The following is a 72,089-nucleotide window of genomic DNA, read 5'->3' as shown; positions in this document are numbered from 1 at the left end:
GATCTCTTCATCTCTCGTCAGTCTGCACTTACCTACAGGAAAAGGATCAGAAGCGATCTTTCCTAGACTCTGCTCTACCGCACGATCTAAGATGGAAAAAAAGGTCAATGATTCCTAGATGCCCTGCAGCCTCCTGTTTATAAATATGGTCGGCTTCACACCCACAAATAGGACTCTGCTAGACACGGCTTGCAGACAACCCTAGGACAGAACTGCTCTGATACCAATTTATCACACCCCACCCTTGGTAAGGCGTGATTGGCACCCGGCACCTTACGGAAACCGAGCGAACCAACTTATAACTTACATCCTTCGTGTCTCAAATGAAAACAATAGGATCAACAGGCTAAATGCGAACATAATATCATGCATACGTATATGTACATTGGACCCATGATGCCAACATTACTATCGTCACACTATGACTAAGCTGTATACAGGAACTGTCTACAAAGCCTCTATGAAAATGACTAAAGTATACAAGTCGGGACAGGGCACCCGACATACCCGGAACGAAATCATACATATATATATATATATACTTGGCAGTGCTCCAGGAAGAGATGGAGCTCACCAATCAGAACTGGTAACTCAAGGCAGCCTACTATGGAAGATCCTTGTCTCGTCTATCTACACCTGCGGGCATGAACGCAGCGTCCACAAGAAGGGACGTCAGTACGAACAATGTACTGAGTATGTAAGGAATGAATAGTAGTATGACATCAGTGTGAAGATAACATAAGATAAAGTAAGTAATTATACCTCGTACTCTTCTTAAGATCTCTGTCATGTAAACTACTCGTCTACAGGAAAAACATGTCATCTACATCCATACACAACATACATACATATTCATTCACATACACTTACTATACATACATCTTTCGTATCCGTACCCGGCCCTTTCGGGACTCGGTGTTATCCGTACTCGGCCCTTCCGGGACTCGATGTTATGTACTCGGCCCTTCCGGGACTCGATGTTATCTGTACTCGACCCTTCTGGGACTCGATGTTATCCGTACTCGGCCCTTGCAAGACTCGATGTTATCCCCAGCTGATCAGTGGGAGTGCAATGCATACATACATACATATACATAAAAATACATAAATGAAATTAACGTCATCATTATCATTACCATTATCATAATATAAATCCTTGAAGGATCAACCATCACAAGATGAAATTGACGATGTCACGGGAGTCTGGAGAATCATGAACTTAGGTAGCACTTGAAATAGCATCGTTATCATCACTATATCTCACCTCGAAGGAACGAGTAACATGAGGTGAGACCATCAACAATAAGTACGGTTAAGGGATTCATGGAATGTCTCAATAATCACATAATGCCCTCAAATCATAGCTTCGGAGTTTCAAAAGAAGAGAATCATCATCATCGTTGCAATCATCATAGAACATATTCCATTTAACATCATAAGAGGCTTTAAGAGTCATGAACTTCGAACTTTTGAAAACAAGGGGGTTATGGAAACATTTATGGAATCATAATATAGGAATCATGCCTTTGAAAGAAAGGGACGAGCCTTAACATACCTGTTCCACCTCTTAGTAGCTACGCTTATTTGTCCAAGCTCGCAAGTCTACATTTAAGAGGATTTACACTAACGTTAGCCTCTTTATCGCACACTTATTTCAAGTTTCAAATCAAACTATTCTATATTCTGCCGAAAATCGGGCAACATCTCCCCTGTTTATACGCCTAGCCCGAATTCTCAATTCAATAACTAACAAAAACAACAACAACAATACTAACATCAATAGCATCATTTCCAAAACCAAAGTATTCCATAGAACAACCCACACACTGTTTTCTAACTTCCATAACTAACCAACCCATTATACAATTATTTAACCACGCTTTCTTCATAAATATGTCGGTATTAACATAAATAGAAAGAGAGTCATACCTTTCTCTTGGTAATATTGCAATATCTTCACTTATCCACCATAGACGTAAGCCACAATGCATTACTATACAATTTTGTAGTTGTAACTATACGTCGCCTAGACCGGAATTTGGGAATTTTTAGCTGGTTTAAGCTTAAAATTTGGCTTGGGGGTTTGGGGAGAATTCTCCAGATTTTTGGAGAATATTTGAGGTTTTTGTTGAGTAAAATAATGGTAAGCCCCTTTAAATAGCGGTCCAGGTTCTGCCTGGACCGACTTAAAATTCCTTCAGCGCGATCGCGCCCCCTTTGGGTGCGTTCGCGCTGGCTTAAATTTCCAGCCTGCGCCTTCGCTCAGTAAAACGGTCATAACTCTTGATCCCGATATCGTGTGAGGGCCCAAGAACTATGGTTGGAAAGATATTTCAATTATCTACAAATTTTATTCTTGGTGTATTTCCAAATTCCAAACTTATAATGTAGTTGTGGCCCCTCCAAGTCATATCATCCGAAAATGTTTCCTTAAATCGTCCTTTTGGAGGGCTTATGCTCATATTTGGCTTAAGGGTCCTTTTTAGGACTTTCTCAACATTCCATGTACTACTCATATATCTCTTCATATGTCCTTTATAAAACTCCAGCATGTGGGCCCCACTTAGCTTACAACAACGAGGGCTTTTCGTCATGTGACATATGAACCGATTCACCCTATATGGTCTCCACATATCATATATATGCCATTGTTCACTCTTATAATATAACCTTTCTCCTTAATCCTCGCATGACTTTACTCTTATTCGGGCTCACACTAAGCTGTCTACAGTCTAGGTAGCGCAAATTTTTCCGGGGTGTAACATTCTTCCCCCCTTAGGAACATTCGTCCTCGAATGTTTCTGTATTGCCAACCCACGACATCATCTTTGATTCCTTAGAATAGTTATTCTTCCTTTATCGTCCGATTACCAGTTGCTTAAACTAGAACCTGGGCCAGTCTCTTCTTATTCTTCCTTAACCCTTTTATTGCCTTCAGTCAACTTTTTTTTCTACTTCTTTGCCCTCATGTGCACGATCGGAACTTAACTAGTATCTATCTCTCGTTCTATCTCCATTATTGTAGCCTTGACTTGTCGTGCCGTAACAATTCATCATCTTATAAGTATTCTCTTTTTCTCGCTCCTTGTTTCCCTGTTAGTGGGCAAATTACCTTTCTCATATATGGATCCTCTTTGCGTTTACTCCTTCGGTGCCATATCGGGCTACTCTTTTTGATATCTATTGATTTTAGATATACGCTGTACCAATTCTTTGTAGTTCATTGGGCAAGCTCTTTAATCCTTTACATCCTTGTTACCATCTCTCTTACCCTTACATTCCAAATGCTTATTCAACATTACTTTGTCGTTATTGAGCATAATGACTATATCCCTTAATTTATTCTCCTCGGTTCCTTTCCAAGATCAGTTATATCAATATCCAAAATACGTATATGCGTAATGTTTCTTCACCATTTACTATTCGTCGTAGTACGGCTACACTTATGGCAGACTTATAATCCGAGTTCAAACTCAATTCGTAGCTCACAACATCTTTGAGCTCCTGCCACAACTGTTTCTTTAACCTTCTTCCCTAAGATCTCGCAATACAACCCAGAAGCATAGGATTACGGCAATTCTTACTCCATTACAACTCTCTTACAACATATATAGATATCTAGCTTTGATTTCTTTGTACCGGCGATCACTTCATCTGTCGTTATGTTTTATTGGCTTTCTGCTATGACCTTCTTTCAATGATAGTTGGGCATAGCTTCACGATGACGGTTTATGTAATTCCATAGCATATCCTCTCATGTTCCGTATATTTAGTAATCCATGAAATGTTTTCTAATATTCGGTGAACTCTTTTATTTCCATTCATAAGAGCAGCATTCTTCCTCTCTTTGGAAATTACCTAACTACTAATCGTGGTTGCTTTTGTTACAATAGTCGTCCCTTTCGGTGCTAAAATCCTTTTTTTTTTGTCATCCTTGGATTCGTCATCCTCTCTGTCATCCTTGTGAATTTGGCTTGGAAACCTTTATTGTTGTCTTTATTACTCTTTAGGACGTGTCGCTGCATACTTAAGTACGGTGCAATATTTGCCTGATATAGGGGTTTTAAACATCGGTCTAGAAATGTCGTAGCTGATGTCGGCGTGAAGCATTCCCTTGAGTTGTCTTCCATACTTTTTTTCTATGTCTGCCTCATGGCACACTTATTTTCCATTCGTTTCTGTTTCTTTCTGGTACCTTCCTGATATGCCGATACACCTCGAACTTTGTCCTTAAGCTAATAAATTTCTTCTTCTGGAGTTTGAGAACGTCATAATTCCTTTCAAGTCCAATATGTTCTTCCCACCCTTATTAAAGAGTTCCTAATACACCAATAGCTTTCGAATATCCATCGTCTTCGGCAATTATCTGCCGCCCTTCACGACCTTCTCAAGGTCGGGGTTCTGTCATCGTATGGTCTGCCTTATTTATCCTTTTTGCTAGTTACACTCTTATGTTCAATTGAAATACTCATAAGGGTATCCAATTCCGATGCCTTCTTTTTCGTCTTTTCATACCTCTGTCTTTTATCACTAATGGTGTGCTAGACCCACAAGTTACTGGGGATATCGAGATTCACCAAGTCCTTTTATGAAGTCTTCGATTATACCTTACTCCTCGTCTTTCTTCCCGACTTTGCTCATAACATATCTAAAACTTCTTACCCTGAGTTCTTCTTCCATTTATGTATGTATCGTCATTCTTGTCAATATTTCCATGCCCTTCCATACACTACTAGTCCTTTCGTCCATTTAGCTCACTTACTCATAATTCTTCTTAACTACGCGTTTGTGTTGCAGCTGCGCATCCATGTTTTTTGAGTGTCCTGCTACTTTTTCTCTCTGCACAGAATTCTTACAGTTTCCACTCTCTCCATTCTCGTTCATCGAGTCTTCATCCGTCTTTCTATCGCCATTTCCAGGTTGTCTTCTCTTCCATGCACGTTCCTTTCATTTCATTTTATTTCCTTTATAATCGAACCTCTCGGTCTTTACGGAAGTTCTTGCCTTATATCATTAATTTTCTAATCACATGGGTCACCCCATAATCCTCGTTCATATCTCGGTGATTGATCGGTTTCCTACCGCCAACTCGTTAAAGTATCCTTCTTACTCTCATCATTAAAGATTTCCAGTTACTTTGCTGCTAAATGCTCTCCCCCTTTTTTTCGATCAAGCCATTAGTATACCTTCCCTATTTTCATCCTTAACCTTTCTTAGGTTCCTTCCTCCTTGAGCGCCTTCCTTCTCTCGTTATTTACAGTATCGACCCTGAAGTTCGTGAGACATTCCTTTAAACGTGCAAATCCGTTCTATTCTTAAGTCATCTTTTAGGAAAGCTTCTCCATGTCCAAGGCAACCATATCAATATGGCTACACATTTATCCCTTTAGAAATATATATTTCAAGAGTTGGAAATCTCTTAGCATCGTTGCAAGGCCTAATCATTCATTCTCTTACTTCACATTCCTTGTCGTGGTAACTATCCTTTTAGCCCCACTTATCGAATTCGGTTCTCGAACCCCCACACATTCCTCTTTTGTTCCATACCACCACACTTTATCCCTTTCACATAGGCACCTTCGAATTTTTACCCAAATAGTCGCGTGCTTTGCCCATCGTCTCTCTTGGAGGCTCCACTCACTCATATTTCTTACTTTTGACATTTTGATCTCCTTACGTTCCATATATTCACTTTCTCTCCTTTCCAGATGTCGTTGCATTAGAACTTTCCAAGCCTAACCTGTAGTGAAAGTAACATCAGCTTATCTGGTAACGTTCTTCCGTCACTTGCACTTTATTACCCTGTTCGATCAACGCCTTCAATATACCGCAACGTCGGTTGCTGGGATACACATACCCATTGATACAGCCACATATGGGATGTCATACGTATTCATATATATGTATTCTAACGCCTCGCTTACAAAGTATTTCCAAACGCTACTTAAACCCATCCTAGTTCTAGAGTTGTGATGCACCTTCTTTCTCTTCACTGGTCTAGTCTGCCTCGTCCTACGCGACCTCTTAAGGTTTCTAACCACTCTGCACACTCTAATTTCCCTTAGGCTACTCTAGCTTCTCATTTGTCTCTTATGTCTGAATTTATAGGACTTTTAGTACACTTCCCAGGGGGTCACCCATCCTGATATTTCTCTCACTCTAGCACGCTTAACCTTGAAACTTTGATAAAATCCAGCGCGTTAATGCTGGTATGGTCGCATCCACCACACCGCATGGCCTTCATGATATTATCTAGGGCAAGTTGAAGTCTTAACGGATTCCAAACCATTCTCGTAACGCATCTCCCTCCAAATTAGAAAGGGTCTCTTAGTCTTCCGACTACACAATTTCCATTTTGGCCTTTTCAATCCTCAATATTCACCTTTCACCTATGCGTATGACTACTTTCCATCCTTGGTTTCCAGATTCCCAATGGTGGCGAAAACACCTTGGTCGCCGTTACTGATAAACACTTGGCTATCGGCCCCTTTGGATTTCCGCTCGCCGCTTTGAAGTGCTAGTCTACAGCAATTACACATACATAGAAAATTCTAATTAAGGCTCATATACCTGTAGTCGATCGATCTCTAGTCTGATCTAGTGGCCTATAAGGTGAAGTGTGCTCTTCGTTATCGTCTACCCACCATCTGCTCGTCTGGCCTTCATCATCTCTCTCATCTGAGTCCGAAGGGTATAGATGACCGGGTAACTCCTGGTTTACCGATGGCCAAGATAGAGGGCTAGAGTAATCTGTAACACTCACCACGGAGACTAGTCTGACATAGTGCTCTACCATAGGAGCAGCTGGTTCGCCCTCAGGAATCTCCTCCTCCGGTGTCCCAGACGAATACTCGGACGGATCTGTGTCATAACTACCCTCAGGGGGGTCCTCCTCTCTGGGAGTCAAAACACTGGAGGAATCGTCGCTGGGTCCTCCGAGGGATCAGTCTCAATGGAATAACTGAAGCTCCTCCGACTTGGTCCTGGAGCTTGGGGTCCTGGATATACTCTAGGGGACTTCTTAGCACCTCCACTGCCTAAAGCTGATCTCTTCGTCTCTCGTCAGTCTGCACTTACCTACAGGAAAAGGATCAGAAGCGATCTTTCCTAGACACTGGCTCTATCGCACGATCTAAGATGGAAAAAAAAAGGTCAATGATTCCTAGAAGCCCTGCAGCCTCCTGTTTATAAATGTGGTCGGCTTCACACCCATAAACAGGACTCTGCTAGACACGGCTTGCAGACAACCCTAGGACAGAACTGCTCTGATACCAATTTATCACACCCCACCCTTGGTAAGGCATGATTGGCACCCGGCACCTTACGGAAACCGAGCGAACTAACTTATAACTTACATCCTTCGTGTCTCAAATGGAAACAATAGAATCGAGAGGCTAAATGCGAACATAATATCATGCATACGTATATGTACATTGGACCCATGATGCCAACATTACTATCGTCACACTATGACTAAGCTGTATACAGGAACTGTCTACAAAGCCTCTATGAACATGACTAAAGTATACAAGTCGGGACAGGGCACCCGACATACCCGGAACGAAATCATACATATATATATATATATATATACTCGGCAGTGCTCCAGGAAGAGATGGAGCTCACCAATCAGAACTGGTAACTGAAGGGAGCCTACTATGGAACATCCTTGTCTCGTCTATCTACACCTGCGGGCATGAACGCAGCGTCCACAAGAAGGGACGTCATTACGAACAATGTACTGAGTATGTAAGGCATGAATAGTAGTATGACATCAGTGTGAAGATAACATAAGATAAAGTAAGTAATTATACCTCGTACTCTTCTTAAGATCTCTGTCATGTATACTACTCGTCTACAGGAAAAACATGTCATCTAAATCCATACACAACATACATACATATTCATTCACATCCACTTACTACACATACATCTGTCATATCCGTACCCGGCCCTTTCGGGACTCGGTGTTATCCGTACTCGGCCCTTGCGGGACTCGATGTTATCCGTACTCGGCCCTTCCGGGACTCGATGTTATCTGTACTCGGCCCTTCTGGGACTCGATGTTATCTGTACTCGGCCCTTTCGGGACTCGATGTTATCTGTACTCGGCCCTTCCGGGACTCGATGTTATCCGTACTCGGCCCTTGCAGGACTCGATGTTATCCCCAGCTGATCAGTGGGAGTGCAATGCACACATACATATACATAAAAATACATAAATGAAATTAACGTCATCATTATCATTACCATTATCATCATATCAATCCTTGAAGGATCAACCATCGCAAGATGAAATTGACGATGTCACGGGAGTCTCAAGAATCATGAACTAAGGTAGCACTTGAATTAGCATCGTTATCATCGCTATATCTCACCTCGAAGGAACGCGTAACATGAGGTGAGACCATCAACAATAAGTACGGTTAAGGGATTCATGGAATGGCTCGATAATCTCATAATGCCCTCAAATCATAGCTTCGGAGTTTCAAAAGAAGAGAATCATCATCATCGTTGCAATCATCATTGAACATATTCTATGACATCATAAGAGGCTTTAAGAGTCATGAACTTAGAGCGTTAGAAAACAAGGCGGTTATGGAAACATTTATGGAATCATAACATAGGAATCATGCCTTTGAAAGAAAGGGACGAGCCTTAACATACCTGTTCCACCTCTTATTAGCTACGCTTATTTGTCCAAGCTCGCAAGTCTACATTTAAGAGGATTTAAGGCACAACACATTACTATACAATTTTGTAGTTGTAACTATACGTCGCCTGGATCGGAATTTGGGAATTTTTAGCTGGTTTAAGCTTAAAATTTGGCTTGGGCTTTGGGGAGAATTCTCCAGATTTTTGGAGAATATTTGAGGTGTTTGTTGAGGCAAATAAGGGGTAAGCCCCTTTAAATAGCGGTCCAGGTTCTGCCTGGACCGACTTAAAATTCCTTCAGCGCGATCGCGCCCCCTTTGGGCGAGTTCGTGCTGGCTTAATTTTCCAGCCTGCGCCTTCGCTCAGTAAAAAGGTCATAACTCTTGATCCCGATATCGTGTGTGGGCTCAAGACCTATGGTTGGAAAGATATTTCAAGTATATACAAATTTCATTCTTGGTGTATTTCCAAATTCCAAACGTATAATGTAGTTTTGGCCCCTCGAAGTCTGATCATCCGAAAATGTTTGCTTAAATCGTCCATTTGCAGGGCTTATGCCCATATTTGGCTTAAGGGTCCTTCTTAGGACATGCTCAAAATTTCATGTACTACTCATATATCTCTTCATATGTCCTTTATAAAACTCCAGCATGTGGGTCCCACTTAGCTTACAGCAACGAGGGCTTTTCGTCAAGTGACATATGAACCGATTCACCCCATATGGTCTCCACATATCATATATATGCCATTATTCACTCTTATAATATAACCTTTCTCCTTAATCCTCACATGAATTTACTCTTGTTCGGGCTCACACTAAGCTGTCTATAGTTTAGGCAGCGCAAAATTTTCTGGGGTGTAACACGCGCAACACACTATAAACAAGACTCTACTAGACACGGCTCGTAGACACTTCCTAGGACTGAACTGCTCTGATACCACTTTTGTCACGACCCGACTAGGGGCCGTGACGGGTACCCAGGGATAACCACCGAGCACCACTCGCTCTACTACTCATCATACCCATTAAACGTTCTTTTATCAATTTTATACTCAAATCATAAGAAAATCATCTTTCTTTTGAAAACATAAATACTTTTATATACATAAACCTTCCGGCTAACAAAATCATATATGTATATACATAATAGCAACCTCGTGAGACCATATAACCCACACTGCGTATCTACGAGCCTCTACTAGTGTACTAGACATAGGGACGGGACAGGACCCCCTTCGTGCCCAAAATATACATATATACACAAAAGAATAGTCAAAGGCACCTCCGGAACAATGGAGTGCTCTCAAATGAGCTACTAGCTCCTACAAATCTGGATCAAGATCACTTCCCTATCTACCTGTGGGCATGAACACAGCGTCCAGAGAAAACGGACGTCAGTACGAACATTGTAGTGAGTATGAGAGGCATAAGTAATAATAACATGTCAATGAGATAAAGGAAGCATCAAATAAAGAGCAACTGTAACTGACTGTCACTTAATAAAGAAATAATGCATGCTGGCTTACTTCATAATCGTCGTCATGTCATGTATGCATAAATGTATAAGCTGCCCGTCCATATAGGTACGGTGTGATAATAATTAACTTGCGTCCAAGCCTCCCACGTCCGGGGTATAAGCTGCCCACTGCAGTGGTGTGTCTGCCCATCCATATAGGCACGGTGTAATATCATCAACATATACTCGTCATAATCCATGTATAATAACTCAAAGATAGCTATACTTTATCGAGGTGACCTAAGGTCGTGAACCCCCGATTCCATTACAGAACATTTATAAGTATTTTGGCTCACCTTGAAGGAAGTAGTATATAAGGTGAGTGTGTACAGTAAACGACATCATTAACTTTATGGTACTCTGCCTCACCCTGAAGGAAATAATGTATGAGGTGAGTGTATACAACATACGACATCATTAACGTTATAGGAACATCATATCATGAACTCTAGAATCTTTATACTTAACTCATCATCATCATTATTGAACTCATAATGCATCTCTCATCTCATATGGCTATTCATGAACATAGGCTATTAGTTTTTCGAGATATAGAGGATTCACGGAGAAGAAGGAAAGATCATACCATCGGATTCATGCCATAGAAAGAAAGGACTAGCCTCACATACCTTTTACGCTTAACTAATTTATCGCTTGCTTGTTCTCCTTCAATGCCCACGTTTCTACCTTCAGGAGAAGTCGCATGAACATTAGCTAATCGATTACTTAAACGTACTTACGAACGCTAAAGAAAATTGGGCAGCATTTCCTTTGTTTATACAACTTTTCCCATATTCTATGTCAACTTCCAAACATTCATAAAAACATTCACAATATAATAGACCACAACCATCATTCGTCTACATTATCCGCATTTCACAATTCCTCTTCAATTTCTCCATGATTGTGATTATAGTTCGCTATTGCGTTTTCTCATATATAATACTTATTCCATGGTATAAATGTCATTCACAATATATTTACAATCACAACATACCAATATCCATAATTCAATCCAAACCTTCACCTAATAATGTCAATATTCCCACATTTATGACCCACTTTCTATATCTTTCTACAATCCATGTGTTCTTAACTTTCAATACCTTAAACAACCAATAATTATCATAAAACTCACCTTAGATTATGGATGAACAACCCTTGAGTGGAACTTCTCTTCTTGCACCAAAACCCTAACGCACTTCCCTTTAGATTTCTTGGTGTAGATGAACTTTTATTAGGTTTCATACACTTGATTTCATGGATTTGGTGTAGTTGATCATGTTTTTCCTTTGATTTCTTGTGGATGAATAATGGAGAAAGTTATAGAGGTTTCTTGGTGTGTGGAGGAGTGAGATGAAATGAAATAAAATGAGGGAGAGGTCCTTATATTAAATCTTAAAATCAGTCCCGACCGAAATATACGGACCAACATACGGTCCGTACATTTTATACGGTCCGTATGTGTGGACGTATGTTTGGTCCAGTGAATGATGCACCTCTTGGCCAAATATACGGCCTAACATACGGCCAGTATAATTTATACGGCCAGTATGTTGGGCCGTATAATGCCCAGCTACTCCGATTTCGTTCTCGTCGACTCGTTTGATCTCCAATCCTTATGGAACCTTCTTGACACTTTTTTAACACCTCAATACCAATCTAAGGGACGTTATCACTCGTCTCTAAAACATCTATAAGCCATTGTTAACTCATCGCTCATAATTCCTATCCGACGCACAACATATCCTTTGCTTTCCTTGATAACCTTTTCCCTTTTCGTCTAATGTCTTTGAACCTCGATTAGGATCATCAAATTCTATCTCTTACTTATCAAATCATAATATACGTCGTACTCTTCGCTATCCTACTCACTGTACGTTAATGGGGAATTTCCAAGGTGTAACAATGACTCTCCTTGACACGTGCCTTATGGGTCTTATTGGGAAAATCCTTATACAAATAGGACTTGTGTAGGGTATGTCTATAGAGGTAGTGGAAGTGCTAATGTTGATTATGGAAGGAATTCTAATGGGCATGCATATGCTTCTTCTTGTAGTACTTCCTTTTCGAAGCAAAGTGGCATGAGTGGGAATGTGAGTACGAGTTGGGGTCATCCTAGAAAAAAGAAGGTGGTCCCAAAAAGGCGATTCATGGAGACCAAGGTGAACATTGGTAGTAGTGAGCGATTTCTTATGCTTGATGACGATTGTTACATAAATTTCATCACCCCTCGTGCGGTTGAAGAGTTAAGGTTACCTTGTGTGATCCGGCGAAATCCTTAGTATGGTGAGGGAGGATATTGGGTTGATAGGAGGGTGATGGTATCCATTTCACTTAGTGAGCACCATGAGAAGGTTTGGGGTAATGTGCTTGCAATGGATAATTGTCACGTATGTTTAGGAGTCCCTTGGTTCCAAAAGCATGGAATCCCATATGAACAAGATTGGCATCGATATGTAGTAGACAAGAAACGAAAATTTCTCTTTCCATGCATACTTCCAAGGAGAAGTCCAAGTGCAAAAGTGCGAGATACCCAAGTGAAATGGCCTACCTTGGCTAGGGAAGCTAGTGGATAAGAATATAAGAAATGGTAGTTCATAATAGATGAAATATTCACTAGCTACAACTATTCACAAGAAATGAAGATGGACTTAGTCGTTCAAACTTTTGACTCAAGGCTTGTCAACTATTAGGAGTAAGTGAAATATTGTGGGAGACAATTGAGGAGTCCAATCAAGACTTGGGAGGACATGAAAAGGATATTGAGAGGCTATTATTGTCACGACCCAAACCGATGAATCGTGACGAGTGTCTGACCTCTAGCGACTAAACACCCCTAAACAGGTATCTGAACCATACTGAACATCATGGGACCTTAAATGGCATAAACTGATCTCATAAAAGGGAAACATCAAGACTCTGTACAATCTATCTATACATATACATACTGAAGAACAGTGCAAGCCAGCTAGGCCTCTACATATACTGTACACAAAAGAATGGAAGCCGACAAGGTTACATCATCTGACTAACACATACAACTGTCTACAAACCTCTACTAGAATGAAAGTTGTAGAAAGGATGGGACAAGGCCCCGTCATACCCATATGCACGTACATCCAAAAAGGCTAGCATACCAAAATAAAATGCTACTCCGGATCAATGGAGCGCATTGACCACTATTGGATAAAGTCCTACTAAGCTGGACCACCTGTCGGTCTACCTGAACCTGCGGGCATGAACGCAGCCCCCCAAGCAACAGGGAGTCAGTACGGATAATGTATTGAGTATGTAAGGCATAAGAACAACATATATACATAAGAATCATGAATAAGTGCTGAACTCATAAGCTGAAATGACTATCTGCATGTACTGGTATGGACTACCATCTGTCTGTATCTGTATAAATCTGAGTAACTGATAATGCCACCGTGGGCACATAATATGCATGCTTATGCTTATCAATGAAGGTCATACATCTATATGTGTGTGCATATATAACGCCTGATATACGTGCGTATATAATGCCTGTCTCTTTTCTCATATCATATCGGCCTCTCTGCGGCCATCATCATATACATTGAGGCGGTACTTGCAGCCTGATTCTCATATCATCATCATAGTGGTAATGCGTATATAACGCCTATATCTCTTCTCGTACTTCACATATATCTAATATTCGCGTATATAACGCCTTCTGGTCACGGGTCAATGTACATACATATATAATGAATGTAATGCATGAGCAAACTGTATACATATAACTGGCTATATAAGACTGGACCCATGAACAGAAGGAACACTCATAAACGAGGTACATGAACATCAAATACTAAAGTACTTCTACTGCTTCTAAGAGTAGAGTAATATGGAAGCTCGCTTACTCATTTGTTGGCTCATATCTTGGGATCATGCCAAAGGAAAGAAAGGATAGCCTTAACATACATCCAATTGCCCAACTTCTACCTCTCGAACTTGCAAGTCTACAATTAAGATAACATAAGCCTTAATTAGGCTATTTGCCTCGCTTACTAACCATCTTCAAACACATATAGAGCTTAACGAATTATAGAGAATAATTTCCCTTGTAAGCTTACAACTCTTCAAATTCTCATTCAATCCAACATCAACCACAACAACAATAACAACACTTATATATAAATATATACTCAAATTTATCCCCAATCATTCCTTAAAATAGCCTCAAGTCACTACCTTGCCCTTCATCAACTTACCACATCCACGAATACCTTCTCTTTACTTAAAATCACTAAATCTCTTGATAATAAACTCAAATACAAGGGTAGAAATCATTTACATAACTTGAGGGATCTAGGATTCCAAAGATCACCTTCAACTCCAACCCTTCTAAGCTTCACAACTTGAAGAAACCCTAGGAACAACCTTCTTCTTGACAAGCACGGGTTCACGGGCTTGGATCTTACCAAATCTCCACTAATAATGATGGAAAATATTGGGAGAGGAATATTAGGGTTTTTCTCTAAATTGGAATGGAGGAAAATGAGAAATAAGTCGTGAACCACATATTTATACTTGGAAGCCAAAAAGCCACAGCGATTTCGACGAGTGGGTCTACGACCCGTCGACGTGTCGACGGTCCGTCGACCTGCGCCTGCAGATGCAAGGCTGCGGAACCTTGTCGATGCCGCACATCGACGGTCTATCAAACATATCGACGACCCGTCGACGATGACTGGTGTCTGCAGATTTTCTCAGGTTCAGTTCAGATCGGGTCGATTTGATTCGCTCAACTTCTAATCCGGTAAATTTCCAGGAATACCTGCTGGTACCCTTGTACACGGGGCAAGACACTTTCTACCTCCAAACTCGGGCTTGGGTCTCTATTCCAAGGGAATACCTGACTAGAAAATCATAGGTTCTACCACTACGAAAATGAGGGGTGTAACATTCTCCCCCCCCCCCCCCCCCCCCCTTAGGAACATTCATCCTGGAATGTTCGAACAATCGTGGGTTATAAAAATTTTGGCAGAGTTTACACTGTACTTATACCAATCCGTCCTGCACCCAGCAACCCAAAATAATGCCACACAGGGCCACATACTATAACATACAATACTAGGGCCTCACACGACCAATCACGATAACGGGAATGAAATAATACCTGGGGGAGATGGTGTCTCTAACTGCATCTCTTGTACTGCTGGGAACAAATGCGGATACTTAATCTTCATTGCCTCTTCCGTTTTCCAAGTCACCTCCTCAAAATTCTTATTCCTCCACAAAACTTTAACTGAGACCACATCCTTGGTCCACAACCGACAAAGTTGTCTGTCTATATAGCTACCGGAACTTCTTCGTAAGATAACTGCTCGGTCACCTAGATATCATCCACTGGTTTATCTCTTGAAGCATCTCCGATACATTTATGAAGCATAGATATATGAAATACTGGATGTACAGACTCCAATTCATAAGGCAATTCTAGCTCATATGCCACTGTGCCCACAGTACGAATGATCTTGTATGGCCCAATATATCGAGGGCTCAACTTACCCTTCTTGCCAAACCTCATCACTCTTTTCATGGGCGAAACTTTCAGGAACACGTAATCGCCTACCTCAAACTCTAGTTTACGTCGCCGTTTATCCGCATAGAATTTCTGTCGACTCTGAGCTGTTAGCAACCTCTCTCTAATCACTTTCACCTTATCAACTGCTTGCTGAATTAAGTCTAGGCCTACTAACTGATTCTCCCCGACATCGAACCATCCTATGGGCGATCTGCATCTCCGCCCATATAAGGCCTCATAAGGAGCCATCTGAATACTAGAATGGTAATTGTTGTTGTATGCAAACTCGATAAGAGGAAAATGATCATCCCAACTGCCTTGAAAGTCAAGTTCACAAGCTCTAAGCATATCCTCAAGGGTCTGTATAGTACACTCTGCTTGTCTATCTGTCTGCGGGTGAAATGCAGTACTAAGACTCACATGAGTCCCCAATCCCTGCTGAAAAGACTTTCAGAATTTAGCTGTGAACTGGGCTCCCCTATCTGAAATAATAGTTGTAGGAATACCATGAAGTCGTAAAATTTCCTTGAGATAAATCTTTGCATAATCCTCAGCTGCCTAAGTAGTTCTGACAGGCAGAAAGTAGGATGACTTTGTGAGCCTATCAACTACAACCCATATGGAATCGTACTTCAGCGAAGTACGAGGCAACCCGGTAATGAAATCCATATTAACTACCTCCCACTTCCATGATGGAATCTCCATAGCCTGCAATAGACCTCCGGGCTTCTGGTGCTCTATCTTGACCTGTTGACAATTTGGACACTAGGCAACAAATTCAGCTATATCTCTTTTCATACCATCCCACCAATAAACTTCCCTGAGATCACGGTACATCTTTGTTGAGCCTGGATGAATAGAATAGTGGGAGTAATGTGCCTCCCCCATAACTTGCTGACGGAGTCTTGCAATATTAGGAACACATAACCTACCTCGATACCTGAGTACTCCATCACCTATAATCACAAAGGGTGTCTTTTCTTTCTAAGGTGTTGTATCTCGGTACTGAACTAAATCAGGATCCTCATACTGACGCTCATTTATCTCTACTACCAACGATGACACCACTGTGTCTTGAACAGTAACTCCTGCATCACCTGAATCTATCAATTGAACTCTGAGGCTAGCTAATTGGTGAACTTCACGGGCCATTTCTCTTTTCTCTGGTGGCATATATGACAAGCTACTTATGGATTTACGACTAAGGGCATCAGCTACTACATTAGCTTTCCCAGGATGGTACAGAATATCCATATCATAATCCTTTAGCAACTCTAGCCATCGCCTTTGACATAAGTTCAAGTCCTTCTGCTTAAAGATGTACTAGAGACTCTTATGATCAGCAAAGATATCAACATGGACACCGTATAAGTAGTGCCTCCATATCTTTAAGGCATGAATCACTGTCGCTAACTCAAGATCATGGGTTGGATAATTCTTCTCGTGCTTCCTCAACTGTCTAGAAGCATAAGAAACAACTTACCGTACTGCATCAACAGACGGCCCAATCCAACACCTGAAGCATCACAATATAATACATAGCCATCTGTTCCTTCGAGAAGAGTCAAAACGGGTGCTGAAGTCAACTTATCCTTCAACTTCTGAAAACTCTGCTCGCAAGCATCTGTCCATTGCAACTTAGCTGATTTCTGAGTAAACTTAGTCAATGGGGCTGAAAGAGAGAAAAATCCTTCTACGAACCTTCTATGATACCCTGCCACCTAAGAAGCTACGTATCTTTGTTGGTGTCGTGGACCTTGGCCAATTCTTCACGGCCTCAATCTTTTGGGCATCCACTCTAATGCCTTCTTCTGAAATAATGTGACCCAGAAAAGCCACAAAGTTCAACCAGAACTCACACTTGGAAAACTTGGCATACCACTCTCTACCTCGAAGAATTCCAAGCACTGTTCGTATATGTTCTGCATGATCAGCCTCTGACGGCGAATAAACCAGAATGTCATCTATAAATACAATCACGAACAAATCTAGGAAGGGTCTGAATATACGATTCATCAAGCCCATGAATACGACTGGGGCATTAATTAGCCCGAACGACATAACACGAAATTCATAGTGGCCATATCTAGTCCGGAATGCCTTCTTCGGAATGTCTTCCTCCTTCACCCTAACCTGGTGGTACCCCGACCTCAAGTCTATTTTCGAGAAATATTTGGCGCCTTGCAACTTATCAAATAAATCATCGATCCTCGAGAGCGGATACTTATTCTTTACAGTCACTTTATTAAATTGCCTATAATCAATACACATTCGCAAAGAGCCATCCTTCTTTCTTACAAACAACACTGGCGCTCCCCACGGCGATGTACTAGGCCTAATAAAGCCCTTCTCGAGCAAATCTTTCAACTGCTCCTTCAATTCTTTCAACTCCGCAGGTGCCATCCTATAAGGAGGGATAGATATTGGCTGAGTGTCTGACAATAGGTCAATAGTGAAATCAATCTCTCTCTCTGGGGGAATGCCTGGAAGCTCGTCTGGAAACACTTCTGGAAACTCATTAACCACAGGAACAGACTGAAGAGTCGGCGACTCTTCTTGCACATCTTGAACGCGAACTAAGTGAAAAATATACCTTTTTCTGATCATCTTCTCTGCCTTAAGATAGGAAATAAACCTATCTCTAGGTGAAGCAGCATTTCCCTTCCACTCTAGAACTGGCTCATCGGGAAACTAAATCGAACTATCTTTGTTCTGCAATCAACATTAGCATAACTGGAAGCCAACCAGTCCATGCCTATAATAACATCAAAATCAATCATATCTAACTCAATCAGGTCTGCTAGGGTATAACGATTACAAACTATAATGACACAGCCCCGGTATACTCGCCTGGCTATAACCGGATCCCCAACTGGGGTAGATACCACAAAAGGTTTAATCAACTCGGGCTCTACCCCAAACTTGCCAGCAACAAAAGGTGTAACATATGATAAGGTGGAACCTGGATCAATCAGTGCATAAACATCATGGGAGGAAACTGATAATATACCTGTAACAACATCAGGAGACGTCTCGTGGTCCTGTCTACCAGCCAATGCATACACGCGGTGCTGAGGACCACTCGAGCTGGATGCTCCACTCCTCCCTCTACTTTGCCCTGCTGGCGTATGAAAAACTTGCCCAGAAGGGCGCACTGCAGAAGAAGAACCAGCCATAGACCCTATAGGCTGAACCATACCTGTACCAACCCCCATCGGGCACTCCCTCATCCTGTGGCCTGACTGACCACAAGCATAGCAACCATCCAACCCCAATCAACACTACCCAGCATGTAGCCTACCATACTAAGCACACCACGGCAACGATGGCCTCACCTAGCCAATGGGGGTTGGTACTGAGAGCCTGATGCTCTAAAACTCTGGTCCGCTTTAGAATAAGAAGACCGATCAAACCTCAGACCTAAAATCCGCAGAGGTGCACTCCCTGCTGAATGGAATAGGTGTCGGGGATACTACGGTCTCTATCCTCCCCTAGACTCACCCCCTATCTCTAAAGATCTGGGCCTCTTACCATAGCCCGGGTCACGGTCACGATCTGTCCTTCTCTGACGCTTGCGATCTTTGAGATTCTGTGCATATGCCTGTATACGGGAGATATCCATGTCTGCCTGTAATGCGGCAGTCGTACAAGCATCTATCAAATGTGGCCCTAGACCAGCCACAAAGTGATGAACTCTGTCCTCGATCTTAGCTACCATGGCTGGGGCATATCTAGCCATAGAATCGAAATATACACAGTACTCCTGGACGCTCATACTGCCCTGCTCAATACGTAGAAATCTATCTGCTCGGGCTCGCCTGACCTCAGTAGATAGATAATGGCGAATAAAAGCATCTGAGAACTCTCGCCAAACAGCTGGAGGGGCATTCTTTATGACCTTGGAACCTTCCTCGGTCTTCATGACCTTAGAACCTAGCTTCATAGCCTTAAAATCTCCCAAAGTCTCTATGTCTCCCTCCTCCCTAATTAGCTATAGGCCCATACCTTCCTCCATAACGCAGTTCATCCAACCATCTTTCTTGTTGAATCTCCTCAACCTCTCCATCAAACAACGAGGTTTGAAATTGGTTTTGGAAGGGATCTTGTTGAAGGTTTTGTGGAGGTGCTTGGGGAGTTTTTTGTGGAGATACTAGTGTATTAATTTAAGAAAGTAGCTCATTTTGGGGACGGTATATTTGTGGATGTGTTTAAGGATTGGTTCGCTCCACAATTGGTGGATTGTTGGTATTTGGGAAAGTAGGTAGTTGGGTATGTTGTGGAGTGGTGATGTTAGGTATGGGTTGAGGATGAAACAACACTCTCAATTGACTTGGAGAAAGAGTAGGGGAATTACTTGAATTCTAACTCGTCTCTTCTCCATCTTCGCATTAGGGAGTGCCCACCCGACTTGTATGTTCAACTTGTATAATCCTCGACTCCAAACTTTCCAAATGCTCCGTTACTCCTCCTAAATTCTCCGTTACCCCCGCTAACTCCTTAAGAATGAGAGATATTGCGCTTATGAAGGACACCGGGTCCTCCCCTTCTTGAGATTGTACTCCAAAGTTAGTCATTGTACCTGCAAAACTCAACAAATAATGTTAGTAGCAAAAGTCCCTCACGTCACTCGTATTTAACACTCAAGCTTACCGCTTAACCTAGTGCTTCTCCAAATTTGGGAATGTAACCACTTGTCCAATCAAGTCACTCAGTTGCTAAGCTTTGTGGAAGACCGAGTCCTTGTTTGATGAATGACGGACGACTCTAAACAAACGGACAAGAACCAAGAAAGTTTCAATGAAGACTTAAATGAGAAAAGCTTGAAAGACATTGGTACGAAATGAAATAAGGACTCAAGAACTAGTTAACAACAAGGAAGATCGATTACTAGTTGTTAATTAGTTAAAAGTGTCACACCCCGACTTTACTAGGGTGTGATGGGCACCCGACCCCATACTCGGAGCCGAGCGAACCCGCTGACTCTTATTACGTACTTAATTTCCTTAGACTCTTGCATTAATAAGGAGTGGAAAACATAGTAAAGCTTTCAAAAAAAAAATCATCGTACTCAATCAATATAATCTGTGATCATATGGATTGTATAACATCACATAAAATGACACATAGGCTAGTGGAGCCATTCACAATACCGACATCCTATACCCACGACTCTGTCTGCAAAGTCTCTAACATTTATCAGACATCGTAGCACATGTACTCTGACTCGGTAGCACTCCAGGATCAAGTGGAGCTTGCCAACTCTGCTGGAATATCTCCTATATTAGCTTCAACTCATCTGGGTGTACCTGCGCGGCATGAAACACAGCCCCCGAAGAAATAGGGGGTCAGTACGAGCAATGTACTGAGTATGTAAGGCATGAATAATAACTGTATGGAACATAGAACATGTCATAAGATAAAAGAGTAACCTGAAACAGCATTCTGAACCAAATCCTGTGGCCTTTACCCAAATTCTAGCATGCACAATATAAATACAGCACACGCAAATTCTAGAATACACAATATAAATACAGTATCACAATAGTCCCTTCGGACGGCCTCTTCCGGCATAATAATGATGGCCCCTTCGGGCAGCCGCTTCCGGCTTAATAATAATAATGACCCCTTCGGGCATGCCGCTTCCGGCATAATAATAATGATGGCCCCTTCGGGCATACCGCTTCCGGCATAATAATAATGATGGCCCCTTCGGGCATACCGCTTCCGGCATAATAATAATGATGGCCCCTTCGGGCATGCCGCTTCCGGCATAATAATAATGATGGCCCCTTCGGGCATGCCGCTTCCGGCATAATAATAATGATGGTATAGAAAGTAAACATAAGTCGTAAATGAAATGAAGTAGTAAAACCTCGCACCCCCTTCAGAGTGGTTTTGAAAAGCTAAATAGTAAAATCTCGCACCCCCTTCGGAGTGGTTTTGAAAATCTAACTTTATGTTTCCTTTAGTATAAAACTAATTTCATCGAAATCATTAGTAAAATCTTATACACATCTCAACTGGCATCTTATGGGTGTTCCCTTCGAAACATAATAGGAGTACAATATCAATAAACCATCACAAGAAACATTTAGACCTTACTCGTCTAAGAATGGAATCATATGGAGTACTTATGGAATGAATAACAACAAAGATCAAGCCAAAATGAAAGAAGGAATAGCCTTAACATACCTGTTCCACGTCCTATTAGTTACGCTTATGTGTCCGAGCTTGTAAGTCTACATTTAAGATAATTCACACTAATGTTAGCCTTTTCATCGTACACTTGTGCCATAATTCAAATTATACTATTTTATATTCTGCCGAAAATCGGGCAGCATCTCCCCTGTTTATATGCCTAGCCCAAATTCTTAATTCAGCAACCAACAACAACAACAACAATACCAACATCAATTATAACATTTCCAGCCCCAAAATATCTCATAAAACAGACCACACGCTGTTTTTCAACTTTTATAACTAATTAACTCAGTATATAATTATTTAATCGCGTCTCCTTCGTAAATAAACTGGTATTAACACAAATAAGAAGAGATTCATACCTTTCTCCCTTTAATATTGTTGTATCTTCCCTTTTTCCACTTTAGTTTTATGCCACAACGCACCACCATACGATTCTGCAGCGAAAACTATACGCTATCCGGACTGGAATTGAGAAATTATACCTGGTTTGGGCTAAAATTTTGGGTTGGGGGGTTGGGGAGAACTCTCCAGATTTTTGGAGAGTTTTTGGAGTGTTTTTCGTGGGTTTGGATGAAAATGAGGGGGTCTCCCCCTTTTTATAGTCATTTTCGGTCCTGCTGGAACCGACTTAAAATTCCTTCTTCGCGATCGCGCTACCTGTGGGCGCGTTCGCGCAGAGTTAAATAAATTTCCTCTGCGCGATCGCGCAGAGTAAACTTTCCGACTGGACCTTCGTTCAGTAAAATGGTCATAACTTTTGATCCCGATATCGTGTGAGAGCCCACGGTGACCTATGGTTGGAAAGCTAATTCAATTATCTACAAGTTTTATTTCTGGGAGTTCTCCCAAATTCCAAACTTATAATGCCTTTGTTGCCCTTCCAAGTCAGATCATCCGAAAACATTTCCTTAAATCATCCTTTTAGAGGGCTTATGCCCATTTTTGGCTTATGGGTCTTTCTTAGGACTTGATCAACTTTCCATATACTACTCGTATGTATATTCATATGTCCTTTATAAAAATCCGACGTGTGGACCCCACTTAGGTTGCAGCAACGCGGGCTTTTCGTCAAATAACATATGAACTAGTTTACACCATATGGTCTCCAAATGTCATATATATGTTATTATCACCTCCTTATAACACAACCTTCATTCCGAACTTGATTCTCGAATTTTCGTTCAGCGCGTTCGCGCTGTATTGGCCCTTTGGCCCATACTAAGCCGTCTACAGTTTTTGGTAACGCAAAATTTTTTTCCGGGGTATAACATCCTTCCCCCCTTAGGAACATTCGTCCTCGAATGTTCGTACTAGTCTTGTAGTCTGTCCATAATCATATTCTCGGGTACATCCCGTTATCGAATCATTCTTCCTTTAGTGTGGTTATACTGTAACAAGTATGTTTGTTACTCCAATATCTTGTTAATATTTGCCCCCTTCATTGGGATATCACTCAATTCTTTTGTATCTCATAAATTATTTTTTAGTCCAATCTTAAAAGATACACTTCAATCACTCTATTTTGTTTTGCTGACTAACCCCTGGATCTTATTGAACTCGTTTCTACAAAAATTCTCGCTTCGAACTACATCTATTTGTCATATCTGAGTGCATTTAGAATCTTTGCGCTCTATTCACTTGCTTTTTCCTTATGAGTCTTACCTTATGGTTCCTTCAAGACAAATTCACACTTCGATCTTCAATCCTCACTTTCAATTTAATCTCAATGCGTTCCTTTCATCGATTCCCTTAATGTCCATATTGAAATGTATAACGATAACGGTCGTACACTTCCGTATAAATTTCACTTTTGTTTTAGGGCCTATACTTGTCACACCTTGGAATTCGTCGTTTCAATCTCTTCACTTACGCTTTCCTTACTTGCTTCCCCCCTTTTAGGGTCTTACTTATATCATTCGCAAATCCATTGCCTGACCTCCAATCTTGCACCCCTTGTACATCATAATCTTTTATTCTTGTGTTGTACTCAGCATTGATTTCAACGACAATCATAATCATATCTTTACTTGTCATTGATGATATTCTTACTTGATTAATGTCTTCTTTACCGTAGCGCCGGTTACTGAGACTCACATGTCCACTGATACAATCACATATGAAATGTATATATAATTACTATCAACTAGTCCACAAAATACTTCCAAACGCTATTCAAGCCTATCCTAGTTCCCGAGCTGTAATGCACTTTCTGTCTCTTCGCCAATCTTGTCTGCTTCGTCTTACGCGACTTCTTATGGTCTCCAACCATCCCATATACTCTATTTTCCCTTAGGTTACCCTAGCTTCTCATCTGCCTTTCATGTCTCAATTTATAGAATTCTTGCATACTTCCCAGGGGGTCACCCATCATGAAATTGCTCCCACCTGAGCACGCTTAACCTCGAAACTTCACTGGAATTTGGTGCCTTAGTACCGATATTTTCGCGTCCGCTTCCTCACATGACCTTTATTACATGATCTGAAGCAAACTGAAGTCTTACAGGCTCCGGGACATTTTCGTAACACGTCCTTTCTTTTGCAATTACTATTTTACCCTTTTTGATTCCCAATGTTCACCTTTCACTTACGTGCATAATTATCTTTCGTCCTAGATTCCCAGATTCCTGATGGTAACAATTATACTTTCGTCGTCGTTACTTATGCATATCCGATTATCAGCCAGTTCGGACTACTAATCGTCTTTCTCACAATTTTTCTTCATGCCATGTCCAAATCCGTGGCACATCTCACTTATTGTATGTTTACGATGTTTCCTTTCCACGTTTTTTCCTGTTAAGCATACCCAGCAATTCTGACAGAATCTCTTTTACCATTCTTATTATTTACAATATGTATGCAGCAGATATCGACAAGACCTCACAGAACATACGGCTATATAACACGTTCTAGCTATCCAGAGCTTCCAGTTCCAGAACAAATGTCAATACTTACCCCTGTGGCTCTCCATATCGCCATTCACTTTTTTCCTTCGTATATAAGGCTTATGTAAGGAATTTTCATTTTCCTATGACTTGGCTCTATCGCACGATCTTAAGACAAAAAGAAGGTCAACAATCCCTAGATGCCCCGCAGCCTCCTACTTATAAATGTGGTCGGCTTCACACCCATAAACAGGACTCTACTGGACACGACTTTGCAGACAACCCCTTAGACCGACCTGCTCTGATACCACTTTGTCACACCCCGACTTTACTAGGGTGTGATGGGCACCCGACCCCATACTCGGAGCCGAGCGAACCCGCTGACTCTTATTACGTACTTAATTTCCTTAGACTCTTGCATTAATAAGGAGTGGAAAACATAGTAAAGCTTTCAAAAAAAAAAAATCATCGTACTCAATCAATATAATCTGTGATCATATGGATTGTATAACATCACATAAAATGACACATAGACCAGTGGAGCCATTCACAATACCGGCATCCTATACCCACGACTCTGTCTGCAAAGTCTCTAACATTTATCAGACATCGTAGCACATGTACTCTGACTCGGTAGCACTCCAGGATCAAGTGGAGCTTGCCAACTCTGCTGGAATATCTCCTATATTAGCTTCAAATCATCTGGGTGTACCTGCGCGGCATGAAACGCAGCCCCCGAAGAAAGAGGGGGCCAGTACGAGCAATGTACTGAGTATGTAAGGCATGAATAATAACTGTATGGAACATAGAACATGTCATAAGATAAAAGAGTAACCTGAAACAGCATTCTGAACCAAATCCTGTGGCCTTTACCCAAATTCTAGCATGCACAATATAAATACAGCACACGCAAATTCTAGAATACACAATATAAATACAGTATCACAATAGTCCCTTCGGACGGCCGCTTCCGGCATAATAATGATGGCCCCTTCGGGCAGCCGCTTCCGGCTTAATAATAATAATGGCCCCTTCGGGCACGCCGCTTCCGGCATAATAATAATGATGGCCCCTTCGGGCATACCGCTTCCGGCATAATAATAATGATGGCCCCTTCGGGCATACCGCTTCCGGCATAATAATAATGATGGCCCCTTCGGGCATGCCGCTTCCGGCATAATAATAATGATGGCCCCTTCGGGCATGCCGCTTCCGGCATAATAATAATGATGGCCCCTTCGGGCATGCCGCTTCCGGCATAATGATAATGATGGTATAGAAAGTAAACATAAGTCGTAAATGAAATGAAGTAGTAAAACCTCGCACCCCCTTCGGAGTGGTTTTGAAAAGCTAAATAGTAAAATCTCACACCCCCTTCGGAGTGGTTTTGAAAATCTAACTTTATGTTTCCTTTAGTATAAAACTAATTTCATCGAGATCATTAGTAAAATCTTATACACATCTCAACTGGCATCTTATGGGTGTTCCCTTCGAAACATAATAGGATATCTTATACACATCAAGTCGACGCGATCGGAACTGAATCAGAAAAATCTGCAGGACACCAGTCAACATCGACGGGGTCGCCGACATGTTCGACAGACCGTGGACGTGCAGCGTCGATGGGATCCCGCAGCTATGCTTTTGCAGGCGCAGGTCGACAGGTAAGTCGACGGGCCGTTGACCCACTCGTCGAACCGGACCGCTGTAACCTTTTTGGCATCCAAGTATAAATATGTGGGTCACGACTTCATTTCATATTATCCTCCTTCCAAAAATCATAAAACCCTAATATATATTCTCTCCCAATATTTTTCATCATATTAGTGAGGATTTGACAAGACCAGGACCCCGTAAACCCGAGATGGTGAAGAAGAAAGGTTGCTTCTAGGGTTTCTTCAAGTTGTGGAGTTTAGGGAGTTGAAGTTGAAGTTGAAGTGATTCTTGGGATTCTTGACCCCTCAAGGTATGTAAATGATTTCTACCTTTGTATTTAAGTTGAGTATCAAGAGTTTTAGTGATTCTAAGTAAAGAGGGGGTAGTTGTGAAAGTAGTAAGTTAATGAAAGAAAAAATAGCGACTTAGGGTTGTTTTAAGAGATGATTGGGGATGGATTTGAATATATTTTGAGATATAAGCGTTGTTATTGTTGTTATGGTTGGTATTAAAGTGAATGACAAGTTGAAGTGTTGCTAAGCTTATGAGAGGAATGTTGTCCATGATTCGTTAAGCTCTCTATTTATCTAAAGGAGGTTAGCAAGTAAAGTACCTAGTCTAATGAAGGTCTATGTTATCTTAATTGTAGATTTACAAGTCAAGAAGTAGGAGTTAGACGACTTGATATACGTCGAGGTATGTTAAGGCTATTCTTTCCTTATTTTGGCATGATCCTATGATATGATCCAATAAGCGAGTAAGCATTAGAAGTGTTTCAGTTTTTGACATTCATGCGCCCCGTTATGATTATTCCTTCTGTTCATGGGTCCAGTTTTATGTATACAGTTATTCATGCATCACATTCATTATATATATATATATATATATACATACATATATACATATGTATGTATGTATGTATGTTGACCCGTGGCCAGAAGGCGTTATATACGCGTTGCCACCTGATCAGCTGGTGCACAATGATGATAATATGAGAATCAGGCTGCAAGTATCGCAGCAATGTATATGATAATGTCCGCAGAGAGGCCGATATGATATGAGAAAAGAGACAGGCGTTATATACGCGCATATATCAGGCGTTATATACGCACATATAAACAGATGTATGACCTTCATTGACAGTCATGAACATGCATATTATGCGCCCACAGAAACGTTGTTAGATATACAGATTTATGCAGATACATGCAGATACAAGTACATGCAATCAGTCATTTCAGCTTATGAGTTCAAATCTTATCCATGATTCCCATATGCATATGTATATATGATATTGCTCTTATGTTTTACATGCTCAGTACATTATCCGTACTGACTCCCCGTTGCTCGGGGAGGTTGCGTTCATGCCCGCAGGTACAGGGAGACAGACAGGTGGTCCAGCTCAGTGGGACATCTAGATCTAGCAGTGGCCGGTACGCTCCATTTGATCCAGAGCTACAGTCAGTTTTGGTATGCCCCTTTTGAGATGTGTATGCATATGGATATGACGGGGCCCTGTCCCGTCCTTTCTACAGCTTTCATTACAGTAGAGGTCTATAGATAGTTGTATGTAGTGGTCAGATGGTGTAGCCTTGTCGGCTTCTATTCTTTTGGGTACAGTGTATGTAGCAGCCTAGCTGGCTTGCACTGTTTTTCTGCATGTTGTGTATATATGTATGCAGATTGTACAGAGTTCTGATGTTTTCTTTTTATGAGATTAGTTTGTGCCATTCATGGGCCTTTGATGTTCAGTATGTTTCAGATAAGTATTTAGGGGTGTTTGGTCGCTTGAGGTCAGGCTCTCGTCACGGCTCATCGGGTTGGGTCGTGACAGAAGTGGTATCAGAGCAGTTCCATCCTAGGGTTGTCTACAGGCCGTGTCTAGTAGAGTCTTGTTTATGGGCGTGTTTTGCACCACACTTATAAACGGGAGACTACTGGACATTTAAGATGATGTCATTCTTTCTCTCCTAGATTGTGCGATAGAGCCATGTGTTAGGCATTCGCTTTCTGATAAATTGTTATGATTTCAGCGATGCCTCCCAAGAAAGCTACAGCTGCCTAGAAGGGCAAGAAAGCCACAGGTGAGGCCACTAGCCGCACTCGACAGGCCACGAGAGCCCAAGATGAGATTCAGAGTGAGGGGTCGTCTGAGACATCGCATACACCGCCTCCAGCACCTGCCCCTGTTCCTCAGCCGGATGCACCGGGCCAGGATGTGCGGAATGTCGTACGGTTGTTGACCAGATTAGTAGCTGCCCGGGCTCAGCGGCAGGGAGTTGGTGTTGACCAGGCAGATGGAACGGGTAGTTCGAGGGTTAAGACCTTCCTTGGATTAGGTCCTCCAGAGTTTTCCGTGGTAAAGCAGAATATGGACCCCCAGGATTTCATTGATGGTATGTAGAGGACTTTGAGGGTTATGCATGCGGATGAGGTCGAGTTCGTAGAGTTGGCTTCGTATAGGCTGCGTGATATTGCAGTACAGTGGTATCAGACTTAGGAGTTATCTAGGGGAGAGAATGCCCCTCTAGCTGTGTGGCGAGAGTTCTCAAATGCCTTTATTCGCCATTATTTGCCTCCTGAGGTCAGGCGAGCTCGAGCAGATAGATTTTTACGTATCGAGCAGGGCAGTATGAGTGTCCAGGAGTATTGCGTGTATTTTGATTCTATGGCCAGGTATGCTCCAGCCATGGTGGCTGAGATGGAGGATAGAGTTCATCGTTTTGTGGCTGGTCTATGGCCACATTTGATTGATGCTTGTACGACTGCCGCATTACAGCCACGCATGGATATCTCCCGTATACAGGCATATGCGCAAAATTTGGAGGATCGTAAGCGCCAGAGGAGGACAGATCGTGATCGTGACCGGGGCCACGGTAAGAGGTCCAGATCTTTTGATAGTGAGGGTGAGTTTAGGGGAGGACAGAGACAGAAGCATCCCCGATATCCTTTCCATTCAGCAGGGAGTGCATCTCCGCGGTTTCCAGGTCCAAGATTTGACCGATCTCCTTATTCCGGAGCAGGCCAGAGTTCTAGAGCACCAGGCTCTCAGTACAGACCGGAGTCAGGCCAGATGAGACCCCCTTTGCCGCGATGTGCCCAGTGTGGAAAGTTACACGCTGGTCAGTGTCGACTGGGATAAGATGGTTGTTATGCTTGTGGCCAGCTAGGCCACAGGGTGAGGGAGTGCCCGATGAGGATTGGTACAGGCATGGTTCAGCCTACAGGGTCTGTGGCTGGCTCTTCTTCTGTAGTGCGCCCCTCAGGGCAAGTTTTTCAGACGCCAGCAAGGCGAGGTAGAGGGAGGAGTGGAGCGTCCAGCTCGAGCGATCCTCAGCATCGTGTGTATGCATTGGCTGGTAGACAGGACCGCGAGACGTCTCCTGATGTTGTTACAGGTATATTATCAATTTCCTCCCATGATGTTTATGCACTGATTGATCCAGGTTCCACTTTATCATATGTTACACCATTTGTTGCTAGCAAGTTTGGGGTAGAGCCTGAGTTGATCAAACCTTTCGAGGTGTCTACGCCGGTCGGTGATCCGATTATAGCCAGGTGAGTATACCGAGACTGTGTTATTATAGTTTGTGACTGCCACACCGTAGCAGATTTGATTGAGTTAGATATAATTGATTTTGATGTTATTATGGGCATGGACTGGTTAGCTTCTTGTTATGCTAATGTTGATTGTAGAGCAAAGATGGTTCGATTTTAGTTTCCAGGAGAGCCAGTCCTAGAGTGGAAGGGCAATGCTGCTTCGCCTAGAGGTAGGTTTATTTCCTACCTTAAGGCAGAAAAGATGATCAGAAAAGGGTATATTTTTCATCTAGTTCAAGTTCAAGATGTCCAAGCAGAGTCGCTGACTCTTTAATCTGTCCCTGTGGTTAATGAGTTCCCAAAAGTATTTCCAGATGAGCTTCCAGGCATTCCCCCAGAGAGGGAGGTTGATTTTGCTATTGACCTATTGCCAGACACTCAGCCAATATCTATTCCTCCTTATAGGATAGCACCTGCGGAGTTGAAGGAATTGAAAGAGCAGTTGAAAGATTTGCTTGAGAAGGGCTTTATCAGGCCTAGTACATCACCGTGGGGAGTGCCGGTGTTATTTGTGAGAAAGAAGGATGGTTCCTTACGAATGTGTATCGATTATAGGCAATTGAATAAAGTGATTGTAAAGAATAAGTATCCGCTCCCAAGGATTGATGATTTATTTGATCAGTTGCAAGGCGCCAAGTATTTTTCGAAAATAGACTTGAGGTCAGGATACCACCAAGTTAGGGTGAAGGAAGAAGACATTCCGAAGACGGCATTCCGGACTAGATATGGCCACTATGAGTTCTGCGTTATGTCGTTCGGGCTAACTAATGCCCAGCTATATTCATGGATTTGATGAATTGTGTATTCAGACCTTTCCTAGATTTGTTCGTGATTATGTTTATAGATGATATTCTGGTTTATTCGCCGTCAGAGGCCGACCATGCGGAACATCTGTGAATAGTGCTTGGAATTCTCCGTGGTAAGGAGTGGTATGCCAAGTTTTCTAAGTGTGAGTTCTGGTTGAATTCCGTGACTTTTCTGGGTCACATTATTTCGGAGGAAGGCATCAGAGTGGATGCCCAAAAGATTGAGGCTGTGAAGAATTGGCCAAGGCCCACGGCACCAATGGAGATACGTAGTTTCTTGGGCTTGGCAGGTTATTATAGGAGGTTTGTAGAAGGATTTTCCTCTCTTTCATCCCTACTGACCAAAGTGACCCAGAAATCAGCTAAGTTCCAATGGACAGATGCTTGTGAGCAGAGTTTTCAGACGCTGAAGGATAAGCTAACTTCAGCACCGGTTTTGACTCTTCCAGAAGGAGCAGATGGCTATATGGTATACTGTGATGCTTCAGGTGTTGGATTGGGCTGTGTATTGATGCTGCATGGCAAGGTTATCACTTATGCTTCCAGACAATTGAAGAAGCACGAGAAGAATTATACAACCCACGATCTTGAGTTAGCGGCAGTGATTCATGCCTTGAAGATATGGAGGCACTACTTATACAGTGTCCATGTTGATATCTATACTGATCATAAGAGTCTCCAGTACATCTTTACGCAGACGGATTTGAACTTGCGTCAGAGGCAATGGTTGGAGAGGTTAAAATATTATGATGTGGATATTTTGTATTATCCCGGGAAGGCTAATGTAGTAGCCGATGCCCTCAGTCATAAATCTATGGGTAGCTTATCGCACGTGTCGATTGATAGATTCAGAAATGAAACGTGAGTTTTATCGATTAGCTAGTCTCGCAGTTCGATTGATAGATTCAGGTGATACAGGGGTTACTGTTCAAGGCACAGCGGTATCATCCTTGGTAGTTGAGATAAAGGAGCGTAAGTATGAAGATCCTACTCTAGTTCATTACCGGAATACAGCACTTCAGAAAGAAAAGACACCCTTTGCGATCACAGGTGATGGCGTACTCAGATATCGAGGTAGATTGTGTGTCCCTAGTGTTGCAGGACTCCGTCAGCAGGTTATGGGGGAGGCACATTACTCCCGCTATTCTATTCATCCAGTCTCAACAAAGATGTACCATGATCTCAAGGAAGTTTATCGGTGGTATGGTATGAAAAGAGATATAGCAGAATTTGTCGCTCAGTGTTCGAATTGTCAGCAGGTCAAAATAGAACACCAGAAGCCTGGAGGTCTATTGCAGGCTATGGAGATTCCGACATGGAAATGAGAGGTAATTGACATGGACTTTATTACAGGGTTGCCCCGTACTCAGCGGAAGTGTGATTCGATATGGGTCATAGTTGATAGGCTCACAAAGTCAGCTCATTTTCTGCCTGTCAAAACTACTTATGCAACCGAGGATTATGCGAGGCTTTATCTTAAGGAGATTGTACGACTCCATGGTGTTCCTTCAGCCATCATTTCAGATAGGGGAGCACAATTCACAGCCAGATTCTGGAAGTCTTTTCAGCGGGAATTAGGGACTCAGGTGAGTCTTAGCACCGCATTCCACCCGCAGACAGATGGGCAAGAAGAGCGTACTATACAGACCCTTGAGGATATGCTTAGAGCTTGTGTGTTTGACTTTCAGGGCAATTGGGAGGATCATTTGCCTCTTATCGAGTTCGCATATAACAACAGTTACCATTCCAGTATTCAAATGGCTCCTTATGAGGCCTTATATGGGCGGAGGTGTAGATCGCCCATAGGATGGTTTGATGTTGGGGAGAATCAGTTGCTAGGCCCAGACTTAATTCAACAAGCAGTTGATAAGGTGAAAGTGATTAGAGAGAGATTGCTAACAGCTCAGAGCCGACAGAAATTCTATGCGGATAATCAGCGACGTAAGCTAGAGTTCGAGATGGGCGACTGGGTGTTCCTGAAATTTTCGCCTATGAAGAGAGTGATGAGGTTTGGTAAGAAGGGTAAGTTGAGCCCTCGGTATATTGGGTCATATAAGATTATTCGTATAGTGGGTACAGTGGCATATGAACTAGAATTTCCTTCTGAGTTAGAATCGGTACATCCAGTATTTCATGTATCAATGCTTCGTAAGTGTATCGGAGATCCTTCAAGAGTTGTACCAGTGAATGATATCCAGATGACCGAGTAGTTATCGTACGAAGAGGTTCCAGTGGCTATATTGGACAGGCAGGTCCGTTGATTGCGAACCAAGGATGTAGCCTCCGTTAAAGTCTTGTGGAGGAATAAGAATGTTGAAGAAGTGACTTGGGAAGCGGAAGAACCGATGAAGATTAAGTACCCGCATTTGTTCCCAGCAGTATAGGAGGTGCAGTCGGAGGCATCACTTTCCCCAGGTATTGCTTTCATTTCAGTTATCGTGATTTGGTCGTGTGAGACCATGGTATTGTGTGTTGTAGTGTGTGGCCCTGTGTGGAGAATGTTACACCCCTCGTTTTCGTAGTAGTAGAACCTATGGTTTTCTAGTCGGGTATGCCCTTGGAATAGAGACCCGAGCCCGAGTTTGGAGGTAGAAAATGTTTTGCCCCGTGTACAAGAGTACCAGTATGTGATCCGGGTAATTTACCGAGTTAGAAGTTGAGCGAATCAAGTTGACGCGATCGGAACTGAACCAGAAAAATATGCAGGACACCATTCAACGTCGATGGGTCGTCGACATGTTCGACTGACTGTCGACGTGCGGCGTCGATGGGATCTTGCAGCTATGCTTTTGCAGGCGCAGGTCGGCGGGTAAGTCGACGGGCCATCGACCCGCTCGTCGAACCGGACCGCTGTAGCCTTTTTGACATCCAAGTATAAATATGTGGGTCACGACTTCATTTCATATTTTTCTCCTTCCAAAAATCAGAATACCCTAATATATATTCTCTCCCAATATTTTCCATCATATTAGTAAGGATTTGACAAGACCCGGACCCCATAAACCCGAGATGCTGAAGAAGAAAGGTTGCTTCTAGGGTTTCTTCAAGTTGTGGAGTTTAGGGAGTTGAAGTTGAAGTGATTCTTGGGATTCTTGACCCTTCAAGGTATGTAAATTATTTCTACCTTTGTATTTAAGTTAAGTATCAAGAGTTTTAGTGATTCTAAGTAAAGAAGGGGTAGTTGTGAAAGTGGTAAGTTGATGAAAGACAAAATAGCGACTTAGGGTTGTTTTAAGAGATGATTGGGGATGGATTTGAATATATTTTGAGATATAAGCGTTGTTATTGTTGTTATGGCTGGTATTAAAGTGAATGAGAAGTTGAAGGGTTGCTAAGCTTATGAGAGAAATGTTGTCCATGATTCGTTAAGCTCTCTATGAATCTAAAGGAGGTTAGCAAGTAAAGTACCTAGTCTAATGAAGGCCTATGTTATCTTAATTGTAGATTTACAAGTCGAGAAGTAGGAGTTGGACAATTTGATATACGTCGAGGTATGTTAAGGCTATTCTTTCCTTCTTTTGGCATGATCCTATGATATGATCCAATAAGCAAGTAAGCGAGTCCATATTACTCTACTCTTAGAAGCATTAGAAGTGTTTCAGTTTTTGACATTCATGCGCCCCGTTATGATTATTCCTTCTGTTCATGGGTCCAGTTTTATGTATACAGTTATTCATGCATTACATTCATTATATATATATATATGTATGTATGTATGTATGTATGTATGTTGACCCGTGGCCAGAAGGCGTTATATACGCACGTATTATATGTATATGGGGTATGGAAAGGAGCAGGCGTTATATACGCATTACCACCTGATCAGCTGGTGCATTATGATGATGATATGAGAATCAGGCTGCAAGTATCGCAACAATGTATATGATGATGGCCGCAGAGAGGCCGATATGATATGAGAAAAGAGACAGGCATTATATACGCGCATATATCAGGCGTTATATACGGACATATATAAGATGTATGACCTTCATTGACAGGCATGAGCATGCATATTATGCGCCCACAAAAACATTGTTAGATATTGCAGATACAAGTACATGCAATCAGTCATTTCAGCTTATGAGTTCAGATCTTATCCATGATTCCCATGTGTATATGTATATATGATGTTGCTCTTATGCTTTACATGCTCAGTACATTATCCGTACTGACTCCCCGTTGCTCGGGGGTGCTGTGTTCATGCCTGCAGGTACAGGGAGACAGACAGGTGGTCCATCTCAATAGGACCTTTAGATCTAGCAGTGGTCGGTATGCTCCATTTGATCCGGAGCTACAGTCAGTTTTGGTATGCCCCTTTTGAGATGTGTATGCATATAGGTATGATGGGGCCCTGTCCCGTCCTTTCTACAGCTTTCATTACAGTAGAGGTCTTTAGACAGTTGTATGTAGTGGTCAGATGGTGTAGCCTTGTCGGCTTCTATTCTTTTGTGTACAGTGTATGTAGCAGCCTAGCTGGCTTGCACTGTTCTTCTGCATGTTGTGTATATGTATGCAGATTGTACAGAGTTTTGATGTTTCCTTTTTATGAGATTAGTTTGTGCCATTCATGGGCCTTTGATGTTCAGTATGTTTCAGATAAGTATTTAGGGGTGTTTGGTCGCTAGAGGTCAGGCTCCCGTCACGGCTCATCGGGTTGGGTCGTGACACACACACACTAAAGAGCTTATTTTCAAGAAACATTCAACCTATTTTCTTCCTCCATTAACACACACATTCAAATTCATCATAAATCCCCCTTCTTCTTCTTCATTTTAGCCCCCCCCCCCCCCCCAACCCGTTCCTCTTACCCCACCCATTTGAAAAAATTGTCATTGACACCCATTTGAAGAAATTGCCATTTTGAAGGACAAACTGTGCAATTTCTTCCTTTCTGGGCTATGTTCAATCATGGACTGAAATTTAACAACGATGGAAATTGTTGTTTGTTAAATTTCATGGAAATTGTCCAACCCGCTCCTCTTGCCATTTGTTAAATTTCATGGAAATTCATGGGGAATGAAATTTAACAACAATGTAGAAATTGCACGAACTGCCCATGATTTCACGAACTGGGCTATGTTCAATCATGGCGGTGTTGGTGGCAGTGGTGTGGCGGTGGCGGTGTGGCGGCGGCGGCGGTGGTTGAGGAGAAAGAAGAAGAAAGAGAAAAATAAATTGAAATATGGAAGAAAGGGAGGGTGGGGGTGGGTGAGAGAACAAAATATAAATAAATTTTTAAAAATTAATTTTTATTAAAATATAAAAACTATTTTTACTGCTTTCACTCGCTATTAATTTTTTTTGGTGCAACGTTAGCCAAAAAAGGTACAAAAATACAGAAAAAATAAGGCCAGGGGGGTAATAGGTCGCCCGCAAAGGTTGGGTGCGTCATAATTAATCCGAGTATACATTTGGGGGGGGGGGGGGGGGGGGAGTTTATATTTTCCCTTTTATCTCTCTATAATAAGTTTTTACCTATAACAGTAACAACCATATTTATAACAGTACGCTCTTTGTAAAATTACTCCTCTATAACAGTTATGTTTTTTTGCTAATATAGTGATTAATCATCTTTATAGAAATGGAATCTCTAAGATTACTAATAATAGGTCTAGAGATTTGACCAACTATTTTAATACTTTAATACAGTATTTATGACAAAAAATATTATATGAATATATGTTTTCATCATTATAAGATTTTTCTTCGTTATACAAAGTATGATTAAGCTTAAAATGTGACAATTAAAAATAAGGAATTACTAGGTTTTATGCATTTTTTTGCCTGTAACAGTGAAATATTATTTAAATGACAGTGGTGTTATAGGTGTATAATAGTCATTTGCTATAGCAGCCAAAAAGTTTCGGACTCAACGATGCTGCCATAGAGAGGTTTGACTATAATACATTGGCCTCTAAAGGGATTATTGTGCACTTTAATTTGGCGGCGAAGTTAAAAATTTCATTAAAGATATTCAACTTTTATAAAATATATTATACCATGCGTGTGTTTCAAGTCTGATTTAATTCTTGTTTTTATTATCCATTAAATATTATTTTTGGTTGTACAGGTACTATACATGAGTTTTTAAAAAAAATTAAGCAAGGGGTATCATATGAGAGCCCGTTTGCTTCAATGTGGTTCAGCCGCTTCAACCCATTATCATTTATCTAATTGAGTTTGGTATCATCTTCGTAAAATACGGGTGTAAAAACAACAGAACTGTTATAAATATCCAACTAGTGGATATCCATTAATTTGGAAATATTCCAAAATATCCTAAATATCCCAAATATCCCAAAATATCTCCTTTGTATGTTGCTCCTATAAATAGGATGCACAGATGCAATGTTGAAAGAGCAGAAGTAAGATAATCTGATATCTCTCTACATATTCTCTCTACATATTTCTTCTGTGTATTTACTTCATAGTTTTATTTTATAACACGTTATCAGCACGAGACTCTGTTATCTCGAGCAAATACTTCAAAACCTCGAAGGTATTGATTTCTTCGTTTTCCTTTACTAATGGCAAATCTTACTAAATGTGAATTTTGTAGCCTTAGATATATCCGGTAATAGATATATGTCTTGGATTCTTGATGCCGAGATTCACCTTAATGCGATGGGTCTGGAAGACACCATCAAAGATAAAAATGAGGCATCAAACCAAAACCGTGCTAAGGCAATGATATTCCTCCGCCGTCATCTTGATGAGAATTTGAAAATGGAATATCTCACGGTTAAAGATCCTCTTACGCTGTGGAATGATCTGAAAGATAGATATGATCACCTGAAGATGGTCATACTTCCACAAGCACGTTTTGATTGGCTCCATTTAAGGTTCCAAGACTTTAAATCTGTTAAGGCATATAATTCTGCAATGTTTAAAATTATTTCTCAATTGAAATTATGTGGTGAAAATATTACTGATGATGATATGCTGGAGAAAACATTCTCCATTTTTCCTGCCTCGAGTATGCTCCTGCAGCAGCAATACCGAGAGATGAAGTTCAAGAAATATTCCGATCTAATCTCACATCTTCTAGTGGCTGAACAACATAATGAATTACTGATGAAAAATCATGAAAGCCGACCCACTGGTACTGCCCCATTCCCTGAAGTGAATGAGGCAAATTTTCGCCATTCTAGGCGTGGAAGAGGTCGTGGCCCCAGTCGTGGTCATGGTCGTGGTCGAGGAAGGAATTTTAATCATGATTCTTTTTTTGCACCATATAATACCCTTCACCACCAGCAGTGTAAAAGGAAGGATGAAAAGCATGAAGTTGTGCAAAAGAAAAATTCAGAAAATAATTACTTCCGATGTGGAGGAAGAGGGCACTGGTCACGTACCTGTCGTACGCCAAAGCACCTTGTTGAGCTATATCAAGCCTCCCTCAAAAAGGCAGAAAAGGATGCCGAAGCAAATTTTATTTCTGAAGATAATGTTGAGCCCATGCATCTAGATGTGGCAGATTTCTTTGAACTCCCTGAAGGGAAAATAGATCATCTGATCGGTGATGGATCTGTATTAACTTAGATATTTCATACATGTCGTTTGTATTATCTAATGTGGTTATGTTTCCATATATATATAATAAAGTGTGTGAAATACTTTGTCTAATCAAAATATCTACTTCGATGTTTACTTTACCTATTCTTTCGTTTTGAAGAATATATGGAAAATCCTCAAATGTTATTTGGATCAATGACAAATCATGAAGATATTTGTGTGATTGATAGTGGAACAACGCATACTATATTCAAAGATGAGAAATACTTTTCTCACTTGCGAAGAAAAAGGGGAAATATTAATACAATTTCTGGCAATTCGAAATTAATTGAAGGCTCCGGAAGAGCTACTATATTTCTACCTAAGGGGACGAAACTTGTTATAGAAGATGCACTATTCTCTTCTAGATCCCCAAGAAACTTATTGAGTTTCAAAGATATCCGCCGTAATGGGTATCACGTTGAGACATTAAATGAAACAAATGATGAATATCTTATCATTACAAAGAATGTCTCCGGCCAGAAATATGTTTTGGAGAAATTACCAACTTTGTATTTTGGCTTGTACTATGCAGAAATTAGTACAATGGAAGCACACTCAATCGTAAACCAGAAGTTTAACGATTCAGGAACTTTTGTGCTTTGGCATGACCGAATGGGTCATCCTGGATCAATAATGATGAGACGAATTATTGAAAATTCAAAAGGGCATCCACTTAAGAACCTGAAGATTCTTGAAAGTAGTGAATTTTCATGTGTCGCTTGTCATCAGGGCAAATTGATAACCAGGCCATCACCAATGAAAGTTGACATTGAATCCCCTGCTTTTCTAGATCGTATACATGGGGATATATGTGGACCTATTCACCCATCTTGTGGGTCATTTAGATATTTTATGGTTCTAATAAATGCGTCTTCGAGATGGTCTCATGTGTGCCTCATATCGTCTCGCAACCTGGCGTTTGCGAAATTATTGGCACAAATAATACGCTTAAGGGCACACTTCCCAGATTATCCTATAAAGGCTATACGTCTTGATAATGCTGGATAATTTACATCCCAAGCTTTTGATGATTATTGTTTATCAGTTGGGATAAAGGTTGAACATCCTGTAGCACATGTTCATACCCAAAATGGTCTTGCTGAATCATTTATTAAGCGTGTGCAATTGATAGCAAGACCATTACTTATGAAAACACGGTTGCCTACAACCGTCTGGGGTCATGCTATTTTACATGCAGCATCTCTTGTTCGTCTTAGACCGACTCATTATAATAAATACTCCCCGTCATAATTAGTATTTGGTCATGAACCAAATATTGCTCATCTCCGAATCTTTGATTGTGCTGTATATGTGCCTGTAGCACCACCACAGCGCACCAAGATGGGCCCCCAAAGAAGGTTAGGAATATATATTGGGTTTGAATCACCCTCCATTATTCGCTATCTTGAGCCATTGACGGGAGATTTATTCACTGCCCGATTTGCAGATTGTCGATTTGATGAAACAAATTTTCCACAATTAGGGGGAGAGAGAAAAGAAATCAAAAGAGAAATTGCGTGGAGAGTTCCATCACTATCTCATTTTGATCCACGTACCCCTATATGTGAGCAGGAGATCCAGAAGATCATCCACTTACAGAAAATAGCAAATCAAATGCCAGACGGATTTACTGATTTGAAAAGAATAACTAAGTCGCATATCCCTGCAGAGAATGTGCCTATTCGAATTGAAGTTCCAAAGGGACAATCTACTAGTGTCATAGCCTTTGAATCTCATCCACGCCTGAAGCGTGGTAGGCCATTGGGCTCCAAGGATAAAAATCCAAGAAAAAGAAATACAAACAATGATCAGAATGACACTATGAAAGGATCTCATGAAGAGATTCAAGATCTGATTAATTCTGATATTCCTAAAGAAATCAGCAAACCCGAGACTTCAGTGAGTGAAGAACTATATCGTTCGAAAATTGTGGTGAATAGTGTTTTTGCATATAATGTTGCACTAAATATTATAAAGGGCAGTGAGGATCAGGAACCTCAATCTGTCGGAAAATGTCGACGAAGATATGATTGGCCAAAATGGCAAGAAGCAATTCAATCAGAATTGAATTCACTTGCTAAACGTGAGGTTTTTGGACCTGTAGTCCAAACGCCTAATGGTGTAAAACCAGTTGGTCACAAATGGGTCTTTGTACGGAAAATAAATGAGAGAAATGAAATTGTGCGATACAAAGCACGCCTTGTTGCACAAGGATTCTCTCAAAGACCCGGCGTCGACTATGAAGAAACATATTCACCAGTTATGGATGCTATAACATTTCGATACCTCATGGGTTTAGCTGTCTATGAAACCCTTGAAATACATCTTATGGATGTGGTTACAGCTTATCTTTATGGTTCACTTGATAATGAAATTTATATGAAAATTCCTGAAGGATATAAAATGCCTGAAGCATGTGGTTTAAAGTCTCGGGAAATGTATTCAATCAGATTACAAAGATCATTATATGGTTTAAAACAATCAGGGCGTATGTGGTATAATCGCCTAAGTGAGTACTTGATAAATGAAGGATATATAAATGATGCCATTTGTCCATGTGTTTTTATTAAGAAAACAAAATCAGGGTTCATAATACTTGCTGTTTATGTTGATGACATAAACCTCATTGGAACTCCAGAAGAGCTCCAAAAGGCGATTGAATATTTGAAGAAAGAATTTGAGATGAAAGATCTCGGAAAGACAAAACTCTGTCTTGGTCTGCAAATTGAACATTTCGCAAAAGGGATCTTTATCCATCAATCTGCCTATACTGAGAAAGTTTTAAATCGGTTTTACATGGACAATTCGCATCCTTTAAGTACTCCTATGGTTGTTCGCTCACTTGAAGTGAGCAAAGATCTGTTCCGACCTCAGGAAGAAAACGAAGAACTACTTGGTCCTGAAGTACCATATCTTAGTGCAATAGGTGCACTTATGTATCTTGTTAATGCTACAAGACCTGACATAGCATTTTCTGTTAATTTGCTAGCAAGATATAGCTCTTCTCCTACACGGAGGCATTGGAACGGGATTAAGCATATACTGCGATATCTAAAGGGAACTAGCGATATGGGTCTGTTTTATACTAACAAAGGTAGTACAGATCTTGTTGGTTATGCAGATGCAGGTTATTTATCTGATCCACATAAAGCTCGATCTCAAACGGGTTATCTGTTTACATGCGGAGGTACTGCTATATCATGGCGATCAACCAAGCAGTCCATTGTTGCTACTTCTTCTTCTTCAAATCATGCTGAGATAATCGCTATTCATGAAGCAAGTAGAGAATGGGTGTGGTTGAGATCAGTGATACATTTCATCAGAGAAAGATGTGGCTTGAAGTGTGATACAAAAATACCCACAGTATATGAAGATAATGTTGCATGCATAGCTCAATTAAAAGGAGGTTTCATAAAAGGAGATAGAACAAAGCACATTTCACCAAAGTTATTTTTCACACATGATCTCCAGAAGAATGGTGATATTGATGTGCAACAAATCCGTTCAAGTGACAATCCTGCAGATTTGTTCACTAAATCTTTGCCAACTTCAACTCTTGAGAAGATGATATTCAAGATTGGAATGCGAAGACTCCGACATCTGAATCTTGGTCTTCGTCAGGGGGAGTGAAATACGCGTTGTACTCTTTTTTCCTTAACCAAGTTTTGTCCCATTGGGTTTTCTTGGTAAGGTTTTTAATGAGGCAGCTCTCAAAACGTATTTCTAGATATGTGCACTCTTTTTCCTTCATTAGGACTTTTTCCCACAGGGTTTTTTTTTTAATAAGGTTTTAACGAGGTACATTATCTATTAATGGACATCCAAGGGGGAGTGTTATAAATATCCAACTAGTGGATATCCATTAATTTGGAAATATCCCAAAATATCCTAAATATCCCAAATATCCCAAAATATCTCCTTTGTATGTTGCTTCTATAAATAGGATGCACAGATGCAACGTTGAAAGAGCAGAAGTAAGATAATCTAATATCTCTCTACATATTTCTTCTGTGTATTTACTTCATAGTTTTATTTTATAACAAGAACAATATTCTTGTTAAATTTTAGCTTCACAATCTTTATTTTTAACAAAAATACACCTTTTAAATTAAAATTGACATAGAGCGTATTTGGATGGACTTAAAAAAAGTTGTCCAACTTATTTATTTTTTTTACTTATAAGCTGCTTTAGATAAATTAAGTCAAACCGGTCAAATTATTTTTTTAGGCTTATTTTATCACAAAATGACTTATAAACTGGTCAGTCAAACATTCAAAAAAACTGAAAATAGCTTATAAGCTAACTTATAAGTCAATTCAAACGGGCTCATACTTGGGAGTAGATATTTCTATTTGATTTGATTTCCAAGCAAACCTTTTATTGTAGACTTTTTGCACTTTTTCATTATTTTAATGCCGTCCAATAACCCTCCATGATAAGATATTTTCGTCTCAACTCTCTTCCTCAGCGCGTGGCCGGCAATCCTTCACCTTCTTTCTGATAACGATGGTCGCGTGAGCCGCATCACGGTTGGTTAGTCATCATCTGTGTGAGGTGCCACAAGCACAAGGAAAATATCTGATCTTGCACAAGATATGTATCTATCTATCTACACTAGCCCAGAAAACAGAGCATAGGGTTTGAGTAAAACCGCTGGACATTTGATTCTTCATCCAGCATGGAAGACAACACCTCAAACTTAAAGCGCCATGGTCAACAAAATGCAACAACTGAAGAGAGTGTGTCGGAAGGAAACTCGGAGATGTGGAACAATTTCTCCAACAGATTCAGGCAGGTGCAGTCGGTGTTGGATCGGAACAGATTGTTGATTCAGCAAGTCAACGAGAATCATCAGTCTAGAACCAACGATAATATGGTGCAGAACGTGGGCCTGATTCAGGAGCTTAATGGCAATATCTCTAAGGTCGTTTCTCTCTATTCTGATCTTTCCACCAATTTCTCAACCATCTTTCATCAGGAAAACGATGCCATCGGAGACGAGACCAACAACCACTGATGCTTCTCTTAGTTTTTCTATTTATCATAATAGTTTCAGTTTCTTTCTAGTGCGCTTATTGTACTCAACACTTTTGGTTGAAATATCACGAATTATGCCCTCAATATCTTCCCTACTGCGAATTGTTTTACTACCTGATGTTGTTGCTCTGTAATCTAGAAATAGAATGGCATTCACAATCAAAGGACGTGAACCTAGTCAAAACATAGAGTTTGTGCATTTCAAAAGCATTTATTTATTACTTTCCTCAAATAAAAATCATCTGGTACTGCTTGTACAGTCTTCAAGAATGTGATCCATCGGAGTTGCTAGTCTACGCTGCTTGAATATGTAAAATTGGTGTGGCAACTTCGACCACACTGAATGAGTAATGCCTTGTTTGGCAGAATCATGATACCATTGCAAAAGTTTCGTTTGTAACAAAGTGATTCCCTGGCGAAATGGAAATTTCAATAACATATCTTTCTATGGTATATGTTACAGATAATTCAGTCAAAATCATTTATGAAATAAATATAAAAGCAAGGTTTTACAACAATTTTCATAAAATGAGCCTAGTCTATTCTAAGCAGCAGGCGCAATCCTGTTTCAAAGGGCTGTTTTAACACAAGCTTCCATAGTCCCATAACCGATTTCTTGATGGTGTACGAAACTGGCTTTTGCTCGAGGTAAGCACTAACCAAGCATTTAAGGTATTCTGATACATGGAAAATTGAATCACTGAGGTAGTTCACCGCTATTTGATATTTTAACTACAGTTTTCGGGGTTCCACTTCCTCTCCCTTCAGCTTCAACTTTGTGGACAACATCCATCCCAGACAGCACCTTCCCAAAGACAACATGATGCCCGTCCAACCTAACCATGGAACGGAAGTAAACAGTTTGAGAGGTGGCCCAAAATTCAGTATATGCTTAACCACGAACAATAAACAATTTAAGGCCGAGCAAATTAAAAGTCGAGTAGAAGATAGATACATGAAAACAAGGATTTAGTTGAATACCAGCTAGTGGTTACAGTTGTGATAAAGAATTGAGATCCATTGGAGTCTGGTCCAGAATTTGCCATTGACAGAATACCTTTTCCCAAAACAAAAGTCTTATCAGTGGATGAAAAACCATTCTGTCCAAAAACACTTCCCCGTACGGAAAGCGCATCTAGCACCATCAAATAAACACAAGATACAAAAGAAGGCAACAACCAACTACTATTGAACAGTCAAAACACACCAGGTTCAGTGTGTTTTAGGTCAAAGTTTTCATCTGGAAAGCTTTCACCGTATATTGACTCTCCACCTCGCCCATCACCACGAGTGAAGTCGCCTCCTTGGATCATGAAGCTAGGTATGATCCTGTGGAAAGTGCTACCTTTGTAATGGAGAGGCTTGCCAGCTTTCTCAGTTCCTTTTTCCCCTACAAGTTGAGTGATATATGTTTGCCAGATTGGTAACTTTAACATTAGTGTGCATAATGGATGCTAATGCAGTAGAAATGTGGTGAGCTTTATGCATTTATTTTCCATCTGAGGCAAGTGCTTGATATCTATACTTTACAACCCTCCTTGTCTGACGTCATTCTAGCCAAAAGACCCCCTAAATAACTAGCAAGCAGTATCTGAAATCTGAAATGATTCCCCCTCAGCTGATGGTTTTCCTTTTCTTCCTCCATGTCTAGAAGAGATTAAGGAGAAGTGAATAGATTGTTTGCTCAAGCTTCCAAAATCTACTTATTTTGAAAAGTATTTTTGTAGGAGAGTTTCTCGAAAAAAGTAGAAGTTTGTGCTTGGCTATTCAATTTTAAAAAACGCTATTACCAATATCAAAGCACCGATTTATGCTTGACCAAGGTTCCAAAAGTGCATCGCCGGAAAAACTACTTTTTCCAGCTTCTCAGAAACAGTTTTTGCTACTATTCAAAAGCACTTATTTTTTCCCTAAAAGCTTAGTCAAACACCTTAATTAATACTTTTGGCTTCCCAGAAGCTTGGCCAAACACCCTAGAAAAGAAGGGACATCATAGAAACAAATAGATAACAAAAATTCCCTCATGCAAATGTAGTTGTGTCTTGAAATAAACTACTAAAAGAAGAAAGAGCATTTTAGTCCTTGCATCAGCAATGACCTGTGGCAATTAGGAGTAGCTGCTTTTGGCTCCAACATACCTTACAGCACGGACATGAGTTTAATCCTTTTCAGCATAGAATATCTCTCTTTCTTCCTCAAATGTAATATAAGTATTCTCTGTTTCTGTCAATACAATATAACTAGCTTGGTTATTGCTTTTATTTCACTGCTGGGTTCCCTCCTAAAGTAATGAAATTAGTCATGTTATCCGAGAGCACAAATTTGTAAGAATCTCCAGAATGGTATCCTTAATTATTAACTTGATGTTCAGAGAAAGAGTATTGTTGTGGATCTGAATCTCTCAGAAAAATGGAACTCATTTATGATACATTTTTTGTAAATTTGCATGAGAAATAGTAGTTAAATGCATGAGTATGAAGAGGGAACAAAAGTTACTTGGCTACCCGTGCAAAGAGCTCTGAAGTTTTCTGCAGAAAAAAATAAATATACAGCAAGTTCATCAATGCAGTTTACAAGATAATGTACAATGCCAAAAAAGAGACAACATAATTCTGCACAAGCTGGACTACCTGCTGTCTTCGGGACAATTTTGCCAAAGAGGCCCATGACAATACGACCTGAAAGGAAAGAAACCAATATGTAAAAGATTAGTTCAGAGGAAAACCAAAACAAATTATAAGAAACTCTTCCACCTATGTAACAACTGAAATAGATCGGCCAATCATTACAAAAACCTGCTTTAACTACATTAGATTTATCTGTAATTGTATGTATTGTGAACAACAATTAGAGTTTTATGATATCAATTAGAATTTTATGATATCCAAGAGTTAAGACAATAAGTTTAATGGGGCAATGTTGTCGTCAGTTGGTCAATTTAAAGCATTAGGCACGTGGGATCTTATTCAAGCAATTAGTGACAACTTCCACCATGTTAATTTCACCCCCGTAACCAGTTTTTACCCACTATTTAAGTTATAACCATTTTTTTCAAAATTAACTGATAGCCAGTGTTGACAAACTTCAGACTAAAGGTTGTTAGCTCCTCCTCTGTAGTGTCATCTTCTTCTTCTCCATCTTCTCCTCCTCTGTAGTGTCATCTTCTTCTTCTCCATCTTCTCCTCCTCCTTTCTCCTCCTTGTTCTTCGTAACCAACCCTTAATTGAGCAACGACTAGTGACTAGTAAAATTCCATTGATGCTATAGAAAGTAGGAGCTGATAATAATGGTTTAGTACAATGTAGTATCACTATATATAGAAACTAACACTTGTCTCATTAACAAAAATATGTTCACAGTTACATCCACCATAACTAAAACATAACCTAACCTAACAAAACAAAATGCAAGGTACAAACAAATTCTCAATATATAATGCTATTGGTTCTTATTAAATCAATGCCATTTAACAAATCAGGTATTTAAATTTTTTATAACGTTACAAACCAATTTAACCAAAGAAAAGTAGATATTTATTCATCACATGTATCAGAACCTCAAGCGACTATGCGTTTGACATAACTGTAGGAGTAGCAGAAGGAGTATTGTGGGAACTTCAGACATTGGAGTAGCAGAAGGAGAACTGTGGGGACTTCAGACGAAAATGTCTGTAGTTCAGGCTAACATTTGAAGTAAGTCACGTATGCTGAATTTTGCTTGCATAAGCAATATGTCGAACTTCAGCAAAATTTGTAACTTCGGACGCAGGTTATTGCAATTTCAGTCCCGTATGTAGGAAGTTGATTCTGAAGTGGCTAAACTTACAAAAATGTATACAATATGACTATGCCTTAAATATGGGTCCCAAAATTGGCTATCTGTGCATTTGGAATTGCACCAGTTTCTACCCTGCTATTTAACCTATATCCAGTTTTTCAAATCATTTAACTGATATCCAGTGTTGACAAACTTAAGACGGGTTTATCTGGCCTCCCTTTGCTGTTTTCTTTTCCTCCTTCTCCATCTCCTTCTCCTTCTCCTTCCTCTTCAATTTGCAGGTACAAAAGCTTCAGCAGAACTTTTCTCTTTTTTTAATAATGGTAAAATTGTCCAAACTTTGGACAAGGAGAAATTTTCTTACATTCATGACCAACTTAATTCACAGCATGACAAGCTTGGACAGTAGCTATCATCAGTTTGTTGATACCTCCTACATAATGAAATTTTTTTAAACGCAAGAGTAATATTCTTTAATTATGCCTTTTGTATGCAAGCGTCCTTTTTATTACATTGAAAAAAATGCCAATACATGAAAGTTGTACATGATTGATATGAAACCTTTATCTTGATTATCTTGTATTCACATCTGATGGTTGTTAAATTAACCGAGCTACACTTGGTACTTGTTTGATTTATGCCCTTCAATTAGTTTTTGTCCTTTTATTTGTTAAGGCTACTAGATAACCTCATCCTATAATCTATTATTACTAGATAATGACTTTGTATGACAATTCATGACCAGTTCATTAGTAAATGGACGTGTATAACTTTGGGTCAAAAGTTAAGACATAAATATCTGAAGTTTGGCTTTGGCAAGCCAAACTTCATATGTGTATGTTCGAAGTTTGGTCTTAGCAAGCCAAACTTCTAACGCGAATGTCAAAAATTTGCTTACACAAGCGATTTGCCAAACTTCAGACAAAATTTGTTACTTCGGATGCAGATTTTTGCAACTTCACTAGTGTATGGCTAAATTTTACAAAATTTATAAACTTAGGCCATTGGTTAAATGGGAGTCGGAAAATCAGCTATCAGTGCTCTTGCACCATTTCACCCCATAAAGTTGCAAGCTAATTTCCTTCATCAGAAAAAGGAAGCTAATTTGACCGAAAGTCCTGATTGACCCAATGCGTCACCATGATTCAATAAAGTTACCCGATTCATGATTCACCATGCACGCTAATAATTTTTCTCTAAAGTCAACATCTAATTGAGTTTGTTCAACACATTGTAAACATTAATTTTATTATTACCTCTGTGCTTTAGTCGTGAAATAAAATTTGAAAGGCAACATAAATTAAAAGCGAGTAATATGACTACTAGACAACATTCTACTTGAATGAGACATTATTTTGGATAGGAGCAAGGAGAAACTGTTCATATCTATAATCTTAAAAACAATGTATAATTTTCTGATTCATGTAGCTATGTAGGAATTATATTGCATGAATTGGTCATACAGTAAATAATAGGGATAATTCCAGAGACCTCACTTGAGGTTTCGCTTCGTAACACTAATCTCCCTTATAGTTCATGATATTACTTACCTCCGTCATTTTGATTTTTTAAATAAATAGGCTAAAAGAATTTATTACAAGATAAGCAAAGTAACCGTAATATTGTAAACCATAAGGGAGGTTAGTGTTACTAGGCGAAACCTCTCTCTGAAATTATCCTTAAATAATATTATAGAAATTGTTATGCAACGATTAATAATATATGGAATGGTATGCACGTTACCTTCTTTAAGAGTATTTTTGTATTTAGTTACTTTATATATTGCTAATACATGTATTGTTATTCCACGTTATATCTCGCTTAAAATAATACATAGATTCTCTCACACATTATACATGTATTAAGTTTAATCCGCCAACCAAACTTTGTATTAGTCAAGCGGAGAATATTTACGTTGCCCACCCAACACTTCATTATTTGTGCGCCGATGTTCTTTTCTTATTTGACTTCTGTTGTCTAATTTTGTGCAGGAGTGCCACTATTAATACAACCAACCAAATACCCCTTAATGCTAGACATGGACATGAATGCTAACTGAACTCTAATCTTGAAGAGGATACTACTTCAACACTGGGTATGTTGTTGTTTGTTGTTGTTATACTACTTCAACATTTCCAGCTCAGTGACGCCGGAGATTCCATCTTCCAACATCATGTAAGTGGTCAGTGAAATTGTGATGTATTTCTTACTCCGTTCTAATAAAAAATCTTAAAACTTTGGCCCTAACTATTTAAATATAAAAGCTCCCTCGCTCATTTCTTGTGCTTTCCTTTTCCTTCCTTCTTTTCTTTGTTTCTAGCTAGCGATTTAAAAGGAGAGAAGCCCAGAGTAAAAGCCATTAGTATAATTAGAAGAGTACACGCCGAGGACATAGCTAGGGTTCCACTATTCACTTATCAAATCGATCCATGAAATTGCTTGTAGGAACAATGCAAAATTCATCACCATAGCAAAATAAACAGAAAGAATAATCTACCATTTACTCATTCTGACCTACACCAAACTTTATTTTTCTTCTGAAGAACAAAACAAATCAAATCAATCTACAATACTCTCAGCAAACAGTAAAACTTGATCAAACTAAAAGGCATTTTTTTTAATTTCTCTTCTATATATGGCTATAAAGGGCAGCCCAGTGCACTAAGTTCCCGCTATGCGCGGGGAAGGGCCGGACCATAAGGGTTTATCGTACGAAGCCTTACCTTGCATTTCTGCAAGAGGCTATTTCCACGGCTTGAACCCGTGACCGGTCACGTGACAGCAACTTTACCAGTTATGCCAAGGCTGCCCTTCTATATATGGCTATGAATAAGGAAAATTACCAGTAGGTTTTCCATTAATTTCGACATCAAAGTATACTTTATGTGTCACGCTCTCCAAATCTTCTGATGTTTTTGCTACAACAATAATAATCACGAAATGTCTGTGAATAAAAAATGAAACAATTACTAATCTGTAAACCCAAAATTGTACCTCATGATTCTGGTCGACATTAATGTCTTTACGCTCCGATGAGACCCCTGTATCACCTAATCGGTTCTGCAGAATAGAATAGACATAATAAAAGGATTTCACAGCAAAAGGAATGTTAGTAGAACAGAACAAGCCAGAAGTGAGAAATACCAGAATGAAAATTAGGGTTCCAAATAGAACGAGGATCCAGATAAGAAGAAAAGGAGATAATTTGTTTCTGTTGGCCATTTTCTTGGTCTTCACTGTGCTGCCGCTGAGAGAAAAAGAAAAAAGAAAACAAAAAGACTACTTACATGAATCTGGCGATATTCGAAAAGAAAGTAATATTTTGAACTTAATTTGAAAGACATATTTGGAAAATAAAATTTAAGTTGCAAAATGAAATTCTGTTTGAACAAGTATTTCACTTGAAAAAATATTGAAATTTCGTGGGTGTGAAAATTTGTTTTTTACTTGAAAAGTGATTAAAATCAATTTTTTTAAATTTCAAAAGCTCAATTTCAAGTTGGAGTAAAAATATGACAACAAAATACAATGTATAAACCAAACAAATCTTTTAAGAAAGGCAAAAACTTTGTATGTCCAACGAGCCCTAATGAGCGTAAAATCTTTCAAACGTCACGTGGCTAAAATCTATTGGGAAAAAAAGATAAATTTTGTTGAGTGCATCTTCTTACATTAGAAATCTTCATCTCATGTGACCTTCATTCGCAGAAAATTAATACATTGATTTATCTTCCTTTGAGTATGTTCAATAGTAACATTTTCGGCTTTCAACAAATATTTACAATCTTCAATAATAGTTTTAAGAGGGTGAATATATATGTTTTCATCTTTGGAGCTGCAACGATGGATGAGTATCACCTATATAGCGAATAAATTACCTATGACTTCATTTTACAAAAGTGACATTACTATATTTTCTTACAGAAAATCATAAAACAACCAACACAAAAGTCACTATTGCCGGAAAATCCAAATTTCGAAGAATAAATTATTTTTACTCTTTTCTTATTTTTTATTTTACTAAATACAAATTCAATTAAAAGAGAATTGAACTTGAATTTGCTCCATGTCATCTATATTCTGGACGTAATACTTGGCAAAGTTAAGACATTATTAATAAGTACTATTGTAAGATATTTGAATTGAGATATAAATTTTGGAATTTGATATGAAAGATAAAAATACTTGAATTGAGATTAAAACACTTGAATTTGAACTTAAATTAAAAAAAAAAAAAAAAAAAAGACATATCTAAAAAAAGAAAAAAGGTAAGAAAGTTTGAATTAAGAACACGGATGATTTTGACAACTTGCTTGAATTTGAGTAGATAAAGTTTTTGAAATATGGTAGAACTTAGGAAAACTCATAATGTGGATGAGATCATGTAAAATCATATTCTTAAATCTGGCTACAAAAGAACCTTTCAGCTAACTTCTATTCCTAATAAGCATGCAACGACTTTTTATTTTTTGCTTTGTTTGGGAGTTTTCGATTTCATTTTTCTCTATCTTTGTAATGTAAGGGAGAATTACTTATATATACGAAATTAGACCTATATTGACGAAACGTAGTAGGAGATTTTTGTTTACCAAATATAGCAGGAGTTTTTTCTTCCTCTATATGTACACGAAATTTTGTCAGCTAGGGGTACATGGACCGGGTTGATTCGAATTTTTTAAACACCAAACCAAACCAATTGCGTCGGGTTTTTTTAAATTTATACACAACCAAACCAATAAAATTCGGGTTTTTCAACCTCGGGTTTTCTTGGGTTATTCGGTTTCTCGGGTTTTTCGGATTTTTTTTTCCGGAATAGTCTTGATGCAAAACATATATACTTTTACTTCAAATATTTCTTTAGTCCTAGTAAGATACAACTATAATTAAGGTGTTTCTTAAGAAAATAACACAAAATGTGAGAAGAGTGATGACATTGTATTAAAATATTCAACAAAAGATAATAAAATCGGTTAACATAAATATTGCTAATTAATAAGCCATAAAGAAAATGACCATAATCTAATACTAAGTCATGCTAAAATAAGTACAGCTAATAAGTACAAATTACATAAGAAAGAAAAAAAAAACTTAAGTTATGTATTTTCACTCTGTAAACTAGTTATGCAAAATTAAAGAATAGATATCCAACATTATTATCATCCTAGTGGTAAATTGAATTTCTTTTGTTAGCATTAGTGTTGAGTTGGTTTTGGTTTTGGTTTGGACTTTATTTGAGTTATTAACATCCATAGGATATAAAACTTATTGACATTCAAAATTCTAAGTTCCAGCTTGAATAATATGATAATAAATAAATAAAAGTACGAAAAAATTTAAAAAATATTTATAAATTACATTACAAATAAATATTTTTATGTATAAAATATTTTAAAAATTGAATACATATAATGTCGGGTTGGTTTGGTTCGGTTTGACCTTTTTTAGCTAAAACCAAACCAAACCAATTATGGTCGGGTTTTTTTTTTCAACACCAAATCAAGTCAAACCAAACCACTAGTCGGGTTTTTTTCTCGGTTTGACTCGGTTTATCGGGTTGGTGTTATTTCTCGGTTTACTTTGTACACCCCTATTGTCAGCTCTAACCCTTGTATAACTTATCCAAGAATTAGTAAACAAACAAGGGATAGGATGGTACTAAACTTTTATCCCAGCACTATTTATGCTTATGCAGCATACCAAATGACGCCATAGTACTTGATATAATTCATTCGAAGGACTAAAATTGTCTCCATTTTGAGAACTCAGAGGATGTCACATGTCCAGTATAATATTAGAAGGATGAAAATAATTCTAGCTGTAGACTTAAGGGACTCTATTTTTCTCAACAGTTGTACCGGTATTATCAACCAAGGGGTGATCCACATTGTGAACTAAATAGATAACCATGTCTTCGTAGACTCCTTTAGGTCAATTTATACAACCTCAAATTCGCAATCATTAATTGCATTAGCATCTTGCTGATGTATTTCTTCGCTTCAAATGTCCAAGACAGACAACACAAATAAAGGGAGCCTGCTAGGCAAACCGCTAATCAGAAAGAAATATTATACTATAATAGAATTCACATAAGATATATACAAACCTGTATTGAGCTTTAACTGCTTTTTACTTGTTCCAGAAGGAGTCAAGGAGATATTTATGAGGTATAAAATCTCCGCCAGCACCGGGCTTTTACTTTGGATCTCTAATGCATTTTATCTCACTTCATTGGTCACTAGATCAAACCATTAGGTGTCGGGTGTCTTGTCATTAGTACAGTCGCAATCAACAATTCCATCCACTTTAAATGTCAAAGAAAGACCATACAAATGAATGAATTCCTATCTAATGGGGAGCCTAGCATGATCAAACCATCAGTCAAACAGAAAAAAATAGAGTTGACATTTAAGATATGAAAAGAACTGTATGAACTATTAGTTGCAAATTGTTAAGCTGCTTCAAGATTTGACAATCAATGACATGATTTTACTTGTTCTAGAAGGAGTCAAGGAGATATGTATGAGCCTCATAAGGTATAAAACCTCTGCCGGAATTTGAATTTTGATCTCTCATGCTTTTTATCTCAATGATCATTAGGTGTCGGGTGTCTTGTCGTTTGTACAGTCGCAATAAATAATTCCATCCATTTTGAATGTCAAAGATAGACCATACAAATAAATGAATTCCTATCTAGCGTGATCAAACCATCAGTCAAACAGAAAAAATAGAGTTGACATTCAAGATATAGACAAAACTCTATGAACTTTTGATTGCAAATTGTTTAGCTGCTTCAAGATTTGACAATCAATGACACTGATTTTACTTGTTCTAGAAGGAGTCAGGAGATATTTCTGAAACTCTTGAGGTATAAAATCTTGCTCCTACCCAGTTCGAATTATTCACATGTTCTCCAACTATGGGCTGCCTATTTCTTGTTCTTGTTTTTGTGTTGCAACATCCAATTGTTATCTTTTCAAGTCATTTATGTCGCCAAAGCCAGAGCTTGTCTTTGCAAAAGTTGAAGCAAAAATTGGCCGTGGATGACTCTTCTTCTGCTAATTGTGAATTCAATGGTCACTTTCCCTATCCAAAGACACTTTCTTGGAATAGAAGCACTGATTGTTGTACCTGGGATGGACTAACATGTGATAGAGTTACAGGTCAAATAACTGGGCTCGATCTTATTTGCAGTCAACTTCACGGAACAATTGATTCCAACAGCTCCCTCTTCAAAATTTATCATCTTCAAAAGCTTAATTTAGTATACAATGATTTCTCCCCTTCCCAAATTTCAAGCAAATTTGGCTTATTTCCGAGATTGACACATCTTAACCTCTCGCGTTCGGGTTTTTTTAGGTAGAATACCATCACAAGTATTGAATCTATCTAAGTTGATTTCGCTTGATCTTTCTATAGGTCTTGAGGAGTTGAGATTTGGACCTCACACTTTCAAAATGCTCCTTCAAAACTTAACTCAATTGAGGGAGCTTTACCTCACCTCAACATACATCTCTTCATTACTACTTCTCTCAGGCCGCTACTTCTTTAGAACCATTCCTAAATCTATTGGGAATCTCATACAACTCAATAATTTGCACCTCCTATCGAACAACTTCAATGGTTCACTGCCATCAACAATCTCAAATCTGGTACAACTTGTTGAATTTGATATTTCATCTAACAACCTTACTGGCGACATTCCAAATATTTTCAACAACTTCACCAAGCTCAAATCTGTATCCCTGTCATATAACCTATTTCCAGGGTTTTTCCATCCTCAATTACAAACCTGACAAAGCTGGAGAGTTTAGAGCTCGATAATTGTTCTATAACGGGTCCTATTCCTTCAATCACCACTGGATTCCCCAACCTCATCTTGCTCTTCCTAGTAGATAACTCGCTTAGTGGGGAAATACCATCTTGGATATTTGATCTTCCTTCCTTAAAATACTTAATTTTGAGAGCCAACTAACTTAGTGGTAAACTTAACGAAGTTAGATACAACTTGCTAGAAGTTCTTAATGTGGGTGAGAATAAGCTTCATGGACCTATTCCAACATCATTTTCTAAACTTGTGAACTTGACAACAGTAGATCTTTCTACAAACAACCTTTCTGGTGGTCTAGATATTGCCATGTTTTCAAACTGCAAACAACTTAGACGCCTTGGTCTTTCTTTTAACAATTTGATGGTATTTTCCAGCCACAAAGATGTGACCTTGCCCAGTTATATCGAAAGTTTGTATGCATCTTCTTGCAATATAAGGGAATTAAATTTCTTACGAGCTGCAAAAAACAATTGTCATTTAGATCTTTCCAACAACAAGATCCATGGAGAACTTCCTGATTGGGCATGGTCTAACTGGCAAGTCTCGGTGTCTTAATTGAATCTTTCTAGCAACTTTCTAACTGCTATCGGCCCACTTCATCATCTCGAGAATCTTATTTATCTTGACATTGGATCTAACTTGATTCAAGGAGAATTACCTGCTCTGATTCAAGAAGAATTACCTGCTCCACCTCCTTATTTGCGGTTTTTTATAGTCTCAAACAATAACTTTACGAGGACGTTAATTTCAACATTATGCAAAATGAGTTCCCTTGTGATTCTTGATTTGTCCAACAACAGCCTAAGTGGTGAAATTCCAAAATGTTTGGTAAACATGAGCACAAGTCTCTCAGTGTCGGACCTGCACGACAATCATTTTAGTGGGACAATTCCAATTAATTTTGGTAAGGGAACTACTCTGGGAAGTCCCAATTTGCTGAATAACAACTACTAGAAGGAATGTTGCCACGAAGCTGGCCGATTGCAGAGCGTTGGAAGTAATTGATATTGAAGAAAACTTGTTGAGTGATACATTTCCCAAATAGTTGGGATCACTTCCTAAGTTGCAGGTTCTCAGTTTGAGATCCAATAGGTTACATGGCCCCATTAACACTTCAACAAACCAAGTCTTATTCTCAAAGTTGAAAATCCTTAATCTCTCTTACAATGACTTCACCGGGAATCTGTCAGAAAGGTTTTTTAGGAACTTGAATTCCATGATAATAGTAGATCAAATGGGAACTCCCTTAACGTATATTGGAGAAATGCTATCCCATGATTCCTTGACAGTGACTAGAGGTGTACAAAGTAAACCGACAAACCGCACTAAACTGATAAATCGAGTCAAATCGAGAAAAAAGCCCGACTAGTGGTTTGGTTTGACTTGGATTGGAGTTGAAAAAAAAACCCGACCATAATTGGTTTGGTTTGGTTTGGTTTTAGCTAAAAAAAGTCAAACCGAACCAAACCAACCCGACATTACATGTATTCAATTTTTAAAATATTTTATACATAAAAATATTTATTTGTAATGTAATTTATAAATATATCTTAATTTTTTTCGTAGTTTTTTATCTGTTATCATATTATTCAAGCTTGAACTTAGAATTTTGAATGCCAATAAGTTTTATATCCTATGGATCTTAGTAACTCATATAAAGTCCAAACAAAAACCAGCTCAACACTAATACTAACAAAAGAAATTCAATTTACCACTAGGAATGATAATAATGTTGGATATTTATTCTTTAATTTTGCATAATTGGTTTAGAGAGTGAAAATACATAACTTAAGTTTTTTTTTTCTTGTCATGTAATTAATACTTATTAGCCATACTTATTTTAGCATGACTTAGTATTTTTAAATTATGGTCATTTACTTTATGGCTTATTAATTAGCAATATTTATTTTAATCGATTTTATTATCTTTTGTGGAATATTTTAATACAATGTCATCACTCTTCTCACATTTTGTGTTATTTTCTTATGAAACAGCTTAATTATATAGTTGTATCTTACTAGGACTAAAGAAATATTTGAAGTAAAAGTTATATGTTATGCATCAAGACTATTCCGAAAAAATTCTGAAAAAAACCCAAAAAAAACCGAATAACCCTAGAGAACCGAATAGGAAAAACCCGAATTTTATTGGTTTGATTTGGTGTATAAATTTAAAAACCCGACGCAATTGGTTTGGTTTGGTGTTTAAATAATCTGAACCAACCCGATCTATGTACACCCCTAACAGTGGCTATAAAAAGGCAGCAAATTGAACTTGTGAGGATTCTTTCTATCTTCACAACCATTGATTTTTCAAGTAACAAATTTGAAAGTGATATACCAAAATCCATTGGCAATCTTGGTTCACTTCGCGGGTTGAATTTGTCCCCTAACAGCCTTATTGGACCTATTCCTAAGTCCTTTGGAAATTTGTCTGTTCTTGAGTCATTAGACCTATCGTGGAACCAACTGTCGGGGAATATTCCTCAAGAACTTGCTACACTGAAGTCTCTGGCTATCATGAATTTGTCACAGAACCATTTGATGGGACACATACCTAGAGGTCCACAACTTGATACATTTGCAAAATGATTCATATTCTGGAAATGTTGGATTATGTGGATTTCCCTTGTCAATAAACTGTGGAGATAATGGGATGCCTCCTTCTATTGTGCCTGATGATGAAGAAGAAGATCCAGGTTTTATGGATTGGAAAGCTGTGTTGATAAGATATAGTTGTGGACTAGTGTTTGGGTTGTTTATGGTATGTGTGATTTTCTTAACAAGGAGACCAAAATGGTTTGTGACAATTGTCAATGAAGAAGCATACAAGATGGTTAAGAAAATTGAGGCAAAGAGAAGACGTCGCAAAAGAAGAGGATGAAGTAATAACAACTCCCTCCGTTCATGCATTATTACCTTGCAGCATTAATGCTTGCGTTGTTCTTATGTTCATTTATAAATTCAGCATCTTTTGTATTTTACTGGTGCAATTTGATAATTGAACATGAACAAATCCAAAACACCAATCTACGACTGACAAAGATAAATAGAGCTTTTCATACCTGTATTTGGATTGAAAAATTAGCAAGGTTAATGTTACACCTCGGAATTTCAGGTTGTTGCGCGGTAGTCAGACTAACGTGAGTTAAGGTGGTTATGGTGTCCCTACAAGTAAGAAGGGATACTTAATGATTCTAATTAAGATTCCAAAGACACTTGAGGAGAGAGGAGAGCTCGTTGGAGAAAGTTAAGGCAGAGAGTGTCTTACCCCGTGTACAAGTGTACCAGCAGGTATTCCTGGTAATTTACTGGACTATAAGTTGAACGGATCGAATCGACGAAATCTGAACTGAATCAAGAAAAGTCTGTAGGCACCAGTCACGGTCGACGGGCTGTCGACATATCGACGGACCATCGATGTGTACCATCCCTGCATTTCTGCGATCAGGTATTTGCAGGCGTGAGTCAATGGAGCCAGCCGACGGACCGTCGACCCGCTCGTCGAACCGCCTCTCTGGAATTTTCTAGTTTAAGCTATAAATAGACGAACCATGCTCTTATTTTTCAGATTTCACTCTCCTCACAAGTCTTGAAGGCTCTAGAACATTCCCTACACTTCTCTAGCATAAATCCTAGGTAAATCAAAGATCAAATACCAAAACTAGTATAATCAAGTGCAAGGATGCTCTCTAGGGTTTGTGGAAATCAAGAACTTCTTTAGTGTTGAAGTTGGGGTTTTTCTTAAGTGGAATATTTTCATCCAAAGACCATTCCTACATATTCAAAGGTGAGTTTTGCACTTATTTCATGTTATTAAGAATATTGAGTGATTGAAAGACTTGGATTATAGAAGGAGGAAGAATATGGAGTGCAAATATGGAAATAGTGATATTCTTGAATAATGACTTGACTTGAAATATAGTTCTTGACATGTTATGAGTACAAGCTTGTGATGACTAATACAAATGATGTTAAAGGAGTATTATATGAAGATGAATAGAGTGTTATGTGAAGAATAAATATGATGTTGTATTATAGGTATGGTTATGGATGATTTTGAAGGTGGATTTGAGAAGTAAACAATGTTTAACTTGAAGAATTTATTGATTATGTTATTATGGGCGTTCTTATTGATGTTTGGGAGTTGTCTTATTTTATGGAGGAAGTTGTCGAAACAAAGGAAATGTCGCCAAATCTTCATTAGCCCTTAGTTGCTTTAGCTTAAGCTTAAGAATGTTTCCGGTTATCTAATTTTGGTACAAATTCTCTTAAAGGTAGAATCGCGAGCTTGAAAGGCAAACAATTAGATGGTAGAGCTAAAGAGATATAAAGGTATGTGAGGCTAGTCCCCTTTCTTTCAAAGGCTCTACTCCTATAGGGTGATTTCTCTTCTATATTCCCATGATCTTCTTACATCCTAAAAGATGAAAGTTAAAGATTCTTAAATGCTTCTTATGAGATGGAGATGAGATATGTTCTATGACAATGAGGATGATATGGGTTTGATAATTCTATTTTCTTTATGATTTCATTGATGTTATTTCTTGTTATTATCCCACCTCATGTTATTAGTTCTTCCAAGGTGAGGTATAGTGGTGATGATTATTCCATAATGTAGTCGGAGGTTCTCAACCTTACGTCACTCCGATAGAGTTACAGTTTTTTTTTTTACTTGAGCTCTTATGCATGCTTCGTGTTAGGAATATAATGATGATTACATCGTGCCTAGATGGCCGGGTAGCACCGCTAAGGCGGGCGGCTTACTACACCATGACTATATGGCACAGGCAGACACCACTAGTGGGCAGCGTGACATGATTACCCCGGACGCGGGCTAATGATGTATTTGATTCAGACAGTTTATGCATATGTATGTGATATGTTTTAAAGGTAAAAGTGAGCATGTATGATTCTGCCTTACGAGGCAAGCAGTTACAGTTATCTCTTGTTCTTATGCCTTTTATATTTCCTTATTATGCTAGCATATATGCTTTACATACTCAGTACATTATTCGTACTGACGTCCTTTTCTTTTATGGATGTTGTGTTCATGCCCACAGGTAGACAGGGAGACGGTGCAGACGCTTAGGAGCTTACTCAGCAGATTTACAGGAGCACCCCACTACTCCGGAGGTGCAACCCATTGGTATATTCTTTTGTGTACATATATGGGGCACGACGTGGTCCTGTCCTGTCACTATGATTCCAGTATTCCAGTTAGAGGCTCGTAGATGCATACGTGTGGGTTGTAGATGCTATGTGACCTCTCAGTGTATATTTTGTATATCATTTTTGTAGCCTTGTGGGCTAATGTACTTATACATGTTTTGGGGAGATATTTGGAGAATGTTTCATGATAAGTCTTGTGTTGAGAATGATATATGCCCAGGTTGAGTATGATAGATAGCATGATGAGTGGTGCTCGATAGCCAGCTCCGGGTACCCGTCATGGCCCGCTAGTTGGGTCGTGACAGTTAATTTCACTTGTGCTCTTCAAACTAATATTCTTTGACAGAAGCTTGAATGAACTATTGTAAATGTCTGTTAATTTTTCTTATTACCTTGTTAACTTTTTCTTTCGAATTTATATGTGCCTAAAATATAAAGTTATCTTTTCCTTATTAAATTGGGAGTATCAAAAGTTGGATTGAGATATACCTGGAGATAATTCTCTTTACATATAAATGTTGTAAATTACACGTTTTACAGTTGATATTTGGTGTATAAGATAAACAAACATCTTTTTGTGAAGAAAAGGAGAAAAAGCACATGACATTTCTTCAAGATTCAACGGTAAATGAACATACAAAATAAAATGAACCCTGAGCATAGTCATACTAGTAATATTTTTAGTAGTACTTTGAGAAAATGGAAGTGAAGAAGCACAGCAAAGTGGAAAAATTCACAGAAAACTTAAGTAGGGTTGTCAGGGGAAGGATTAAGAGGGAGGGTTGAAAGTAAGAAAAAATGTGAGGCAGTGCGTGTTGAAATTTTAAAGGCTTAAGGTTTAACGCTTGGCCTTCCCCATCCTGCCCGACCCACTCTATGCGGAGTAAATATCTCAAAAGGCTACTCAACGATGAGGATTATGTAGCAAAGTCATTTAACTTTGTTTTGTATCAATAAAATCACTCAACTTAGGGCTTTTCTCTTATAAAATGGCACCCACCCTAAATTAATTTTTATGCCATGTAGACATAGTCTCCACAAATAAAATAAAATTTAAGGAGACTCATATCTTATACACGACCCACCCATGCACAAATCAAAAAATTTCTTTAATTTTGATATTCTATACGTAAGAAAAGAATTCCATAAAACAAAATAGATGAAAAATTATGTTTTTACCTCTTCACGTGATAAACTATATCGTGGTTCATTGGACAGAACATCTCAGGTAGTCTGCCTTCGGATTTAGGCCGTGTAACACCTGATGTAAGTGGTGTGGCTAGGCCAATCTCAAAATAACTTAACTGGATTCATTGGTAGAAATCTGAGTGGTTTGCAGAATTTTCAAGAATTCTACATGCAACATAATAATATAAGAGGGACAATTCTTGATGAAATCTGCAGCTTACTACATAAACTTGGAGCCTTAAACTTGACCGGGAATCATATTCTGTTCTAGAATGTTCAGGAAATGTTTTAGCTTTAGGAAGACTTCATCTAGCTTTCAATAGATTGAATTCCACCATTCCCGAAAAACTATGGATCCTTCAAGATAATGCTTCATCAAATTCACTGAGGGGAATAATTAACCACTATACAGTTTATCACATTAAGAGGTAAAAAGCATAATTTTCAGTATTTTTTTTTCTTTTATTGTAGAATTGAAGAAATTCTTTTATTACGTATAGAATATCAAAACTAAAGATTTTTTTTAATTTGTGGTTGAGTGGGTCGAGTATAAGACATGAGTCTTCTTGAATTTTATTTTATTTGTGGAGTCTATGTCTACATGGCATAAAAATTAATTTATATGCCTTGTCATATTTTTTTTTATAACAAATTTGGATGAGTTATTTTATAAGAGAACAGCCCTAAGTTGAGTGATTTTATATTACAAAACAAATTTGAATGACTTTCTCATAGCCGATTGACCTTTTGAGATATTTACTCCCCTATGTGCTATCCTTGCCTCACCCCGCCCTGTTTGCCATCCTTGCTCAAAGGTCAAAGTTCGAGCTTGGAAGAAACGCAACAATTTTTATCAGATCTTAACAGAACATGAGCAACATAGGTCCATTTTATTTGAACAAATGAGCACAATCAGTTACCTGTTATAATAGTACAGGCTGTGTTTGAGGTATCTCTGCATGCTAGCGAGCAAGAAAATGTGCCAACTTTAGTGTTTTGACAAGTTCCATCAATGTTAACTCACTGTTACTAAAATGAATGGGAAAGTATAATCATGTCAATCTTGAAAAGACACTACTATCACTGCCCAACTATGATCAACTGCCAGCTACGACCAATAGGAAGCGATCGCAACATTACCCTCGCCAGAAATGCAAAAATGCCCCAGCATACTTGAGATGGAAGAAAAAACAAAGACATCTTCAGTCCTTTACTGTGTTAAAGGTTGCATTTCTTTTTTTGCATCTTTCATTCGTTATTCCCTAAGAGCATTACTAAGTTGAGCTATCCAGTTTTAGCCTCAGGATTTTCAGGCCAATCATCACTGCCTTGTGATTCAAACATCTAAAATTTCAGATGAAATCTTAGGCAGGCTAATATAAAAAAAATTGGTGATTAGAAGCGTAATCATTCAACCAGTTCTACTCGGGCATGCTAAGATGTAGAAAATACGAAATCTTCTTGTGGCTGCTCAGGTTAATAAGATCATTACAATTAGCTTACATAGGTATTTAATTATCACATTTTGCGTCTGCAATGGAAGACTCTCTCTATTTCAATGTGTCTGTCTTAGTTACTGTTTACCCCTTAAAAAGGTAACAATTGAATTTATACGCGATTAAAGGATACGTGGTATAATCTATTGACAAAGTAATGAAATAAGAAATAGCGAGTAAAGATTCATAAAGAGAAAGAAAAGAGATAGCCTTGATTGATAATTGAGGAACACAGCGAATTGGTCCGGCTTGGAGCTCTTTTGTCTCGAATGCGAGCCAATCTTAAGAGAATCTGAATAGTATAGTGATTACAGAGCTAAGAGCATGAAATATGTGTGTAAAGCAAGAATCCGATGCCCTAATGAGAGGATTCACCTCTGTATTTATAGTACAGGAGTTTGAGTTATACATGGTAACTAAATCTATTCAAGAGATAGTGATCCGGACAATCTCGGGTGCCTCGACGGTTGATAGTGTGACGGCCGGCGTAACGGGAGGCGAGAAATCAGTTAGAGGTCGGATTTCTCGCATTTGTATTAACTAGCGCTCCTCCGGTTTGTGATCCCTCGGGATTTATTCTATCCAAATGGTCGAACCCGAACTGGTGATCCCACGGGTTTATTCTATCCAACTGATCGAACCAGAACCGACGTTACATCTCAAAGCCAACTTTGCTATCTTGCTCCAATCTTCTGTCGATGGATCCAAATAACCCTGGTTTACACCGTATACAGATAGTCCCGCCATTTTTCAGTGGAAAGCATTGACTCTGAGGAATGGATTTGAACCAACAATGAAACCGGTCTATGATAGCAACACCGAAGGTCCAGCTCTGCCGCCTGAATAGACATTCTTTAGTTCTGCACTCTGCTCGATGTTGATGCACTTTGCACAATGTCGATTGCTCATTATTGCACCACTGTAGCAATCAGTCTCGGAAACCATTTGACATCAGGACTTCTAACCCTTCAACTTCCAATATTTTGTGCATAAAAGGCAACTGCCCCATTCACATTAAGCCATGCACTTATTTTCCTTAGACGGCAAAAACCCTATAGAATACTCTACATCAGAGCTTTTGAAACCTCTTTCTTCCAACCCTTTTTTTTCAACAATGTCTTCTATTCCTCTGCTAACTCAGTCCCCTGCTAATCCCACATCACCATCTCCTTCTTCACCACAATCCCTAATGGCTGTTTCTAGTTCTAAAGAAGAACTCAAGTTTCTTGCCGCTGACATTCTCCCCGCTGGCTTAAAGTACCAAAACGATTGTAAGGTTTCAAACCATCTTGAATCTGTAAAGAGCTTTGAATCGCTTATTGATGCTGTCACTATCCCTAAAGTTCGTGATGATTGTAACTTGGATGCCGACATCGACATCTTCCCAGTTAGTCATGGGGCAAGAATCAACCATCATGTCGCAGGTTACTCCATGGTTTACACATACCCTTTTGCAATCATTTATTCTTTCCCTATCCCTTAGGTAATAGAGGATTTTGCCGCCGTTATCTGATTTATGTTGGGTAAGTTGCTCCGCAAGTTTGGAGATTGGTGTATTGTATTAATATTTTGGCCAACATAGCCAGAGTCTCTTTTACCCTTGATCATCTGATTCACATCAACATTCCACGAGTTATTTGAGGTGGCCTAGTGCATCTGTACCCTCATGGAGCACGAGGTCTCATTGACCAAGAGGATGACTATGACAGAGGTTGTCTACACCGATTTGTTATGATTCAGATGAACCAACTCCACTGTTCTCCATCCGAGCCTTTTCCCGAAGCGTGGAATCCCACTCTGATTTTGGTCGAACCGGAGCTTATAATTGGAATTTTTTATTGGGTCATCGCGGTGCTAGTCGCTTCTCGTGACCTGACCCGATGTTGGAGAAGTATCTCCTCCAAATGGTGGAGAGGGAAGAATCATGGTAAGTTTTTGACCTTCACATTTACTCACAATTTTCATCCGTTCTGTGCCTTATGCTAGGATCCTCAGGGCTTCCAATGAAGAGACTTTCCTTGAAGAAGAAAAGTAATAAGGTCTCTTTTACCCTTGATCATCTGATTCACATCTACATCCCACAAGTTATCCGAGGTGGCCTAATGCATATGTACCCTAGTGGAGCACGAGGTCTCATTGACCAGAGGATGACTATGATAGAGGTTGGCTACTCCGATTTGTTATGATTCAGACAAACCTGTTGACACCTAATTTTTTACCTCCCGTAATTATTTTTAATCACTCAGAGTCCTCAAAAAATAAATAAAATGAGTTGTGCACCTTTAAATTGTTTAGATCAATATTTCTACTCCTTTAAATTGGTGAAAGGTTTTTCATGACATCACAAATTTACTTAGAAGTTAATTGGTACTTTTATGACATTTATGAGATGCTTATTAGATTTAATCAAGAGGAAAAAGAGTATCTTGTTTTTAAAATAATAATCACTTATTTAGTGGTTTAAATTATCAAAAAGTCAAAATTAGCAAATACTTTATTCCCTTCAATCCAAGGAGTTTGAGTAATTTAAATAGTTAACCATTTCACACCTTTAATCTTTAATTTTTTGCATAATTGTTTAATTGGTCAAAATTATTTATAATTATCTATAAATGTTTTAATTAGTCAATTAAGTGATCCTTAATGCAAATTGATGTTTAAATTATTTAATTATTTTTGTTATGGCCACAATTAATTTAACCAATTCATGGTTTAAGGAAATTGGGGTCATTTTTGTAAAATTAGCCTCTTAATGGCCTTAATTGAAATAACCAAATTCATTGGCTTAAATTAATTAAGGTCACTAATGCAATTTAATTTTTTAAACCTGCTAATTAGGCCAAATATAACCATAATTGAAATAACCAGTTAGATTAAAATCAATTAAGGCCAAATTTGGCCATAATTGAAGAAATCGGTTGGATTAAAATCAATTAAGGACATATTCACAATTTTAAGCCCATTTACGCAGTTGGCCATTTTTAAATTATTTTAATAGGGTACTTATGTCCTAATTTTGTCTATAGTTAAAATATTATTTTAATTATCAAATTATCTATTTTTTTTCTCTCTCTCTCTATATATATACACGTATATACTAGGTATACATATACATGTATACACTAGGTATACATATATATGTATACACTAAGAAAGGGGGCAGCCTTATATAAAATTTTTGGACCGAGTCCAGCCAAAAACGGACTAGGACCCGGCCCATGCTTGCCCGCCTCAGCTTATGGGCTAAAACCCTTTCTCTTATTCATTTTTGTTTCCAAATATCCCCTTTCCCCTTCCCCTTTCTTGCAAACCTTAACCCGCCGCCTGCTCTTATCTTCCCTTTCTCGTCCTAGAAATGGAAAAATCACAGTGCATGTGTGAAGTACACAGCTTTTATAGTGTTTATTTATGTGCAAAGAATTAATTCAAAGGTTGTTTTTAGTTATATCTTTCCAAAATCGGCAATAATTTCTTTTCCTTTTGTTTTTCTTCAAAATTACTTAGTCAAAATTGATTATTATTGTTTGATTTTTGTTGTATTGTGTTCATTTGCTTGATTTCCATTGGTTGGGGGATGAAGGGTTTGGATTGAGTCGATTAAGGCTCAGATCTGGCCGTTCATTTTTTGATAAGTGGTTTAAGCCATAGATTTGCTTTGTAAGTTCATTTTCTAGGAAAGATTGTTTGTCTCACATCGATGTTTGGAAGGTTTGAACAATTTTTACCAATAGAGGGGGTCGAAAAAAATATTGGGAAAAATTCAAGAAGGCTAGAAACATTGAATTCAAGCCTCTTAAGTATAAAAAATTTAAGACTTCGACTTAGTCTGAGGTTTTCTGAGTTCTAAAAATTTGTTTCTTTTCTTGTTTTCGAGTCTGTGTGGCTGAGCGTGGTTTTGGAAGCACAAATGGCTTTCAAGTTCGATTTTGACCACGGCTGCACTTTTAAAAGGTAACATTTTTTCCTTCACTTATTTTTGTTATTTCTCAGTAGTTTGTTGTGCGATAATAGCCTGTTTTGATGCTAGTTTGTTGTTGGATTACTTTGGTTCAATTAAGTGACAATGTGCTGTTTAGGTGATGGTCAAAGTTCAGTAGATTATGTGGAAATAGAGATTACTTTTTCTTCTTTTAAAGTACATGCTTAACCATAGTAACTAGTTGCTAATATGGATTGAATGTATGAGATTAAATAATGTATTGATGTTGTTTCTATAGATATGGTTGAACAGATTGTTGTATACTTTATTGGATGTTGAAGTTTCCTGTTTTGGCTGCAAACCTTAAACATGACAAAAAGAATCTGATTATATGATTCATAATAGTAATTTAGTGAATTCTTAAATCAATACTAAGCCTGTTTGAGTGTAATAGACTTGCCAAGGTACTGTGATGATCTATCTTGAATCATTTAAGGCAGTGTTATTTCCTGGATGAGACTATGTCAAATTTGAGTCTTCAATTTGTTTTCACAAGTCTGTATACTTTGTCTATGTAAATTAGATAACATGAGTTATGATTAGGATAAAGTAAGGGATCATGATTAGACTGAAATAAAGCTTAAAGAGCCTAGGCATACTTACAGCGGTCTCATGACGTGGTTAAGGCATTAGAGTAAGATTAAAAGGGATCTGTTTGCATTTGAATGGGTTTGAGTCTATATGAGTCTTTTGAATATGTTTGGCGTAGCTTAAAATAACTTTGAGTAGTTGTAGGCTATACATTAAAGGTAATTTGAAACAACAACACCTAGAACATGATATAGAAGGCTTAAAATGAAGGTTGGGATTAAGGTTCATTTATTTGGTAACAGGTCCCCAAATGGTCCATTAGAAGCTAATGTAGGATTATACAGTTATAAATCATCTAAAATGAATCAAAATACCTAGATACTACTAGGATGATTGTGTGTCATGTTTGTTCATTTAAATAGAGTTCAGTCCTGACATTCATGTTATCAGACCCTCCCCTTTTCATGTCTAATTCATATTTGAGTTTTCAAAAGAAGTCTAAGGGGATTAACAAGGATAATTGAGTCCTGATGTGCTCTTTGACTATTGAAAATGATTAATTAACTGGTGAATGGGAGTTGTTTGAGTCTAAAAGCTGGTGCTCAGCCTAAACTTAAGCTTTTAAATGATTAAAATGTTCAAACCTTATCAAAGTGTTTATGTCTAAAAGGAAATTCAAAATAGTATTGCATAATTGAGACCATAGACCGAGTTGATTAAAACTGTTAACTTATATGGTCAACTAGGTGTTTAGATGAAATTTGCTTTAAAGGTAGTGTCAAACTAGTCTTGACCACAAGGTCTTGGTGATTGCCATTAGGTATGAGGATAAGGTACGGAGTTGAGGTTTCCTTGGGAGAGTAAAAGATGAGCTTAGGCATGAACTGGAGGTAGTGACCAGTGGGGCCTTTGATTCCTTTTTACGGAAAGTGAGACTCAGGAGAGGGATGGGGAGGTGATGACCTCACCCTATCCTATTTATCTTTCAGGACCCTGAGGTTTTTCCTTGTCTCCTAAACCTTGTCCTCATAACTGTGGGATCACAAAGATCTTGGGATTGGTTAGGAAGAGTTTATCATGCCTTGGGGAATCCTTGAGATTTTATGCTGTTAAGGCCAAGTTAAAACAAAGGGAAAGGGTCTGTCATGTTTTCTGTCATGATTAAAGGGACTAAAAAATGGCTATTAACTAGATTCTAGGGATAAGTTATCCATCAGGACCTGGATTCATGTTTCAAAGTTCAACTTGCTTGCTTTTCTGTTTGTTTTAGAATGAATATGTCCAAATAACCTGTATGATACATTTATGTGTGGACCTGTCTGTGTTGTGTACTACACATAGTTTGAATTTGGGAAAAAGGGCATTTAGTTAACCTAAGGTTGGTGAGAACCTTTTGTTATATCCCGTGTTTTCACGCGTTTGGAAAATTTGAAATATCTTGGATTTTTGAGAAATGAGGTCAAATTTGATTTTATTTGACATAGGAGTTGTGCATGAAGGAATATTAATGTGAAAGTGTCGGGGAAGGTTAAGGGCAAAATTGGAATTTCGGAAATTAGTTTCGGGAATTGTAAAACAAGGATTTAAATCCATTGGGCCAAGAAAAGGGAAGAGAAAAATTTGGGCCCAACATTAAGGGGTGGCCGGCCGAATAGGCCCAAACCCACCTTATTAATGAATAATTCTCCATGTGTGAAATAAGTATATGAGTCATCTTCCTTTTTAGAAAGTTCAAGAATTGAAAAGAAGAACAAAACAAAGCAAAACAAGAGCAAAGAAATAAAGGGTTTCGGGTTTGGCCATAGCATTTCACCCACCAAAAATCTTGCTCCTAAAATTTTTCTTTTGTGGTATTTCTACTAAGTTGAGTACCCTTTTCAACTTGGTGTAGTTGTTTTGGAGGAAGGAGCCCTTGTTTCATCAATTTGATCATATATCCAAGTGAAGAAGACTAGAGAAAAAGGTAAGGATTCATTCCTTTTTATTGTGTTATGAAGTTTTGTTTGTGTTGTAGTATGTGGGAATGAGTTGATTGTACGGAAAAATGGAAGTTTACCAAGTGGGTATGTATATAGGCATGTGGCAGTGTATATATGTATGTGTATAATTATAATGTGTTGAATTTATATCATATTCTAGTTGTGGTTGGGGTGAAATGCATATTGGAAATGAAAGTTGAATGAATTTGATAGAAGTTGGAAAATAGTGATGTAGCCGTGGGGTGTCTTTGGTAGAATGAGAATGAATCAATTTTGTTTAACAAGTTAGTAGTGTTGTTGTGATGTTTGCAAGGTATATGAAAGTAAAACGATGTAAGATAGCATTGAAATGGAATGTAGAAGTTTACGTCGTTTTAATACGATTTTACGACATTGTGAAAATGAAGTTGTTAGGTCGTAAATTATGATGATCATTGATAGATTTGGAAGATGGAAACATGTTATGAATATGTATGCTAAAGATTAGAAGCCTTGGATGAATTATGACTTTAGCGGAAAGTTTGTATATTATGTATATCGTGTGTATAACTAGAGGAAACGATATGAAATGCTTCTAAAGTATGTTATGACGATCTAGATTGATAATGAATGTGAAATCATTGAGATTAGTTTGGAAATTAAGGTTGAAGTGAAGCTTATGACATTGTGTTGGAAAGATAGCTAGTTAAGTGATATTGTGTTTATAATGATTGTTGTTGTTGTTGATTGGGTTGTTGTTGATTGTTTTGGCCGAGTTGAATTCTCGGGGGTGCTATATGTATAGGGGAGGTGCTGCCGAAATTTCGGTAGACATATATGAGTTAAGTTGAATTCGTAGAATCTATAACTCACAATTGGTAAATGTGACCATTTGCAGATTTTGGTCGAAACGGGGAGTGAGCTTGGATAGGTGTATAAAGCCAAAAAGGTATGTAAAGCTACCCCGATCCTTCTTTTGGCATGCCTAAGTGTATTAGAATCAGATTCGGGCCTCGAAAGACTTTCTGCCCATCGGAATCCGCAAGTGAAAATATCACTTTTCCTTTCAGTATGATTAAACTCTTTTGGTATGCTTTCTTGGAAATTATGCAAACTTTCTCTAAACTCCATGGAAAGCTATAGAACGTCCGTAGAACCTTTGTAGGTGACCCCATAAGCTTAAAACATGTAATTTGAGCCCACCGCCTTGCTTGTTCCGAGGTGGGCCCACTATTCCCGGTTTTGCCCTTATTGTACTCAAGCCTTGCTTTCGAGCGGTCTTTGAAAGAAATGTTTTGACTACCATTCTAATTACCTAACAAACGTTGTTTTAAATATTCCATTAAGTCTGATAAATTGTTTTGATACTCGAAACTCATTTACTATGATTCCTTCCGACTTCATTGGATCGGTTTGTCTTTGATATGCCTCATCGAGTCTATGGAAACATTCATGATATTTTAATTGCATTAGTCTCTCACTACTCCATTCGTGGATGCCCCAATGTTTCCCACACTGAGCCCGGGCCAGGATATGTTGTCAAGCGTGATCCTTTGCATTTTTCGCCGTGCCTCGATGTGAGGGGGCAGGTATACGCGTACATGGGTTTGTGGAGTATGCTGTGCCATGTACGCTTGTTCTGATATGATTTACTATGGCCATCAGATATGACATATTATGATGCGGGGTTATGCCCTATTTTCTGATTCTTCTGTGTTGTGGCACCAACGTCGGGAGGGTGGCCACGTTCTTTCTGCCGAGTCCCTTGGTAGGGGCCGGATTTGATATGACATATGTTTCTGTACACACTTTGCATGTTTTGAAAATATGTATCTGATACTTTGGGTCTTCTGGTTACTTTTTGTACGTTCTGTACCAGTTATGATTTTGTTTCTGTAATTCAGGCTTTACATATTCAGTACATATTTCGTACTGACCCCCTTTCTTCGGGGGCTGCGTTTTCATGCCGCGCAGGTACCGACGACAGGTTTGCTGATCCGTCCGCTTAGGATCTTATTCTGCTATTTTGGAGCGCTCTTTTATTCAGAGCCATCTTTTGGTATAGTCTGTCACTTCTATATATGTATATTCTCGTTCATGGGTACGGCGGGGCCCTGTCCCGTCATATGATTCTGTCGGTCTGTTTAGAGGTCTGTGGACATGTTTGTGGGTTGGGGTCTTTCTGTACAGATGTATGTATATGTCGTGTTTGGGCGATTCCATTCGCCGCGGCGGCCGGTCCGCATATGTTAAATGCTGCTTTTGTCGGCCCTGTGTGGCCTTTGTTGGTATTTTTTGCGTGCAGGGTATATTGGATAGTCCGTAAAACAAAGGAAACTCTGCCGAAATTTTTCTGGAAATTAACTAAATTTGAAATAAAGCCTTGTTGGCTTCTGCCATATACTAGAATGCGTTTGAGTGCCCAGATCGGGCACTAGTCACGGCCTACGGGGTTGGGTCGTGACACCTTTATTCTTGGACCTGAATTGTTGCACTTAGGCTTTAGTGTACATTGTAGTGTAACCTGGATTAAAAATGTAAGTGGTACTCTATTTGATAAGGTTTGTCTCTATACTGTTGGTGTGTTTAAAAACCTATCATGTCTAGAACTATGGGATGAAATAATTGAATACTGAGTCTGTGTTCTTAAAAAAATGAATAGTGATAAGCTTAAATTGGTTTAATGTTGTTGTTT

At 38.9% G+C, this 72,089-nt stretch overlaps 3 protein-coding genes and 1 long non-coding RNA gene across 6 annotated transcripts; 3 read left to right on the top strand and 1 right to left on the bottom strand.

Annotated features, from left to right (window-relative positions):
* Window positions 1-42,828: 42,828 nt before the first annotated feature.
* Window positions 42,829-43,550, top strand: LOC132608900 (protein EARLY FLOWERING 4-like). Its single transcript, XM_060322684.1, has one exon. It carries the CDS (start codon window positions 43,108-43,110, stop codon window positions 43,444-43,446), a length of 339 nt encoding a protein of 112 aa, XP_060178667.1. The 5' UTR covers window positions 42,829-43,107; the 3' UTR covers window positions 43,447-43,550.
* A 324-nt stretch (window positions 43,551-43,874) lies between these two features.
* LOC132608901 (peptidyl-prolyl cis-trans isomerase CYP19-4-like) lies at window positions 43,875-50,628 on the bottom strand. Of its 3 annotated transcripts, XM_060322685.1 has the most exons (8): window positions 50,388-50,558; window positions 50,251-50,303; window positions 50,087-50,163; window positions 46,097-46,144; window positions 45,971-45,994; window positions 44,674-44,856; window positions 44,448-44,523; window positions 43,875-44,302 (listed from the first exon to the last, which is right to left on the bottom strand). In XM_060322685.1, the coding sequence occupies exons 1-8, from the start codon at window positions 50,463-50,465 to the stop codon at window positions 44,164-44,166; spliced, it is 678 nt and encodes a 225-aa protein (XP_060178668.1). In that variant the 5' UTR covers window positions 50,466-50,558; the 3' UTR covers window positions 43,875-44,163. The 3 variants fall into 3 exon arrangements, 1 of the variants encoding a protein (XP_060178668.1); XR_009570596.1 differs by lacking the exon at window positions 50,087-50,163 and having other exon boundaries at window positions 44,229-44,302; window positions 44,448-44,856; window positions 45,605-45,994; window positions 50,238-50,303; window positions 50,388-50,623; XR_009570597.1 differs by lacking the exons at window positions 43,875-44,302; window positions 44,448-44,523; window positions 44,674-44,856; window positions 50,087-50,163 and having other exon boundaries at window positions 44,863-45,994; window positions 50,238-50,303; window positions 50,388-50,628.
* A 3,531-nt stretch (window positions 50,629-54,159) lies between these two features.
* Window positions 54,160-57,662, top strand: LOC132611957 (receptor-like protein 33). The gene is made up of 4 exons (XM_060326312.1): window positions 54,160-54,403; window positions 54,660-55,008; window positions 55,221-55,607; window positions 57,389-57,662. Exons 1-4 carry the CDS (start codon window positions 54,160-54,162, stop codon window positions 57,660-57,662), a joined length of 1,254 nt encoding a protein of 417 aa, XP_060182295.1.
* An 8,593-nt stretch (window positions 57,663-66,255) lies between these two features.
* On the top strand, window positions 66,256-71,716 carry LOC132610877 (uncharacterized). The gene is made up of 4 exons (XR_009571353.1): window positions 66,256-66,877; window positions 69,328-69,399; window positions 70,293-70,343; window positions 71,369-71,716. It is a non-coding gene; the product is annotated as an uncharacterized LOC132610877 (long non-coding RNA).
* The last annotated feature ends 373 nt before the right edge of the window (window positions 71,717-72,089 follow it).

Source organism: Lycium barbarum, chromosome 9 (genome assembly GCF_019175385.1).
Source record: "Lycium barbarum isolate Lr01 chromosome 9, ASM1917538v2, whole genome shotgun sequence".
Lineage (NCBI taxonomy): Eukaryota > Viridiplantae > Streptophyta > Magnoliopsida > Solanales > Solanaceae > Lycium > Lycium barbarum.
This window is presented reverse-complemented; position numbering and strand designations above follow the sequence as displayed.

Excerpts from the sequence above, each read along its gene's own strand:
- LOC132608900 (XM_060322684.1), top strand. The coding sequence starts at position 43,108 with ATGGAAGACAACACCTCAAACTTAAAGCGCCATGGTCAACAAAATGCA.
- LOC132608901 (XM_060322685.1), bottom strand. The coding sequence starts at position 50,465 with ATGGCCAACAGAAACAAATTATCTCCTTTTCTTCTTATCTGGATCCTC. Across the intron at positions 45,995-46,096 it reads AATTGTCCCGAAGACAGCAG|AAAACTTCAGAGCTCTTTGC; the intron begins GTAGTCCAGCTT and ends TTTTTTCTGCAG. Across the intron at positions 44,857-45,970 it reads CTTCAGAGCTCTTTGCACGG|GGGAAAAAGGAACTGAGAAA; the intron begins GTAGCCAAGTAA and ends CTCAACTTGTAG.
- LOC132611957 (XM_060326312.1), top strand. The coding sequence starts at position 54,160 with ATGGGCTGCCTATTTCTTGTTCTTGTTTTTGTGTTGCAACATCCAATT. Across the intron at positions 54,404-54,659 it reads AACATGTGATAGAGTTACAG|GTCTTGAGGAGTTGAGATTT; the intron begins GTCAAATAACTG and ends ATCTTTCTATAG. Across the intron at positions 55,009-55,220 it reads TCATATAACCTATTTCCAGG|TGGTAAACTTAACGAAGTTA; the intron begins GTTTTTCCATCC and ends CAACTAACTTAG.